At 41.5% G+C, this 72,089-nt stretch overlaps 1 protein-coding gene across 1 annotated transcript; it reads right to left on the bottom strand.

Annotated features, from left to right (window-relative positions):
* Positions 1 to 54,152: 54,152 nt before the first annotated feature.
* Positions 54,153 to 67,344, bottom strand: trib2 (tribbles pseudokinase 2). Its single transcript, XM_080192173.1, has 3 exons — positions 65,820 to 67,344; positions 65,123 to 65,415; positions 54,153 to 57,285 (listed from the first exon to the last, which is right to left on the bottom strand). Exons 1-3 carry the CDS (start codon positions 66,090 to 66,092, stop codon positions 56,811 to 56,813), a joined length of 1,041 nt encoding a protein of 346 aa, XP_080048299.1. The 5' UTR covers positions 66,093 to 67,344; the 3' UTR covers positions 54,153 to 56,810.
* Between the last annotated feature and the right edge of the window lie 4,745 nt (positions 67,345 to 72,089).

The raw sequence follows: 72,089 nt of genomic DNA, 5'->3' as shown, positions 1-72,089 counted from the left end.
TCTTGCACACCTTCGATATACAGTCCACTTTTCACAGGCATACAGGAGGGTAGTGAGTACCACGGTGCTGTAGACCTTCAGTTTTGTTGCTGGGCTGATTCCTCAATGTTTCCATATAGTGCAGAGCAGTCTCCCAAAAGCAGAATAGGGAGATGTCATTGGGCTTAACTTCAGCTGAAAGGCTGTTTTCAACAAATTTTCACTCAGGTCACAGCTGATCTTTACCTCAGTTAAATTTCACTTTTGATGATCTTACGAAACTGAATTGAACTCAGTCTGAAAATTTCAATTGACCAAACGTCATCTACTTTGAGAAGGGAGCTGATTTATTTTTCCACTATTGTTTGTATGTGAAAGTATTTCCTGCTTTCCCTCCTAAAAGGCCTAGCTCCCGTTTTAAGGATATACCCTCTTGTGGAAAGGATAGGATACAGAACAGAAGGGGAGGTTTATGAAAACATGAGAGATTAAATTGATGGTGCAAGACAAAAGAGAGCGGGAGTGGGAACAAGTGAAGAAACAAAAGAATGTCCAGAGGATGTGTGAACAGTTGCTGTCCGCCAGCAAAAAATCCAGCAAAGAAGGAAGAAACCAGTTGGGGTTGAGATTACAGTTTGAATGGATTAACGCAATCAAAAGATGAGATTCTGTTTCTCAACCATACACCATTGCAACACTGCAAAAGGCAGAGGATGGAGAGGACAAAGTTAGAGCAAAGTGGAGAACTAAAATGGCAGGTGACTAGAAACTCAGGGTCCCACTTGCAGATTGAAGATATGTTCCACGAAGCAGTCTCACAACTCATGTTTACTCTCCCCAATATAGAGGAAACCACATTGTCAGCAGCAAATGTAGTGTATTAAATTTCATCAGATATTAGCCAATAGCTAATTTCAGTACATCGGATGGGATCTAGATAAATTTTATTTATTAGTCATTACAGCTTACGTTAACACTGCAATGAAGTTACTGTGAAAATCCCATGGTCACCACAGTCCGACGCTTGTTCGGATATACTGAGGGTCAATTTAGCATGGCCAATGCACCTAACCAACACATCTTTCGAACTGTGGGAGGAAACCGGAGCATCCAGAGAAACCCACGCAGACAGCAGGAGGACATGCAGACTCCGTACAGACTGTGACTCAAGGCGGGAATCGAACCCAGGTCCCTGGTGCTGTGAGGCAGGTGTGCTAACCACTGTGTCACTCTGGTTTAATTTAATCTAACTAATGTTCTAACTAATGTTCTGTACAATTGAAGCATCCCCACTTTTGAATTTCAATCTCCTGAGCTGAAGTCCAAGAGGGCAGCGATTCTCCCAAAAAAAACGAAGTGTTCAATGTTGAGGAAATAACTGAAATTGTTTCCCTTAGTGCAACATCTGGGCAGGTCAATATCAAATGAATTGCAAAATATTCAGGGAACCGTCTTGGAGGCATTAAAGGATATTTGACTGACCCCCTCCTGCGGATGAAAGAATTTGTCCCTGATCGGAATCCCTTTCCCAGAACCAGTGGAAAAGCAGGTACCGCGGATGGCAGACATCCTCAACTATTGACACAGAGGAGTGTTCTCTTCAGGAGCTTTCGCCTTCACAGGAACAAAAACCAATCTGCCCCAAGTCCAGCCACATTGGTCTTTGAGGGAAGGAGCCACATCCTTCCTTTGAAGCTCATTTTATTTTATAGCAGTCATTTAAGAGGCACCATATGGGAGAATTATTAAAATAGGGTGGATCTGACAAAAGTCCTCTGTAGCTTTCTTGAGGCTGTGGCATAAAAGCGGAGAGCCATGGTCATTTTCTGTGCCACTGTCAGAGCTGCCATGCTATTAATGGTCATGGAAGTCTGGCCACAGCAATGAACAGAGCACATGTAAAGCTTATACAATACATTCAATATAGTAAATATGCGCAGCATGGTGACACAGCGGTTAGCACTGCTGCCTCACAGCACCAGGGACTTGGGTTCAATTCCAGGCTGTCTGTGTGGAGTTTGCACTTTCTCTCTGTGTCTGCATGCTTCCTCTGGGTGCTGCAGTTTCCTCCCACAGTCCAAAGATGTGCAGGTTAAGTGGATTGGCCATGTTAAATTGCTCCTTAGTGTCAGCAGGACTAGCTAGGGTAAGTGTATGGGATTTTGGGGATAGGGCCTGGGTGGGATTGTGGTCCACACTGACTCGATGGGCTGAATGGTCTCCTTCTGCACTGCAGGATTCTATGATTCTATGATTCCAAGAGCATTCTTCACAGACGCAGTAGCAAACCAAACGAAAAAATGTTACAGTAGGTGACCAAAAACTTGAGCAAAAGAGGTCAGTTATAGGGAGCATTTTAAAGGAGATGTGGAGTTGAAGAGGTTTAAGAGGGAACTCCAGAATTTAGGGCCTTGCTGGCTGAAGACAAGGCTGCCAATGGTGGGCTGATTAAAGTCGGTGATGCTAGAGAAACCAGAATTGGAGAAGCTCAGTTACCCTCATCACCCCCACCCCACCCACTGAGCACGAGTAAAAATAGGCTTTAAATATTGTCAATCATTCTGCCTACAAAGAGTTAAATGATGATGCTCAATTCATCTCAAATTTTGCAGCATTGACAATTCAACTGCCTGTTTTTAAAAGTATCCATTATCTCATAACAAGCCATAGTTACAGAGAAGCTGTGTTTCTTTTCTCAATGCTTTGCACTCTGAACGTTCCCCACCAATCCCCCTCACAAAATGGCTAAATTACTTTCACAACTGCCTGAATGCTGACTGTTTAACTTGACAACTATTTCCTGTTGATCTTTACAGGAAGTTGTTATTTCTCTCCAGATATGGTGATAAATGGACAAATATGCAAGTTGGAAGGGAGTTCTGGACTCTTTGAAATTCCTGAAAAGTACAGCTACAGTCCCTTTGTCTTTTAGGGCTCCAAATCAAAAAAAAGGATAGCTGATGTTTCGAGGGAAAGTGACATTTTCAAGGAAAACTATATAGCACTTAATGTGATAGGGAAAGTCAATTTGAAACAATGCTGGGATTCTCCCTTTGATTATGGGTGGGAGGCAGGAAGGCTGGCATAGCGGCTTGGGAGAGTGTCAGATGGAATGTCTGACACCTTCCCACAGCCATGCCATTCCTTACCAGAAAATATCGACATTAATTCTGCATTTAGTTGTTCTCCATTGCACCATTTGACATCAAAGTATGTAACTTGGAATGAGTCGTGATGGCACAAATAGTGATCATTGCCATTAACTAAGCTCTAAGTTAGCATCATGAGCCTCCTACGCCAAGAATCATCAATGCATGCAAAAGCATTCAAAATCCATCACAGTTTGTTAAATTTGTGGAAGCGATCATACATATTTAGAAGCAATTATTCAGCATTATAGGCACAAGAACGGATCTAGTCATCGTCCCTTGACATTCATTGGCATTACCATCGCTGAATACCCCACAATCCAATTCTGGACATTGACCAGAAACTGAACTGGTCAAGCAATATAAATACTGTGGCAACAAGAGCTAGTCAGAGGCTAGGAATCCTATGGTGAGTAACTCACCTCCTGACTCCCCAAAGCCTGTCATTAAGGCACAAGTAAGAGTGTGATGCAATACTCTCCACTTGCTTGGATGAGTGCAGCTCCAACTACACTGAGGAAACCCAACACCGTCTAGGACAATGCAGCCCATTTCATTAGCACCCCTTCCAAAAACATTCAATCCCTCCACCACTGACAAACAGTGGCAGCAGTGTGTACCATTTACAAGATGCACTGCAGGAACTCACCATGACTCCTTGGGCAGCTCCTTCCAAACCCACAACATTTAGAAAGGCAAGGACAGCAGATACCTGGGAATACCATCACCCAGAAGTTTCACTGCAAGTCACATACCATCCTGACTCAGAAATATATCGCTTTTCCTTCACTGTCACTGGGTCAAAATCCTGGAGCTCCCTCCCTAACAGCACTGTGGGTGTACCGCCACCACATGGCCTGCTATGGTTCACGAAAGGCAGTTCACCACTACCTTCTAAACGGCAGATAGGAATGGGCAATAAATGCTGACCAAACCAACAATGCATACATTCCATAAATTGATCTTTACAAATGTGATCATTAGGCATCAAAGTGATTGGGAAGATATCAGTGCAGCTTCCTATATGCTATGATGGAAAAAATAAATTGTACTGCTTATTTTCAAAACTTTTGCTTGACACTTCACTCACCCTTTTCATTTCAGCTGGCAAGTTACTCCTTCCTTCCAATCGTTCTTCAGTACCTCCACTGTACCAATTCCACCAAGGTCACCAATTCTGCAGAAGAATCAAGGGACTCTTTGCCAAAGGGAAAGGGTCAACAACACAAGTATCATGATAAATGTGGGACCATTAAGAAATGAGAGTACAGCAGAATTAAATTTAAAAGCATATAATGAATTAAGAAAGCCGGTAATTAACCAAGGCTCTTTAACAGCGCATTCTAAGCCCATGACCTCGACCACTGAAAAGGACAAAGCCAGCAGATGCATGGCAACAGCATGCAGCACCTGTTAATTCCCCTCCAACCACACACCATTCTGACCTTGAACAATAAATGCCACTATTCCTTCATTGTGGCTGGGTCAAAACCCTGGAACTCCCAGTCTCAAAGCCCTTATCTACCTGGCTGCTCATCTCAAGTACCTGACCGCCAAGATCCTGGAAAAGATGGCCGGGCGCAACAAGAAAATCCACATCAACCTCCGCACCTACAGCCTGTCATCCACAACAACAAGAAGCTCACTAAGCTGCTGGGAGGAGTCACCATAGCCCAGGGCGGAGTCCTGCCAAACATCTGGACTGTGCTACTGCCCAAGAAAACTGAGCATCCCAGCGAGCAAGGTTTATGGCTGAAGGAGCAAGATCAAGAACAGGTAAACACATATTGTGACTAAAAATGTTTTTAAAGAAAAATCTAGCGCCCAATGCATGGCTCAAAATCACAATCTTGCAGTTTACCCCCATTTCCAATTCTCATATGATTTCCTTTCCCAGACCAGAATACAGCAACTGTCAACTTTCAGGTGGGCCCTGATACTATCTCCCCCTTAGTCCCCTGCCTCGGGGCATACCCTCATCCCCCCAAATCTCAGGCCTCTCCCCCCACCCCCACTCCCTAAGCCTCTGGCATTTTACCAGCAACAGGTGAGAGGGTTTGAAGGCCCTCTGCTGTCATAAACCCTAGGCCCTGGCAGCTTCTCGATGAGGTCCTGGTTGGAGAGGCGACGGGGGTGGGGGAGAGGGGGGCGCGGTGGCGTGCAGTGGAGGGGGGGCGCTCTACGTTGAGACCCCCAAAAGGGTCCTCTTGGTAGGAATGGCTGCCGCCACAGCAAAGGGGCCAGTTGTATTCAGCTGCTTTCCCCTCACCCGCACCAGGCACAATATACATCAACGTGTGCTCTTTTATCCAGGGGCAGGCCCAGCCGTGGCCACCATTCCCAGGCCAGCAATTCTCAGGGAAGAGCCATTATCCTGATAAGATGGCAAGCTCGGGAGCAGCCATCTAATTAGCCACTGCCCCTAAAATACAGCCCTGGCCCACTACCTGACAAGAGGCTTCTGGCCCAGTCCGAGGAACAATGGTGCAAAGTGTATCCAGATATGCAGCTCAACAGAATAAAAAGCCACAGGTTCAGTGATATGAAAGGACATAAATTGGACAAAAGCCAGGAAATGTTTTTGAATAATTGCAAGGACAATTTTCTAGGAAGGAAAATTAAGGGCAGGACACGCGATTTATTTACAGCATATAATAGTTTCTTAATGAGAAGCTAGGGTTGTTACTCTGGATGTTATCAAATTGGATGAAAACACTTTTTCATCCAAACCAGTATTATGACCTCGTGATGCAATTAGCATACTAATTAGTAAGAAAGTTTACAGCACCAGGTTTGTCTTGTGTACCTCCTTGTGAATATTATCTCTGTGATATACAGAGCACAGTAACAATGTTGAAGTGGGTATAAAGTCCCTGCATCATGTACAGAATCTCTTCTCCCTGAAAATTTAAATTTTCAGCAGTTTGATCCTTCCATTTTCTAAGATTTGAAGATGTATGATGTACATGTATGTATCACAAGTACGAATCACATAGAATCATAGAATAGAATACTACAGAGCAGAAGGAGGCCATTCGGCCCATCATGCCTGCACCAACTACAATCCCACCCAGGCCTTATCCCCATAACCCCATGCATTTACCCTAGCTAATCCTCCCGACACTAAGGATCAATTTAGCATGGCCAACCCACCTGACCCACGCAGCTTTGTAGTGTGGGAGGAAGCCGGAACGCCCTGAGGAAACCCACGCAGACGAGGGAGAACACGCAAATACTGCACAGACAGTGACCCAAACCCGGAATCAAACCCAGGTCCCTGGCGCTGTGAGGCAGCAGTGCCAACCACTGTGCAGTCATTTTTATATCATATATATACATTTCCTGATTTACACATTGTTTTATGTGAAAAAGTAAACTTAATTTATCACAAAACAGGGGCGGCACGGTGGCACAGTGGTTAGTTAGCACTGCTACCTCACAGTGCCAGGGATCCAGGTTCAATTTCAGCTTTGGGTAACTGTGTGGGGTTTGCACAATATTCCCCTGTCTGCGTGAATTTCCTTCAGGTGCACCGGTTTCCTCCCACGGTCCAAAGATACGTGGATTAGGTTAATTGGCCATGCTAAATTGTCCCTTAGTGTCAGGGGAATTGGCAGGGTAAATACATGGGGTTACGGGGGGTAAGGCCTAGGTTGAATTGTGGTTGGTGCAGACTTGATGGGCCAAATGGCTTCCTCCTGAACTGAAGGGGTTCTATGATTCTAAAAAGCATAATGGTGAAACATGGGGGGGTGAAATTTAATGCCCTCTCCTGTGGTGAGTTTGGTAGCAGGGGGCATTTAATCAGGCAGGAGGATGGTGGGTGGGTTCCCTGCCATGCCACTGCCAACAGAGGCCCTTAAATGGTAGGAGGAGATGATGGTGTTGTGGCTATGTCACTGGATTAGTAATCCAGAGGCCCAGGTTCTGGTAACATGGGTTCAAACTTGGCAGCTGGTTGAAACCAAATTCAATTAATAAACCTGTAACTGAAAGCAAGTCTCAATGACTGTGACCATGACAACTAATATTGATCATCACAAGAACCCCATCTGGTTCACTAATGTCTTTAGTTGATTCATTCCTTAAGGCAATGTCTTGGCCAGCATCAAGCTGCCTGGTTTAAATTTCAAACAATGCTTGACAGTTAACTGTCACTCAATAACAACTGATGCATTCTTCATGGCAACATCTCCACCAGAGTCCATTTGCCAACAAATCAGCACTCTGTTATATAGTATACATATATCGTTTCCCCTGACATTGATAATCTTCTGAACTGTCATGACGAGCTCAAGACAAAAAGCTTCATCAAAAGAATGTCACTTTTTTGAGCGATATTCAAGTTCGGTATTACCAAATGACTATTGGTCCGAACATTTGTGCTTAAATTTCCAGTATTCATTTCTATCAGCTGAGGATCCCTGACATTGAAAAATTACTGCCATCCATTGAGATCACTGACTAGTTGACAGTCACATCTACAGTGACATTGCTTATCATGTGCATTAATTTTAGCAGAAAAAACCTCTCACAAAATATGGGTAAATATGTATTTACTTAACAAACGTCTATCATTATATAGTGTGCAAACTTAGTATATTTCTCTTCCAATGAAAATTAGAAACCTGGCACGCATTTAACACAGGCTGTGTGCAGTGCTTTGGTTTCATCATATTGCTGAGAATGTTGACTAACATGAGGCACACCAGATCCACCCTTGCTTTTAATCCAGGCAGTAAATGAGTATTGCCTTCTCTTTGCCATGACGTGTCCTGTTGAATCTGCGTTGTTCTGGAGAAATTACACTGAATGGCCAAGCTGACCACAATGATAGTTTCCTTCGACAATGCTGCTAGTGTTTCCATAGTGCTGAAGTCTGCTAACAAATAAGCAGTAACCAAGGAAGTAAACGGCACACAATTAAAAGCTCTTTGCTTTTCATCTGACCATTTTACCAATAACTGCTCAAAATGTTAAAGGGTAAAGAGAGCACATAAGTATATTTATTAGATGCAAGTAAGGCTTACATTAACACCCCAATGAAGATACTGTGAAATTCCCCTAGTCGCCACACTCTGGCGCTTGTTCGGGTCAATGCACCTAACCAGCACGTCTTTCAGGCTGTGGGAGGAAAGTGGGACACCCAGAGAAAACCAATGTAGACACGGGGAGAACGTGCAAACTCCACACGGACAGTGACCCAAGCCAGGAATCAAACCCAGATCCCTGGCGCTGTAAGGCAGCAGCTATAACCATTGTGCTACGGTGCCATCCATCATATAGCCTGCAACAGTGTCTCACCCACTTTTTATTAGCTAATCAATAATGGATTGACCTAATGACTGATGGCTAACATAGGCAACACTGCTTTAAACAAGTCTAGCTGGTACCTTATACCTCACTCACCTCACCAGATTAACACACACCTCATAGCAAACCAATGCATCAGTGATATAATCAAAATAACACGCACAATAGCCGGGATTCATCTAACCCACTGCACTGCTCAGGCCGGGAGACCACACCAGGAGGCATTTTAACCATCGCGAGTCTCTCAAGTGCACTTTTTTAGCGCAATCAGCTCCATGCCAGGGATCGGCATGGAGCTGATGATCATTGAAATTGACATTTCCATCTGCTTAGTGGGCTTGGGGCAGTATTCTCCAAGCTCGCTAACATCGCCCCACCCTGCCAGGAATGATTCCCACTAGCAGGGTTTATAACTGCACCCCACTAATGGGAAACAGGCATCCTCACCCCACTGGTGGGGACACAGGCCATTGAAGCCCCCCCCAGGAATTCGGAGGCAAGGAGGTTGCCCCTTGAATAGTGCCTGTCTGGCACCCAGCACCATCCAAGGGGCAAACTGGCACTGTTCATGCACCTTGGGACTGCCCACCAGGCACTGGACAGTGTCAAGGGTGCAGGGCCAGAGGGGTTAGAGAATTCTGGGGCTGGGACCTTTAGTGGCGATCACTTGTGGGACGGACCCGCTGCCACTCTGCAAGTGGGACTGATGGTGGGGAGGGAAGGGAGGAGGGTGATTGGGGCTTGGGGCTTATCACTGGGGTGGGAGATTGGACTATCTACTGGAGTTGGGGAGAAGATTGAGGCTGACAATGTTAGGGGGTTAGTTTGGAGCTGGCCGAGAAAAGGGTTGGAGGGCAAATCAGGGCTAGCCTGATTTCTGCCCTGGGGGGGGGGAGGAGATTGGGCATGACCTTGGGGGAGTCCAGTAGGCCAGTGATTGGGTGGGAAGTCAGGGAGACCAGTGATTGGGGGGGAGGGTGTGAGGAGGCCTACGACGAGGGGGGTTGGGAAGGCCAGTTATCAGGAGGCTGACGATAGTGGGGCCAGTGTGCATGCGCTGATCTCCGCACTGACAGATTGACACATGCGCAGTGGCTTATTCAGCGCTACAATGCCAGCTTCTCCAGCAGGACAAATCCCCACCCCTGATTTTCCAGAGTGAATTATGCTGAGGCACTGTGTGTTACTCAGAGTATCAGAGATTTGTTCCAGTAAGTATGTCCAAAAGATGGGCAGGAAATATTCCTGTCTTCCCACCTGTTGGGCATTTAATTTTGTTTTGGAAGAATCCTGGCCCATATCTGCTTGTGGTTTATCCCTGCTGACCAAAGTAGTGTGTTCTTTTAAGGGATGAGCTCTCCATAGGTCATGTGACCCAACTGGCCAGTTAGGCTGGTTGGTGAAGTTCCAGAGACAGAGCACAGGGTTTCTCTGGTGGTCAGGAGTCTACAGCCATGAAGAATAGTATCCTTTTCGTCACTCTCCGTAAATTGTTATTTATCTCAATAAACCGTTTACTCATTAATCTATCTGGTAGTCACTGAGGATAAGAGTGGTAGGATAGCTGGTTTACAGGCACGCTCTGATGCACTTTCAATCCAACATGAAGATGGTTGGGCCTAGGACACTCACCTGAGGAACTCCTGCAGTGCTGGGACTGAGGTGTTTGACCTCCAACAACCACAACCATTTCCCTTTGTGCTCGAAATGACTCCAACCACCTGAGAGTTTTCCTCAATTCCCATTGACATCAATTTTACTAAGGATCCTTGATGCCACGTCCATCCAGATGCTGCAATGATGTCAAGGACTGTCAGTCTACCTCACTCCTTGAGTTCAACTTCTTAGTCCACATTTGGAAAAAGACAATAATAAGGCCAGGTGTGCACCTGGCAGAACCCAAACTGAGCATCAATGAGCAGGTAATTGCTAAATAAGTGTCACTTAATGGGACTATCAACCACACCTTCTATCACTTTACTGATGACAGAGAGTAGACTGATGGGGTGGTAATTGGCGAGATTGAATTTGTCCTGCTTTTTGTGGATAGGACATATCTGGGTGCTTATCCACAATGCTGGGTAGATGCCAGTGTTGTAGTTATACTGGAACAGCTTGTTTAGGTGCATAACTAGTTCCGCAGCACAAGTACTCAATAGTATTTTGGAACGCTGACAGGGTCCACAGCTTTCAGCCATTTCTTATATCACATGGAGTGAATCAAATTGGTTGAAGGCTGGCATTTGTGATACTGGAGACCTCTATAGGAGTTTGAGGTGGGTCATCCACTGGCATTTTAAAGATTGTCATGAATGCTTCAGCCTTATATTTTGCACTGATGTGTTGAACTCCTCTATCATTGAGGATGGGGATATTTATGGAGTCTCCACCTCCAGTTAGCTGTGTAATTGTCCACTATCATGATTGGATGTTACAGAACTGCAGATCTCTGCTGATCCATTGGTTGTGGGATCGCTTAGCTCTGTCTATTACTTGCTGCTGATGCTGCTTTGCAGGTGTTGTAGCTTCACCAGGCTGACACCTCATTTTTAACTATGTCTGGTGCTGTTCTTGATAGCCCTCCTGCACCCTTCAGTGAATCAGGTTCGATGTTTTGGCTTTAAAGTAAAGTTTATTTATTAGTTACAAGTAAGACTTATATTAAAACTGCAATGGACTTACTGTGAAATTCCCCCAGTCGCCACACTCCGGCACCTGTTTGGGTCGATGCACCTAACCAGCACGTCTTTTCAGATTGATGGTAAAGATAGAGTGGGAGATAGATTCATAGAATCCTACAGTGAAGATGGAGGCTATCTGGCCCATCAAGTTCTGCACTGACCACAATTCCACCCAGGCCCCATCTATATAACCCCGTGCATTTACCCTAGTTTGTCCCCCGACACTAAGGGGCAATTTAACATGGCCAGTCCACCTAACCCGCACATCTTTGGAGTGTATGAGGAAATTGGAGCACCCAGAGGAAGCCCACGCAGACACAGGGAGAATGTGCAAATGCCACACAGACAGTGACCCAAGTCAGGAATCGAATCTGGGTTCCTGGTGCTGTGAGGCAGCAGTGTTAACAACTGTGCCACCATGATGCTCCATGCTGGACCATCAACTTACAAATAATGGTTGTCTTCAATTATGCTGCTTCTGTTGGCCCACAGTGCCTCATGGATAGCCAGTTTTGAATTTCTAGGTCTGTTCAAAATCTATCCTATTTAGCATGGTGTTAGCGCTACACAACATGATGGAGGATATGCTCAGTGCATCCGCAAGTCTTTGTCTCCACAAGGACTGTGCAGTGGTAACTCATGCCAATACTGTCATGGAGAAATGAATCTATAACAGGTAGATTGGCAAAGACGAGCTCAAGTAGGATTTTCCCTCGTGTTGGTTCCCTCAATACTTGCAGCAGATCCAATCCAGCAGCGATGTACTTTAGGAGTCAGCTAGCTCGGTTAGTAGTGGTGCTACAGAGCTACTCTTGGTGATAGACACTAATGTCCCCCAACCAGAGTACATTCTGTTCCCTTTCCACCATCAATGCTTCTTCCAATTGGTGCTCAACATGTAGGAGCACTGACTCATCAGCTGATGTGACTGAGGGAATGCAATAGTTGGTAATCAGCAGGAGGTTTTCTTACCCATGTTTGATCTAATGCCATGAAACTTCATTGCAGACTCTCGGGGCAACTTACTCCTTACTATGTACCACTGTACTGCCACTATCTCTGGTGGATCTGTATTGTCAGTGGGATATTACAAATGGCGATGGTGGTGTTTGGAGCATTTTAAGATATAATTCAATGAGCATGACTATGTCAGGCTGTTGCTTGACTAATCTGTGGCATAGTTCTCCCAATTTTGGCATAATTAAGCCCCCAGATGATAGCAAGGGGGACTTTGCAAGGTCACTAAGACTGGGTTTGCCATTAATAAAAACAAAATACTGCGAATGCTGGAAATCTGAAATCAAAACAGGAAATGCTGGAAAAACTCAGCATGTCTCTCCACAGATACCGCCAGATATGCTGGGTTTTTCCAGCATTTTGTGCTTTGATTTCTGGGTTTACTGGTGTCACCACCGTTGCCGATGCCAATTGGTCCATCAGATTAATTCCTTTTAGACTTTGCAGCAGTTTGTTGGGAAATTTCAATGGGCATAGAGACAACCATGTTCCCTAAGCCTCTGTGTCCTCCCTAAGGTTTGGCACCCCTAGTTACATCCACAAAGGTTTGTCACCCTGACATAACGTGGATTAAATGCACAGATGAAACATGGAACGGTTGTACGCTGGGCAGTCAATAATGAATCACAACTTAGACACAGGTACAACATTCTATGTACCTCACAGTTGTTTGTGAGATCTTGTTCTAAGCCAACTGATTATTTCTCTACATTACAAAGCTGACTGTATTTCACAGGTTGTATGTACTTTGGCATATTTCAGAGACATGATAAGATGAAATTGCATGACACAGAACTTATCTTTCCTCTTTTTCTCTCTGGAATTGTCTGGGAAAATAAAATTGGAATGAAACATTCTCCACCCTTGCTGCCAGGATACATCATCAAGAGCTGTCTATAAATGTGGCAAATGTGAGTCAGTAATTGTGTAGTGAAGACCTTGTCCAGATTCCTGGTTCCCAGGAGCAGCTGCTATCAATTCTGAGCTGATGTATCCATGGTGGGATGATGTGAATGTGTGCCTTTCCACTCCATGTAATTCAATTTAAAGCCACAAGAGATATGTAGGCTGTGCAGTTTTCACAGATACAATCCCCTACAGACTGCAATTGTTTCCTGTGGACAATATTTAATAAAAAAAAACAAGATTAAAATTTTCCATTTTTGGAAAGAGGCAAACATGAGCTGGTGAGGTCATTTTCTCAGTCATTAAAGAAAAAAAAGATTAAATGGTCTGAAATATTTATAGCAGATTTCATACAAAACTCCTTTTTATTTGCGAATTAAATATCAAGAAGTCAGAAGATATAAGTGAAAAACACATGCAGCTGTTGATGGTGCTGAAGCATCTTAAAAAAGAACTAGCTGACGTCACCCTCAAAGAATTGAAGAATTGCTTACATACCATTTGGACTTATAGACAATAATCATCTGACTTTAAGTAAAAACAGATTTAAGAAAGTCCCTAGATCTAAATAATTCCCCCTACAATATCGCAATAACACTTCACTAGTTGCTAAAGACTTGTGTTTCACATGAGTGATCAATGCTTTCGGTTTCATACTGCTTGTGTCAGGTCCATAGAGTTTGCTTCTTCTGATTGTGATGTATGCGGGGCATAGTCCCTTTAAGAGAATGGGTCAGGTGATCCTGAGCATGGGGTGACCTACCTGATAAACTGCCCCTGCAGCCACTTGACAGCTGGAGTGTGAGGAGAACAGTTCTTCAATAATCCCTATTGTTCCTGTGGCTTGCCTTTCCATGTAATGTCGTTGGAGCTACCTCCCCGGTAGTCTCAGACTTTACACTGATGGTTCAAAATTGCCCTGCTATTTTTTTGTTGCTAATGCATTTTGTCTGTTGGTTGCCATTCTACTGATCTGATGGGATATAATTGGTCAGAACCCCTATAAGAAGCCCCACTTCATCTGGACTCTTCAGCTGACCAAATGCACCCTGCTTGGAATTACGGTTAAATGTGTGCTTTGGGTTTTAGCAGTCAAGGGACAACTTTCATATTGTCTGCCATTTCTGGACCAGTAATAACACCAAAGCAGCCTGGGTAGATGTACTGCCTCATTAATGCCAATGAAGAGACAGGTGCCATTCTGAACATGGTTTATCTCTGGGAACGTCTCTGTCTCTGGTGATATGCGCAAATTAGGATTCTAGAACCACGATTGCCATCTTAGGTTGAAATTGGTCAAAGCTGCACCATGTATATTCTGAGTAATTCCTCACTGGAGTTAGAGGGCCAGCCATAATAAGTCTTTAGTTTTTAAGCTCATCAATTTGAGAGTTTACTTTGTGCAGAACTTGTTATCAATTATGTAATCAATTAAGATTGAATGCAACCAATATGTGAGTAAATTGTATTTAATCATGACATAAACAGAACCTATGACCATGATAAGTAGCAAGAACTGGCCCAGGTCTGACAGAACAGCTGGCATACACAAATGGCTTTTTCTTTCTTTTTTTTTCTCTTCTCCTCTTTGTGCCTCATGTCTTCATGACTTCTTAAACTACCCAACAGTGTGTGACAGCATGGATCCATCATAAGGAGTTTCTCTCGATTGAGGCCTCCCAAAATCTCTTCAGTTATACCCCTTTTTCTTAGGTGGAACTAGGTGGATAGGATCTTATTGCTCCATAAAGGTTTCCTTTATTCCAAAATGCCTCATAGTATATCGAGTTATTTGTTTAAGCCATGGAAGTAGAGCTCTACCATAATGTTATCCACTTGCTATGAGCTTCTATAGCCAATTGATTATAGAAACAAAAGGGGTAAGACTTCACTGCCCCATAATTAATAATGACATGGCATCAATATTGCCCAGCAAAAATAAACGAGTTAAGCCTTTGTGCTTCAGGTCGTCACCAAGCTACCAGTACTGGTGAAGCTGCCAAGAATTTAAGCTTTCAGTGCAAATAACCAACCTCTTCTATTATCCCTCTTCTCTATTCTCATAGCAACAGGGCTCAATGTACAGCACAAGCTTCAGAAACTGTACAAATCTAAACGCGACTCACCTTAAGAAAAAAACTGCTGCAGACTTTGATTCATTTAGTCATGGGAATTTTGTGCATTCTATCACAGACTTTACCACTGGTCCACCTGTGCAAAACGCAGGACACATTTATATTGCATCCAAGGGTTGGCTACAGTTAGGGTGTCAACTGGGAATTCTGTCTGTGGCAAGGAAAGAGTGTCCATACTTCTGGAATATGATTTACCTGAAATGTAAACAGTACCTTGATTGCAGTATCTTCTCTCATGAGTGTCTGGATTTTATCACCTGGCACTACTATTCACTATGAATACTGCCTTTTAGGATAGCATACATCACACATTCCACTCTAAATTACGTTGTTCTTATCCCATTTTAACAGGTTGTTTCATAATCTTTTGTCTGCAGATCTCTGGTCAAAAGCCTCATCTTATTCAATGCGTAACATTTTCTTTCAATTTCTTGTCTAAAAGCGATTAAGTAGTTGCAGTTAGTTTGAGAACATGCATAATTTATGTGGTCCACAGACCATTTACCTGGAAATTGAGGTTTGCAGCACAGAAAGTAGGTTTCCTGCTAAGCAATATCTAACATCTACAATGTTTTGTAATAATGTTAGAAAAGTTTAAACAGCATGATCTTTCTACTGAAACTTCCCCATGGAAGTTGAACTTTGCAAGGTCTTCAACAGTAGCACTCTTGAAAACATTGGGCCAGATTTCATTCAGGGCAGCTATTCATTAGACTTCTTACCCAAGTCTTTCTATGGGATTTTCCACCGGAACATTTGGAAATTAGAAACAAACATTATACTCTTCATCTTTTAATCTAATTCTATCCTTAGCTTTTGTGCTGAATTTGTTTCTTAATGGACATATTTTGTTAAACATTCTGAATTTCTGTAAATGTTTCCTACTGTTTACTTACCACCATATATTATAGTCTATTTACCCAATCAACCTTAGTTTGGTCTCCCTTGATACCTATATAATTGTTTATGTTTAAGTTTAAGATTCTTGTTTGTGATTGGAGTATGACACTCTCAGACTTTAACATGGAATTCACTGATATTATGATCACTATTTTCCCAATGGATTTTTACCATGACAATATTAATTTACCCTGCCTCACTTCACAGCATTATATCAAAGATAGATTTATCCCTAATTGATTCCACAATGTATTGTTCCAGAAAACTATCACAAGAACATTCTACAAACTCATCTTCTAGACCACAGTTGCAAATTTGGTTCTCTTATGTCATATAAAGATTAAAATCACCTATGATTCTTACATTGCCTTTGTTAAAAGCTTGATTAATTTCTTCTTTAAAGTTCTGTACAATGGCATAACTGCTATACTGTGGCGGCACAGTGGTATAATGGTTAACGCTGCTGCCTCATAGCGCCAGGAACCTGGGTTCAATTCCAGACTCAGGTCCCTGTCTGCACTCTGTTGCACACATTCTCCCCGTGTCTGCATTAGTTTCCTCCGAGTGCTCCAGTTTCCTCACATAATCCAAAGATGAGCGGGTTAGGTTGATTAGCCATGCTAAATTTCCCCTTAGTGTCAGAGGGTTTGGTAAGCTAAATGTAAGGGTTACTTGGATAGGGCCTGGGTGGGATTGTTATTGGTACTGGTACAGATTCGATGGGCCAAATGGCCTTCTTCTGCACTGTTTAGGATTCTATGTTCGAGCCTATGTACTATTAGGGGGCCTATAAACTACTCTCACTAGCATTTTTTGTCTCTTATCCCTAATTTCTACCCACATTGATTCTACTTCATGATTTTCTGAGGCTAAATCCTCTCTCACTTATGTCCTTACATCATCCTTACAATCAAGAGTGCCCCTCCACCTTTGCCATTCTGTCTGTCTTTCAAAAAAATTGTATAGCCTGGAATATTTATTGCTCAATATTGATCTCCTTGCAACCATGTCTCTGAAATGGGAATAAATCTAAACCATATCGTTATTTAAAGCTCATCTATCTTATTGTTGATGCCTCATGGATTCAGATAAAACATCTTTAATTTTGTGTTTTTACTAGTATTCCTTGCATTGTTGATGCACAATTAATGTTAAAATCTCAGTCTCTTCCTGTCTGATTCTACTTTCCTTTCCCCACATAACTACCCTGTTACCCCTATCTTTTTGTTCAGATTTCTAAATCTCCTGCACCTGAACTCTTCCCCATTATGTCACTTTAAAGCCCTACTCACAGCCCTAGTTATACAGATTCACCAGGACACTTGTTCCCACCTGGTGTAAGTGGATCCCATCGCAAAAGAATAGCTCCCTCTTCCCAAGTACTAATGCCAATGATACAAAACCCAATCTTCCTACACTACCCTTTGAGCCACACATTTAACTCTCTAACCTATATTACCCTATGCCATTTGGCATGTGGTTCAGGTAACAAATCTGAGATAGTGGGTGGGAAATTATGGCCTCGCTTAAGCAAGACTAGAAATTCCTGCCCGACGTCAACGGACATTTCCATTGTCCGCCCATTGCTCGTTCTGATTCTGTGGCAGGCGAGGCGATATAATTCCACCATCTGGCATAGGAGCATAAGAAAATTCTTTCACCTTGAGTGAGATTTTATGGTTTTGGGACAAGAGGGGCCATAAAATCCCGCCCAATTACTTTTGATGTTCTACATTTTAATTTAGACCTTAACTCCTCAAATTCTCTTATTGAACATTATTCCTGGTTTTACCTATGCCCATTGGTATCCATGTGGACCACTACAATTAGATCCTCCCCCTCTCACTCCAATTTCATCTCTAGCTTCTAGGAGGTAGCCTTAATCCAGGCATGAAGCAGGCAACATATTCTTTAGCGCTCCTGGTTGTGGCTGCACAGAATAGTATCTATCTCCTGACCTTACTGTCTATCACAACCACATTACTTTTCACTACTATACTTGAATGGCATCCAGCACCATGGTGCCATGGCCAGTTCATTCATCCATCCTGTGTTCCTTCTCCCCATCCACAAAGGTAGCAAGCACGTTTTATCAGGTAGATGAAGTTAGAGGCTGAGCATCATCCATCACTACATGCTAGTTCCCCAGATCTGCCTCTCAATCACACTTCCTGTCCCTGACCACTGACCAACTCTAAAATTCTGCCTAATGTGACTGCCTCTTGGAACTAATTATCTAGGTCACTTTCCTTTCCCCTCCTGCCCCACAACTTCTGTGACTCAGACTCCAGCTCATCAAATCTGAATCTTTCAAGAGATTCGCCACTGAAACTCATAGAATGGGGTATCTGTTGATATATGCACATTAAATACACCCGTAAAAATTAGGGCTTGTCCATTCCGTGTAACTAAATATCTAATGGTGTGATAACTTAATTATTGCCAAACTGCCTCTTTGGCACAAAAATAATATTTACAAATTCAGATTTCAATTGTTTTTGGTTGTTTTAATGTTTTTTTAATATATTTTTCTTTTCTTATCTTTCCCTTATTCCCGTTTTTTAAAAACCTTTTTAATTCACTTTCAGTATTTGATTTGAATAGTCTAACTTACACTTCCTGGTTCACACACTGCATTGCCCATTAACAATTTTGATGAGATTTATAGTTGCATGACCTGTTCACACCAGTCTCAGATCCCCAGCACCGGATGCTGAGCTAAAATGGCTTTCCAGATGCAGAAAGATTCATTGCAAAAACCCACAGAAATTCTCTAGACAAATTTAATGACAGGTTGGTGCCGCTTTTTCACCAATGATTGTAAATTTGGAGCCAATGCTTTTAAACAAATTTGTATTCAAAGTGAGTAGGTTGAATGATTGTTAGCAACAAGTAATTTAAAGGCATCTTTGTTATAATAGTTTCTACTACTATAGTCAATGTGCCTTTGATTCAATTAATCTTGCCACCCATGTAAGCTTTGAATACTCATCTTTCTACAGTCTCTTCCCCACCTTTCCTTATAACCTCTCCAAACTCATCTAATCCATGGGATCCTGACCCTGTTATATTGATTTCCCCAAATATTTATTCTGGTCTCTTTATTGTCTACATGCTGTCCCTCAACAGTGCCTTCTGTGGCCACAGTTTTGGCTTTTGCATTTATGCTACGATACCCAGTTCTACCTTTCTCTCACCTCCCTTCATCACTCAATGGCCTGTATATTTTCCAATCATCAGATTTTAAATAAGTCAGAACTCTCTCCAGTACAACATCAGGAAGACTGTCTCAAACATTTTTAACACATCTAAAATTCTGCATTCTTGGCTCAGGACTCCAACATTGTCCTGACCACTTAGGAAAATCCTACCTATTTGAAGTTGTGTTCCTATAACGCTTTACACACCAATATTCTATCCATCAGTGGGTCCACTTACTCTCACTGCCACAAGATTTCTCTGCCCTGCACTCAGTGAAAATCTGAAACTTGCCTTTGTCGCCATGCACTGGTTCCCATTCACTGAACATATTAACTGTAAAATCTTTATCCTCATCTTTAAATCTCTGCATCAGTTCTCTCTATTCTGTTTCTAGCTCTTCCACCTCCATAACCCCTGCTGGAAACTATCCCTCCCAGTTTGGCCTTCTATTGTTTCCACCTCCCTTTACCCAACTGTTGGTGACAGAACTTTCAACTGCCTTCATCCTACTCTCTGGGCATCTTTCCGAAACTGGTTCAACTTAATAACCCCCACAAAACCATTTCTGATTAAGGTCACTCCTCTGAATCTCTCCCTTCCTGACTTGACGTTAATTTTCTTTCACTCATTGGTAAGAAAGCTGGGCAGATTTTTGTCACGTTAATGGTAGCCTGTAATTGCAAGTTGATGGATTTAAGTACATCAGTACATTTATCGAAAACAAGGTGGAAGCAATTGAAAAGATTTCGTTTATGCTATTGTTTGTTGGTGCACATCCATCTGTTTTTTTGTTTCTGAGATCTCAGAGCATTGGAATTACCTGAAACTATTTTTCTGCATCGGTTTCATTGCCGTTATAATAAAGAACAAAGAAAATTACAGTGCAGGAACAGGCCCTTTGGCCCAAGAGCCTATACTGATCATGTTGCTCATCTGAACTATAACCCCTTAAAAGAGCAAAGAAAATTACAGCACAGAAACAGACCTTCTTCTCAGATTAGATGGTACTTTGCACTTGCAGCTAGGTGCTCTTTCTTTCAGGTTTCATTTTAAATAAGTGGTGTTGCAGATCATGATTCTGTGTCCCAGATCTAGCCATGTTGCAATGATTCAAGATGACAAGGCCTTTAATAAAGCCTCCTTTGTTGCTTTATCACCGTGGACACATTTCCAAATGCATAGCTACACTTGATTTAGTGATGCACTGTTTTTGAAAAACTAGGGTTCAAGTTTGGACAATAGTTGCATTATTTTGCTGGTGGGTTGCTGACTGCAGTTAAATCAGGATCTTGATCAGATGGTTCGGGTCTGACTGGATTTTTAAAGCCTCTGTGTCTAACCAAAGTCATGTGTGATTTAATTATAGAAAATCTCGAGACAGAATACTTTGATAGAACAAAGAGGCGGCTCTTTGTTCTATCAAAAATGGGAAGCACTGAGGAGGAGCTGGAAATCCATGGAAATCAACAGTACTAGCACGGGCACTGGAGTCTGCAGGGTGAAGTGAAAAATCAGCCCATTTGGATGGGGCTGGTGAGTACCTGTATGTCTGCTGGGCATCCGATCCACGCTGCCAGACTCTGCCTCCTGTGGCCCAGTGTAAGGAAACTGGTATGGAAATTGAAAGTTACTTTTGCCAGTTGGAATACCTCTTCTGACTCTATCTATTGGCCTCCAGTAATACTGTGCGTTCTTTGTGAGCAAGCAAACTGAGAACTCTTAGCATATGGGAACCAAGTTACTCACCAGCTCCCTTTGCCAATGACTGATCTTTTAAATAATGGGATAGGAGCTTGAGCTTTACATAACCAAGCAAGATTTTCAAATAATGGAAGATATAATTAAGTATGTCCAATTCCAGTGCTTTTATGAAATTCTGCGGCGGAAGAGCCCCATATTTGGGTGGTACAGTGGCTCAGTGATTAGCACTGTTGTCTCACAGCACCAGGGACCCAGGTTCAATTCTGGCCTTGGGTCACTGTCTGTGTGGAGTTTGCACGTTCTCCCCAGGTCCACGTGGGTTTCCTCTGGTTTCTTCCCACAGTCCAAAGATGTGCGGATTAGATTGATTGGCCATGTAAAATGTCAGGGGGATTAACAGAGTAAATGTGTGGGGTTATGGAAAGAGAGCCTTGTTGGGATTATGATTTCTACAGACTCAATGGGCCAAAATGGCCTCTTTCTGCGCTGTCAGGATTCTATGATTCTATGATTCATTTCACTCAGCAGCTTACAATCTCTCCTCAGCAGCACCCCACTTCCATTTCTTCCATCTAGCACCCCTTCCTCCAGAGACCCTCCTTCAGTCCCTTTGCCCCGCAATTGCACCACTAACCTCATCTTTCCTCCTGAAGCACTAAGTACAGTAGCTGGATAAGCTCAAGGTTGGAAGATCCTCCTGAGGAGGACGAAAATGTTTAAGTCATATTTGATTTTCTTGTTTCTTCAGGATTGCCCTAAAATACCACCGATCCTCTAGCCTACAGTTCATATTTTCAGGATCCTCTCTATTTGGACAACTGATGGTACAGGCATAGTAAGGCTGGCTGAATGAGCAGATACGTACTCTTCCACCTCCCTCGCTTTGTTACAATGACTTTGGGAACTTATCCCAATTCTGGGGCATTGGAGGGGAGGTAGAATCCCAATGTAACTTGTTTCTCTCTTTAATTCTTTTTTGCTGTGAACTGAATTTGCTTTTTAACCAACAATGAAGTTCTGAAGTCTTTACTGGTTTGTTGCTGATTAAAATTAATAGCAAATAATGGCACTGGAATTAGAAGTAACCCTCAAAGTATTTTAAAATATATGTCGACAAAATAAAGAATATTCACATATATAAATGATAGCTTCCTAAAGCTCCAGGCACATTTCAAAGTATTGTAAAGTGATCACACACGCATCTTCTTTTATGTTACTTCCACGGTGTCTACATCAGCTGAAAAGCTATTTAAAATGTAAAATTAAAATGCAGCCACTCAAGAGTTCTGCAAAGCTATTATTCAAAATGTACAATTCCCAGTAAAATTACAGATGGCAGGTATTCAAGTCAGTAATCAGACAAGCTTTAAATGAATTTGGGACAATAAAAAGATTGCAACATGTCTCATTAAACAGTCAAAAGATGTAAGAACCACTGCACTAATTACCAGTATGGGTAAAGAAGGACTGAAAATATGTCACAGTCTTCAGTTTGAGACAGCCGAAGACAAGACTTATATAAAAAGTTATTTTTAGTGCGATGGAACAAACTTGCGTCGGAAAAACTAATAAAAAAGTATGAGCATTATACGTTTCAATAATTGGAACCAGCATTCTGATAAAACAACAGTGCATAGGAAGTCTCTGCACCTTAGCAGGAACATGAAATTATGACATTTGGATGAAAGCCCAATAAGAAACAAAATAGTCATTAGGATTCAGAACAAGGATACCAAAAGAGTATTTTTAAAAACTACAACCAAGGCTGTCCCTGCAAAACCTGGTCTGACATATATAAAGCCAGTGTAGTAGCCGGCCCCTTTAAAGGGACATACATCGAGAGGGTCATTTGACCCAATCGTCCAATGGTAGGTCAGCACAGGGATCTCGGTGCAAAATGTGAGCTTTTGCATCCAGAGTAGATCCTAGAGCTGAAAGTGTTAAATTGTGAAAGTACTCTGTATATTTATTCACTTGTACATAAACTATTATAGATTGTTACACCAACTGATTGTCACAATCCTTGCAATTACGACATTGGCAACAAGATCAATTAGAAGTTTGCAGTGAGGGGTTCAAAGAGAAGGTAGATTTTGATGTGGGGGAAACCACTCCCCATAAATGTGTAGATTCAGAGGACCAGATTTTCAAAAAACGGAAGACGTAATTAAGTATCACCAGGTCCAGCGCTTTTATGAAATTCCGCACACCCACTCTTCACAGACTAGAGGATTGATGAATAATCCTCAAGAATCACATAAGCCAGTTATTGAACAGAGTGCTTTGGGTATGGAATAAAATGTCATTTAAGGCACAAATGTAAAAGCAAGCAGGGCCAGTCCAATATACGGAGAATAAATAATCCAGCCCGGTGCATAGTATGGAGGATTATCCAGTGGGGGGATAAAATGTTATGTTGTGAAATAATGTGGAAGTGGGCAAATTATCCCCATCACAGTAGTGTTGATAGTGAATGGCTGGTCAGTGAAGATGGAGGGGCATCAGCTGTTGTTGTGAACAAAGGAACCTACTGGTATCTTAAAGAATTCAACCTCTGAAATTCATGAACGCTACAACAAGACTAGTTCGGTATTCCAGAGAAGCTATAAACATGGCTACAACTACAACCCCTATGTGTCAAAGACAGCAGTCAGCACAGCTACCGCTGATGGTGGTATCGGACCAAGAATTGAGTTTAATGGGGCATGATTGACTCCAGGAGTTTAAGTTGAACTGGCTGAAGATCTTTAAGATAAAAGAAGAGGGCCTGCACCAGGTCAATAGGAAATACCAATAATATTTCAAGAGGAACTTGGAAAGGTTAAAGGATTGCAAGCTGGCATTCACATAGATTGGGAAGATATATCAAGATTTTTTAGAAGTGTACAAGACCTGTGCCTTATGCATTAGTAGAAAACGTTGAGACAGAGCTAGAATGAAGAGAAGACTTGGGCATAATCAAGCCCGTTCAATTTGCAGAGTGGGCAGCACCCATTGTGCCTGTAGTTAAACCAGATAAGATCATTTGTATCTACATGGACTACAGACTGATGGTGAACCAGGCGGCAAAACTGGATAAGTATCCCATCCCAATATTGAAAATCTGTGTGTGGAATTGGCTAGGGGTTTGACACATACCCCCCTGAAGGATATGAAGGGTACTAAATTGGATATGAGACGTGCTTACCCAACAGTTAGAAGTGGACGACACATCAAGAGCTCATGTCACCATAAATTCACATAGAGAGTTGTATTGATATACATGTCTACCTTTTACGGTTTTGTCAACTCATGTCATCTTTCAGTGAACTATGGAGAGTTTGATATAGGGCTTGTGCAGAGTTGTCCTTTATTTGGATAATATCCTAATAAGAGGGTCCACTGAGGAGGAACATTTGGTAAATGTGGTCTAAGTTTTCAATAGATTCCAAAAGGGAGGAGTGTGATTAAAAAGAGAAAAGTGCACCTTCCAAGCATTTGAGGAGGCTTACCTTGGTTATCGAGTAGATGCTCAGGGGCTATACCCAACGGAGGGCAGAATGTATGCAAATAAAGAGGTACCAGCCCCTAGGAACACCTCAGAACTCAGATTCTTCCTTGGGATGGTCAGTTATTATGGGCAGTTCCTCCCAAACCTATCAACATTACTCGCACCATTAAAACACCAAAGCTGGTATTGGAAAACACCACAGAAAAAGAATTTAAACAAAGTTGGCACTTCAGTCAACATACTTACTAGTGCATCTTGACCCCTCTAAGAAAATAACACTTACATACAATGCATTGCCATATGGGGTTGGGACTGTGTAATCCCACACAATGGATGACAGGTCTGAGAGACCCATCGGATAAGCATCAGAAACCTGGTCAGATGTGGAAAGAGGATATTACCAGATAGAAAAAGAAGGCCTAGCTGTTATCTTTAGCATCAAGAAGTTTCATCAATACATTTATGGAAAAAATATCATCATAGACCATCAGCCACTTTTAGTATTTTTCAAGGTGGACAAGGCGATTCCACCAATTGCTTCTGTTAGAATCCAGTGATGGGAACTGTTCTTGTCGGTTTACAAATATACCTTCTAACATCAGCCAGGGCTCACATAGCCAATGTAAAATCCTTAAATCATCTCCTGTTACAAGAAAGAACGCCACCTTCTCAGGTCCTCTAGAGATTGCAATGGCTTTAAACTTTCTGGACTTTTTACCGTAACAGCACAATAAATTACATACTGGACTAATAGAAATTCACTGTTATCAATGATTAAAAATATATTAAAACTATATATTATTAAAAATATATTGGTATGTGTCATTGCCTCCAGCCTGGAGGCAACGTGCAAAGAGGATCCAGGGTCTCAAATGGTTCAGGTGAGTGGCAAAAACACATTAGGTATCAAACAACACATTCTGACTTTCCTAACATTCCCCACAGTGGCAGATACCACATTGGCATGTGACTACAATTCCTTTATAGATTGCATTTTCTTAATAGCCCTTGGAAATATCACATATAATTTTAGGGAGACCAAGGCCACAAAAGAGGCCTCGTCCCCAGTGGGCCTCACTCTGTTTGTTGTTATGTTTCACTGATCTGAGCTTCCAGGTCTACTGCATTAGATTGTAGATGGGAAGTACAACTGAAGGTTTATGAAATATTAGGCAGGTGAAGCACCTTTTCAAGAAGTTGGCAATCACTTATCAATGACAGCAGCCTCCAAACAGAAGTGCTATGAGCAGCACTCTTCACTCAGCCATAACTGGAGCTCCTCAGTTTCACTAAGAGTTTTCTAGCTTGTCAGTTTCAGTGAAGAGACTCTTCCCACTGAAGTACAGTGGCATCTGTAAGCTCAGACAATTGAAACATAGCAACAGTGTGACTGATGGAAGGCCCACCAGAGGTCCAGGCCTCGTTTGTGGTCTGGACTTCCCAAAGGTCATATGCAATATTTCCAAGGACAATCAGCTACCCATAAAGGAATTAGTCATGTGTCAATCAAACTGAGTGGATGGCAGAGAAGCAGTTAGGTATTGACAGCAAACATGCACCATTCACCACAATTTTCTAGCGGATGGCCCAGATTTTTCAAATTTACAACTTGCCGGGAGGGTGGGTTGCAGGGAGTGGGGATGGGTGGGGGGTTTACATTTCATTTCAGGGTCTCTGCACTGATTAATCCAGCAGCTGAACAGTTGGATTTACCGCACCCAACAGACCAGAAAGACTGACACAACAAGGAAACCACAGCAACTGGTGTTTATTTCTATTTCTATGACCGAAACTATCCAGATAGCAGTACATTTATCCATCTGAGGGTGGAATAACAAAGGTTAAGCAAGCTACTAGAGTAGATGAAAATTTAAACATTTGATGGTGTCCTGGCAAGACAGTACTGCAGCATCAGTAATCAGCTCAGGATACAGGGTGGACTGAAAAATGAGGTTGTATCAGAGTCCAGGATTGCCTGTGGAGAGAGTTAAATTAAATAAACATCAGAGAAATGCAAATCGGACTAAATAGCAAATGGGGTGGTTTGTTAGTCATCAGTGCAGAAACTAAGATGTGATCTGTTTCAAGTGCATGGAAGGAATTATATCATACATCCCATGACTTTGATTCCATTGGAATAAACTGACCGTATAGTTTTGGGAAAGAAGTTATGGCCAAGATATGAAAAAACTCATGTTGCTAAGCTATACCAAATGAGCCCCATCACATTATTGATCACTCTGGAACTTGAAACCTCCAATAGTTTGCACGATTTAGGAGAGGCTGGAGAAACCCAAGAAGAACAAAACCAAGAGAGTCCCAAGAGTTCATTTATACACTCCAAACCATAATTGGGAGTTGCCTAGCCAATTTGCATTAAACAAAACATCAGCCACAGATGGAGAGAACAATAGACAAAGAGTTTGCGGCTGATGTTGCAGAGCAGGAGCTGATCATTTTCAGCATCTCATTCCAGGAACTTACTTAGCTAACACTTTGTGAGGCCTTGCTGTTTTCAAGTTTCCAGCATTATCTGGGATAACGGGTTTGTCCTATGATGAGAGGCTGACTTCTACTTTCTCTTTAGAAGAATGAGAGATGATCTCATTGAAACAAGGTCTGGAGGGACTTGATATGGTAGACACAGTGATTGTTTCTGCTGGTCGGGGAATCCAAAACACAGTGACAGTCTCAGGAAAAGGGACGATCATTTTGGACTGAGAGGAGGAAAAATTGCTTCACTCAAAGGATGGCAAATCTTTGAAAGGCTCTATCCAAGACTTAGGTTGTGGATGCTCCATCCTTTAATATACTTCAGGCTGGGATGGAGAGTTTTTAGGTCTCCCTAAATTAGGGAATTTAGGGAGCAGGCAGTCAAGGGAAATTGAAGCCCAAGACACTATGATCTGACTGAATGTCAGAGCAGGCTGGTTCACTCCAGTTCCTATTTCCAGCGCTTTTATGTTAATGGTGGTCGCTGATGGGGATGCATCTGGAGAATGAGGATGCATCAAAACCATTAGCTCTCTCAGTCAGTCAAGTGAGGTCTACGACTAACCGGGGCCAGTCAGTCAGGTCCCAGCCAGCAGGGTGGGGGGCTGCTTACTGAGACCAGCTGGCCCTGTTGCCCACGAGCAGCCATCGCCGTGAGGTAGAGAGGGAACAGGGGAAAGGGAATTGAGGACCTACTGGACAATGCCTCATTGAGTCAAAGAGTGATTAAAAAGGAGGGCCCCTCACCTCCACTCCAACCACAATACACAGCAACAGGTTTCATAAGATGGTGTGCCCACAAAGTGGAGCTGCCAGTGGGCTTTTTTACCACCTTTCTTGCTGCTAACAAATGGCACGGTTGTGGGAAGATAACTGGTATGCAACCTTCCCATCTCCCAGCCCATCCTGAAAGAGTTGATAAAATTCAGCTGTATTGGTTGGTAAAATTATTTTCTCAATGCACAGTAATTTTAAATGAAATTCGCCTGCCCCATCCACTTAATCAATTGCTCAGCTGAGAACTTTCCATTTCTCTTCTCCATCAGGTTTGGTGACAGTAGCAGAAAACCACACAGGAGGTCCAACTTGCATTTTACATCAGCTAGAAGTCTTGTCACAATTGCCCATGCTTCCTGCCGGTGACAATACAGGAATCCCAACGTTCAATGTCGGGAACACCATTGTAATAAATTTGAGTGCCATTATCAGGTTTCTACCCATGATCACCGCCTCCCCCTCCCCTACCCCCTTCCTCCATTTGATAATTCATTCAGGCTGGCGTGAGGACGGGCTGGCTTAAATTACAACTAGCCTACATGTGACCTGCAGCAATGTAGTTGACTCTTAAATGCCATCTGAAACAGCCTAGCAAGCCATTTGGTTGTTTCAAACCGCTAAGAAGAAAGGAATGAAGTGTGATGGATCACTTGGCAACAACAACAACACACCCAACTCAAGCAACCTTTACCAGTCCTCCTTACCGCCTTCTGGGTTCTTGTGCCAAAATTGGAAGAGCTGTCCCACAGAATAGTCAAACCACACAGGAACAGCAGGGGTCTACCTGCATGATAAATAGCAATCCCACAACCAAATGATCAGATCCAAGATTTGCAGTCATGAATGGTGGTGGACAATTAAACATCTCACTTGAGGTGATGACTCCACAAATATTGGAGGTCAATCATCTCAGTTCCTCAGGGTAGTGTCCTTGGCCTAACCATCTCCAGCTGCCCCAGCAATAACCTTCCCTTTATCATAAGGTCACAAATGGGATGTTTACTGATGACTGCAGAATATTCAGCACAATCCATGTCTCTTCAAATACTGAGGTAGTCATAAGACCTGGACAATATCCAGGCTTGGGCTGACAAATGGCAAGTAACATTCGTAGCCCACAAATGCCAGGAAATAATCATCTCCAACAACAGAGAATCTAACCATCACCCCTTAACATTCAATGGCATTACCATCACTGAATCCCCCACAATCAATATCCTGGGGGTTACCACTGACCAGAAACTGAACTGGACGAACCACAATAATACTTTGGATACAAGTATTGGTCAGAGGCTGGGAATTCTTTAGTGAGTAATTCATCTCCTGACTCCCGTAAACTTGTTTCCAGCAAGTCAGGAGTGTGATGGAATACTCTCCACTTGCCTGGATGAGTGCAGTTCCAACAACACTTAAGAAGCTCAATACCATCCAGGACCAAGCAGCCCGCTGACTGGCGCCCTATTCACTACCTTCAACATTTACTTCCCACAAATTTGTTGCACAATTGCAACAATTTGTGCCACCTATCAGAAGCAGCGCTGCAACTTAGCAAGGCACTGCTACCACACCTTCCAAACCCATGACCTTAATCACCTGGAAGGCAAGGGCAGCAGATGTACGGGAACACCACTACCTACATGGTCTCCCCCAACTCACTCACCATCCTGACTTGCAACTATATCAATGGTCCTTCACTCTCACTGGGTCAGAATCCTGGAACTGCAGCTCACCATCACCTTCTCAAGGGCAATCACAGTGGGCAATAAATGCTGGCCTATCCAGTGACACCAAATCTCACAAAATAATCAACGTTTCTAGTCATGTTGAGGGAAAACCACAGTCTGCTCTCTACAGATCAGAGTGACTGAAAGGTGAAGAGGACAAGACTGAAGGGATATCCGATATTAGGATGATTAAAACAATTAAAGTAATGATTTTCTTTAATTGTAGAATAACAATGTAATTTTCTTTCTAGATAGTAAATTTCTGTTATCTCAAAGTGAGATGAGTGAATTATTTAAGGGCAAAATTTTGATCCAGGCAAATATTTCAACATTGTGAAGGTTCACATGCCATGGACTTTTGTTTGTGGTAACGTGCATGGCACTGGTGAAAAGATATTTCAAGCCATAAACACAATAAGAGAGATGAAGGATGCATATTTACCAAGAAAGCTGTCAGATTTTGCTGAAGTACTTCAGAAAACCTGATCCATTTGTTAAATACCTGAAAGTTGAAGAACTGTTCTGATTACATACATTTGATAGTGAAAGCACAAGTTGGATGGACTTGTAATGTACCCTGTAAATAAACGCAGCATTGCTTCACTTTTATCGGAGGAAATAAACACATGTACATGAAAGCCTGCAGAGTATAAAAGGCTGAAGCACAAAATTAGGGATGTATTTCTCTGGGAATTGGAAACATGCTCTGCCGCCCCCTTCAAAAATATGTATTTTCACATCTTAAATGATGCATTTAGTTAACTGCTTTTATACTTCATGATTGACAACTTTTAAAACCAAAAAGACAAAACCTATATGACATTTGGATTTTCAACACTCCCAGCTTAGAATCATAGAATCCCTATAGTGCAGAAGGAGCCATTCAGCCCATTGAGACTGCACTGATAACAATCCACGTTCTTATCCCACTAGTTCCCCTGACACTAAGGGGCAATTTAGCATTGTCAATCAACCTAACCCGCACATCTTTGACTGTGGGAGGAAATCGGAGGACCCAGAGAAAACTCACACGAACATAGGAAGAACATGTAAACTTCACAGAGACAGTCATCCAAAGCTGGAATTGAACCTAGGTCGCTGGCACTGTGAGGCAGCAATGCAGCCTCTTTCCTCCACTTTTCCTTGCTGTCCCATTCCTCCTTCCCCATCCCACTTAACTTTCCATGCCTATCGGTTTGGATTGAAATCTTGTTTCCGTCAGCATGCTCTTACTGCAAAAGCATGAGGGTTCCAACTGCTCTAAGCTATAATGGGTTGGGGGAAGAGAGGGGGTTCATTCTCTGATTTCACAAGACTTCCTGTTTGCAATAAACAGCAGCTGGAATCAATTCTGTCAGTAACATTGACAGGATGGATTCTGTTCTCCTCAATTTATTAATGGCAATGGGTGAGAGAGCAATTGATGGACAAGGGCCCAGTCTGGGGTAATTTTTTTCCTCAGTGAAATACTAATAGTTGGTGTGTACCTGATTTTGCAACAGAATGAGAGATTGTGAAGCACCTGGGAATAGAATTACTTTGTTTAGTCCTCCATTTCTGTCTGTATTATCAAAAATGTATTTGCCAAGCCTTTCTACTTTCTAAATATTTATGTAAGTAAAGCCCAGAGAGTCAGGCCCCACTGTGCCAAACTGATTTTCAGAGAGTGAGGGTGTAGAGTATCGTTAATATCAACGGTTAGCCCTCAAATAATTTTGACACTATCACTTTAAATAAAACCATTGCACTTAAGTATCCACTTGTCCTTTTTGTTGTAATTATACTGAACACAAAATTTGCCCTTCCCCTTGTAAAGTTTAATTTCAATTTTAAAGTTGAATCCAACACATTATTCTTTTTTTTTGGCTTGGCTGAACACAGGTCTCTCAATCTCAAAAAAAGAGAATCAGACATCTGGCACTTTTCATTTCAGCCAGAGAAAAGTTCACTCCGGATACGTGGGGAAAGTTTTCAGTCCCTCTGCAACACATTGGAAGTAACTTGCTTCCTCTAGACGAGTGGAATTTACCTACTGAAAATAAAGATACTCATGTATGTAGTAAACCTTTAGAGCAAGGCTACCTCATCCTGTCTATTCAAGGAAAGGTTTTGTAATTGTTTTTATTTCCAATACAAACTGAACTTAAAATGATGGTCAAGGGAAAACTGGAAATTTAAAGTCATTTATAAGACAATAAGATATAGCAGCAGAATTAGACCATTTGGTCCATCGAGTCTACTCTGCCATTCAATCATAGCTGATAAGTTTCTCAACCCCATTCTCTGTAACCTTTGATCCCCTTACCAATCAAGAATCTATCTATCTATCTCCATCTTAAATGGCGGACACTCAAAGACGTGGCCCCCACAGCCTTCTGTGGCAATGAATTCCATAGATTCACCAACCTCTGGCTGAAGAGATTCCTTCTCCTCTCGGATCTAAAAGGCCGTCCCTTTATTCTGAGGCTATGCCCTCAGATCCTACTCTCTCTTATTAATGGAAACAGCTTCTTCACGCCCACTCTATCCAAACCTTCCAGTATTTTGTAAATTTCAATGAGATTCCCCCTCATCCTTCTAAACTCCATCGTACACAGCCAGAGTCCTCAAGCACTCCTCAAATGTCAAGCCTTTCATTCCCGGAATCATTCTCATGAACCTCCTCTGGTCCATTTCCAAAGCCAGCACATCCTTCCTTAGATACAGGGCCCAAAATTGCTCACAATATTCCAAATGAAATTCAGCTTTATGTAAAAGTTTGCCGCTGTCTTCTTTGCATCTGTTTTACCAGCTCATTGGTAAACCAATTGGTTTAATATAAATTAAAGTTATGAAAAATGTAAGAAAATACAAGTGCTTGCACACATCCAGCAGGAATTTGGTGAATGAATGAGACTCAGTGAGAAAGTGAGGGAGGGTCTTTTACAAAGGATTACTAGTCCATTAATGCTTAGCTTCGAATAACGATCTTTGTTCTTTTTGATTCAAAATAAAACATATTGTTCTGAATGTAATTATAAATTGGATGAAATGAGTAAGTTTTTGTTTAACTGAACAGAATCATATTGAAAGATCATTTTTAGCGCATCTGTCGCAATGATTTAGATCTGGAATGGTAAATCCAACTGGAGTCAAAGATTATGCTAGAACCCCAAAATGGGCCTCATACCATTTGAAATTACTGCCACAGGAAGCATTTTAAATGAGTTTGAATCTGAAGCAAAGTAACCTAAACACTGAAATTTCTACAATATCTCCCATTACTATGGGAAGAAAACTATTGAATGATTGATATTGAAAATTCTTAAAGCAAACCTATAGATCTGAAAACAGAGAATTGAAGCATTTTGTTTTATGTTTAAAAGTGGTTGCACCTTCTCCTGAAAATATCATAAAGGTAATGACAATCAAACTCACAGCTTCACAGATTTCCGGGCACAGTGGTTAGCACTTCTGCCTCACAGCACCAGGGACTCAGGTTCAATTCTGGCCTTGGGTCACTGTCTATGTAGAGTTTGCACATTCTATCCGTGTCTGTGTGGGTGTCCTACGGGTGCTCCGGTTTCCTCCCACAGTCCAAAGATGTGTGGGTAAATATATGGGCTTATGGGAATAGGGCCTGTGTGGTCAGTGCAGACTTGATGGGCCAAATGACCTCCTTCTGCGCTGTCAGGATTCTATGAAATATGACAGATGCACGAGCAGCTTATGTGGTACTGCAGCCTCACATTTAGTTCACTAATAATTTTGTGGCCTGGTTTTAGTACATCGAGGTATTGAGCACGTGACCCGAAATAAATGTTAGTACTATGCAAGTATTTAAAAGTCAGCAATAAAAACACTACATCACACTTTCAATGGCAAATGGCACAACTGCAGGCCCTAACAATAGGCCTTGATGTGAAGCTGAGCTGTGCAACATAAAAATGATACTTTCATGAAGTGACACAGCTCAGGACCACATAGAATAGAATAGTCAAACAAACAAGAAGTAGCACCCTAGGCCATGGAGTTCCAAAGGCCAGAAGCTTCTCACAAGATGTGGGAAAGTTGTTGGAAGATCAAACGACCTTTGAAGGGAGAAGAAACAAAGTGCAATGCTAAAGATTAATTTTAATGCTTGAATGTTGTAAACAGCTAATTTTATTTAAAGGCTTCACCAGCAACTCAGAACTTCGCTTGTGTCAGGCATTTGGCACTAAATGCGGGGGGTGCCCAACTTGCTGAGCACTTCACTCTTCTCACACACAAAAAGAGTCTGTGCTGCGGGTAAAAGTTTTATTACCGTTCACTGTTCCTTTAAAACAGATACAGTGCATTAACTTTACAACTTTCCAAGCAATACACTGAAAGATGGAACCATTACCAAAGGGCTTCAGCTGTTAGAACTGTTCTGGTTTCACATGAACCCAATGACTTACATTTACATCCCCGATTGGTGATAAAAATGCAACTGGGAGGTTTTGGTTTTAAGAAGCACATAGGTGGAGCTGTTGATGACTAAAATAACTTATTTTAGTCTATTTATTTTTTTGGAATTGAAAGGAGGGATGGTCCTCCTGACTTAGCTAAAATACTGCTGGGTGCTACCAGCCTGGCCTTACCATACCTCAGAATTGTGACCCTATCACCCCTGCTGCTAATTTTACATTCCAATTCTATTCAGTTACCTATAGGATCTAAATCCTTTCGCTGTGTTGTTAACAAGAAGGTAAACCATCCAACATGGTGTTCACTAATATGGCTCTGTATTTTTCAGTCCATCCAAATGGGCCGTTTGACAGATACAAACAACGATCAACAATTGCATCAATGATCTAGATGCAGGAACAAAGGGTATTGTGGCTAAGTTTGCAGACGATACAAAGATAGGTGGAGGGACAGGTAGTATTGAGGAGGCAGTTGGCTGCAGGAGGATTTGAACAGACTAGGAAAGTGGGCAAAGAAGTGGCAGATGGAATACAATGTGGGAAAGGGTGAGGTTATGCACTTTGGTAGAAAGAGTAGAGGTGTAGACCATTTTCTAAATGGGGAGAGAATTCAGAAATTGGAAGCGCAAAGGGACTCGGGACTCCTGCTTCAGGATTCTCTTAAGGTTAACTTGCAAGTCAAGTTGGTAGTAGGAAGACAAACGTAATGTCAGCATTCTTTTCAAGAGGACTAGAATACAAAAACAGGGGTGTACTGCTGAGGCTTTATAAGGTTCTGGTCAGACCACATTTGCAGTATTGTTTTGGGCCCCCTATCTAAAGGAGGATTTGTTGGCACTGGCGACGGTCCAGAGGAAGTTCATGAGAATGACCCCAGGAATAAAAAGCCTGATGTACGAGGATCATTCAAGGACTCTGGCTCTGTACTCGACGGAGATTAGAAGGATGAGGGGTGATCTAATTGAAACTTACAAAATACTGAAAGGCCTGGAGAGAGGGTCAGATGTTTCCATTAGTAGGCAAGACTACAGTCCGAGGGCACAGTCTCTGAATAAATGGATGACTCTTTAGAACTGAGATGAGGAGCAATTTCTTCAGCCAGAGGGTTGTGAATCTGTGGAATTCATTGCCACAGAAGGCTGTGGAAGCCAGATCATTGAGTGTATTTAAGACAGAGATAGATAGGCTCTTGATTGGTAAGGGGATCAAAGGTTACAGGGAAAAGATGTGAGAATGGGGTTGAGAAACTTATCAGCCATGATTGAATGGCAGAGCAGACTTGAAAGGCCAAATGACTTAATTCTGCTCCTATATCTTATACTCTAAATACTCATGCCTATGGCAGGGTGCATTCAAAATTATTGTTAAAAGAAACATGTTGGAACATTATTTATGGTTACTAAACACAGAAAATGAATTTATAATGCCAAAAAAAATCACTAATTTACTACATTGTTAGTCTAAAGTTATCCAGAAACGTCAGTGGTTTCATGAAAGGTTGAATGTTTTGCAAGGTTAATATTGAATATGACAAATCAAACACTGACACCGCCATACACACTCTGCCTGCAAAAATAGCAGCGATTCTGCTTTGCGCTATACAAGCCTATGGCCAGGACTCAACGCACCCGAAACCCTGCAGCTCTAATCATAGCCTCCAACTGCAGAAAAAAAAGATAGAATAACACTTCCCTATCACTTCGCTCCTGGGCCAGATAGTGCTCCCCCCGGCCCCCACAGACACTGACCCCCCCCCACCCCTTCAACATTACTGACCCCCTTATCCCCCCACCCACCCACCCGCCAGCCAGCCAGTACGATCCAGGGCCTCTCCTGACCTTCCTCCCAATGATCTCAGGCAGAATGGCCATGGACCCCCCTCTGCCCTCCCCCCTCCACCCCCATGAGCTCAGGCAGAGTGCCAGCAGACCCTCCTTTCCCCTCAATGATCTCAGGCATGGATTCCGCCCCCCAACACAAAATTACAAACCAAGTTCTAGTTTTTATTTCTGGAGGAATAGAATAAAAAGTAGGGAAGTTTAGGTTAAACCTGGATCAAACCTTTGTTAGACTACACTTAAGAATATTATGGTCCAGTTTTAGTTGCCATATTGTAAACAGGATAGAGGCACTGAAGAAGATTTGCATGAATGAGATCAGAAATGCTTGTGCATACATTTCTGGAGAGGATCGACTGACAGAAAAAAGAGGGCTGAGGAGTGATCATCAAAATTTTACAATGTTTTGCGTCAGTACAGAGAGAATATTTCTTGGTTTGCAATTTTGCCTTGGGGGGGTGGTGGGGGAGTGCTTTTTAACCTATGGCACAACTTTTTGTATTTGTAATGTGAGATCCATTTGTTTCTCCACCCCACCAATGACATGTAATTCCCAAATAATAAGTAGCCTCCCCACTATTACCACCATTGAACATCATATGTCAATTATTTATGGGAAACAACATTTCTAGAGATCATCTAGAGAGGTGGCTTGAGTGAAGTATGTACACTGGCATGGACCAGCTAGTAAGAAGTCTCGCAACACCAGGTTAAAGCCCAACAGGTTTATTTGGTAGCACAAACCACAAGCTTTCAGAGTGCTGCTCCTTCACCAGGTGAGTGGGAGTTGTGTCCAACACCGCATCTCCACATCATGGGCTAACCAGACAGAATAGCCTGTTATTGTGCCATATCATCCTATATACACACCTGGCCACTTTACCACCAGATTGCATGAAACAATATTGCAGTGGATTGTGCTCACGAGATCACATTTAAACACATTTATTTCACCTTGCATATCAAACAATGTGCTGTGGGAACTGCATGTCTGGACTATAATTAAATGTCTACACTAGAACCAAAGTGAAATTTTAGCTCTGCCCAAGTGATGTGCACTGTAAATATATTTTAATAACAGTGTACTATCTTAGATCTTAAATTTAAAATCACTTTAATAAGATGTACATTGTATTGGTTTCAGACAATGCATTGAAATGACTCCCAAACTCAAATTATTCAAGTGCATGAAATGATAAGACTCGTACAATGATTTTGATAACTTACAGGGATGGTGACATAAATAAACTGTGACTGCTAACACACCAGTTTATTATACAAGTGCCATTGCTGTTATCTGAATGGCAACCTTACCTGTATTATTTACCAATCTTTCTGATGGTTATGCAATTTATTGAATATCCTAGATTTTCCAGACATGTAGGCCAGAATTCCCTGACCTTACCCATGGCTGGGATTCTCTGGTGCCACTGTGGTGAATGGTGTTTTGGCTGAGCGTCAAACTCTCCATTCCCACTGGCAATGGTCACAAGGCAAACAAGATTGGAGAATGCCAGACTAAACTAATTTATATACAAGGATGTGAGAATGTTTTTGAATAAATGCTGAATTTTGATGGTCCAATGTCACAATCCTATGCCACTGGGTCTGCCAAACAAAAATCCTGATTCAAGGTCGAAAGAGCAAAGCCACAATTTATAATAACCAATTAAAAAAGGAGCAAGTTATTTTGACACAATCGTTTGTAGAAGCTGCCACTGCCTAAAATGTAAGTTATGGAGACTCAAATGTACTTCACAAAGAAGAATTCTGATTCTTAATGAAGAGTATTTTTAATGGATTCATTTATTAGTGAACTGGATGGATCATTGAGGCGGCAGGGTAGCACAGTGGTTAGCACTGCTGCTTCACAACTCCAGGAACCTGGGTTTGATTCCTGGCTTGGGTCATTGTGCAAACTCCACACAGACATTCTCCTTGTGTCTGCATGGGTTTCCTTGGGTGCTCCGGTTTCCTTGCACAGTCCAAAGATGTGTGGGTTAGGTTGATTGGCCATGCTAAAAATTGCCCTTAGTGTCCTGGGATGCATAAGTTAGAGGGATTAGTGAGTAAATATGTAGGGATATAGGGATGGGGCCTGGGTGGGATTGTGGTCGGTGCAGACTTGATGGGCCAAATGGCCTGTTTCTGTACTGTAGGGTTTCAATGATTTCAGGTTCTAGTGAAGGGTGCAGGTTACCCACTCTTCAGGTTGTGATTGTAGCAGAGAAGATACAGAGGAGATCAACATGGTCTGAAGATAGATCGAACAGGTTAGGGATTGTTTTCTTTGAAGTGGAGGTAGCCGAGGAGAGATTTCATTGAGGTGTATATCATTGTGTAGGGCACAGATTGACTGGATAGGGAGGACTGATTCTCTTTAGTGAAGGGAACAATAACTAAGGGACAGATGGTTAGCACGAGAGAGGAGTTGGAAGAGAAATTTATTTTTACCCAGAGAATGATGGGAGTCTGGTACTCATGCCTGGAAGAATGGTAGTGACAGCAACACTCATTACTTTTAACAAATGCCTTAGTCTTATACATTATAGCACTTATATTATGAGTCAAAAATTGGTAAGTGGGATTCGGCTGGATAGCTCTTTTACGGCCAGCACAGATGCAATGGACTGAATGGCCTCCTCCTGTGTTGTAAGAATGTCGTGATAGTAGAGGGCAGTATAGTCAGGAGGATTGACACTATTCTCTGTACCGAAAGTTGGAAACGCAAACTGGAGAGAAACTTGCAGTGGGAGGAAAGGGGGCCAAGTCGTTTGCTTAATGTGAGTACCAATGACATCGGCAGGATAAGGAAAGAGGGTTTTCATATGCAGTATGAGAACCTTAGCATCAAATTAAGCAACAAAACCTCAAAGGTCATAATTTCTGGATTGGCATTGGACAATCAAATTAGGGAGATAAATGCATGGCTCAAAGAGTGGTGCACATGAAATGGAGTCTGGTTCATGGGTCACTAGCATCACTACTGGAAAAAGTGGGACCTGTACCATCTGCACCTGAGTCATGCTGGGACTAGTGTTCTTGCGAGCCACATAACTAGGGAAGTAGGGAAGGTTTAACACTAAATAATGGGGGCTCAGGATAAAATCCGGGATGATATAGTAAATCAAAGAGTAGAGACAAGGCAAAGAGAAAGGTGTTACTATGGGAAATGAAATACAGACCATGACAGGAAGAAGACAAATATAACAGTAAATCAACAGATGAGATTGTAATAAGAATAAAAAGATAAAACTAAAGGCTCTATATCAGAATGCATAAAGCATTCAAAACAAAATAGTTCAACTGAGAGTGCACACAGAAGTATCACTTGTTAGCTATTACAGAGACATGGCTTCAGTAGGACATGGATTGGGACCTGAATATTGAAGGGTACATGATAGTTAGGAAGGAGACAAAGTGAGAAAAAGATGGAGGTGTGGCTCCGTTAGTTAATGTTGCTATTAGCACAAGAGAGGGCTCACCCAAGTTCAGGAAACCAGGATGCGGAAACAGTTTGGGTGAGTTGAGAAATGATAAAAGGTAAGAAGTCACTTCTGTACAGGCCCCCTAATAGTAACCACATGGTAATTAATTAATGATCTTATATTAAAGTTGCTGCTAGGTTGCAGTGATCATAATTTGATTGAATTTTTCATTCAGTTTGAGGGAGTGAGGAGTGGGTCCGAGACTATGTACTTAAAACTTAAATCAGGACAATTATGAGGACAAGAAAGTAGAGCTGGCTAAACAAATTGGCAAATTAAGTTAAGGGATAGGTCAGAGATGCAGTTGTAAATACTTAAGGGGAAATTTCATATTACACAGAATAGATGCATTCCAACGAGTAAGAAAAAATTCCAACGGACACACACCATCTGTGGTTAACTAGAAATGTTAAAGATAGTATCAAACTTAAAGAAAAAGCATATAATTGTGAAAAGATCAGTAAAAGGTCAGAAGGTTGGACAGAATATGAAGAACAGCAAAGGAAGGAGGGAAAAATTAAAGTACGAGAGAAAGATGGCCAGGAATACAAAAACCGATAGAGTTTCTATAAATATTTTAAAGAGAAACAAGTTAACAAAGTGAGCCCTGGTCCTATAGAAACTATATCTGGAGAATTGATAATGGAAAACAAGGAAATGGCAGATAAATTAAACAGGTATGGATACAAGTAACAGTCCAGAAACAGCTATAAATCAGGAAATGGAAGAGTGGGAAGTACTCAGGAAAATTACAGTCACCATAGAAGCCAAGTAAGTTGCTGGAGCTGCAATCTGAGAAGTGCTCGAGTTCTGACAGACTCCATCTGATAGACGAGGGAAGCAGTAGTATTATCGCTGAACTAGTAATCCAGAGACCTAGAGTAATGCTCTGGGGTCCTGGATTTCATTCCCACTATGGCAGATAGTGGAATTTGAATTCAATAAAAAATCTGCAATTAACAATCCAATAATGACAATGAAACCATTGTCCGATTGTCGTAAAAACCCATCTGCTTCATTAAAGTTCTTTAGGGAAGGAAATCTGCCATCCTTACCTAGTCTGGCCTACATGTGACTTCAGACCCCCAGCAATGTGGTTAATTCTTAACTGCCCTCTGAAATGGACAATTAGAGATGAGCAAAAAATGGTCACATCCCATGAAAGAATGAAATAAAAAATCCTCAGGTCTTTAAAGAAGTGACTAGTGAGATAGTTGATGCATTAGTTTGAATTTTCTGAAACTCAGATTCAGGGAATGTCCCATTAGATTGAAGGTAAAATAAAATGTAACTCAACTATTCAAACAGAGACAGATAGCTAAGAACTTTCAGGTTGGTGAGGTATAACGAGTTGTGTACCACAGTGATCAGTGTTGCGACCTCAACTGTGAAGGAGTTGTTTTCCAGGAAGAGGGGGAGGGGGGTTGGGACGCTCAGGCATAGGGATTTGGTGGGGGGGGGGAAACAGCACTGGAGGGTCCCGGGTGGCCTGCAATCTTGCTGGCCAGCAAAAAGGGAGGCTGACAGTGTGGGGCTACTGTGCATGCAGGTTTCACCCTCCCAGGTGGGAGTAGGTCGTGCTACCTGAAATTTGATGATATTCATGCTGCTGACCTCTGCATTGCACAGAGTGTGGGAGACTCTAGTCTGAACCCCCTCAGAAAAGAAAAGTGTGAATGACTCCAGTTTTCTCACGAATTCAACACTTTGTTGTTTTGGGAGAGTTCAACTCTCAATGATGGTAACGCCATTGAATGTCAAAGGGGCAATGGTTAAATTCTATTTTGGTGGAGATGATCATTGCCTAGTATTTGTGTGATATTATCACAGAATCCCTACAATGCAGAAGGAGGCCATTCAGCCCATTGAGCCTATACTGAAAACAATCCTATCCATGGCCTATTCCGGTAATCCCATGTATTTATACTGCTAATCCCTCTGACACTCAGGGCCAATCAACCTAACCCGCACATTTTGGACTGTGGGAGGAAACCCACGCAGGCACAGGGAGAATGTGCAAACTCCACACAGACAATCCGGGTCCCTGGTGCTGTGAGGCAGCAGTGCTAACCACTGCACCACCCCACGGTGCTTCTTACGGTGTCAGGCTAAGTAGTATCTGAGTCATTGCAAATGGTGCTGAACATTGTGTAATCATCAGCAGACATTTCCACTACTGACCTTATGATGGAGGTAGTGTCATTGATGAAGCAGCTGAAGATGGTTGAGTCTAGGATGCTTATAAACAAACATGTCTAAAAAGAATTCTGGTTATTAACTGCCCAAAATCGTCTTTCTAAGTCTTGCTGTGCCTGGGAAATTGCTGGTGACTACAGGCAATCCAGAACGTTGGCAACTCGGCTTGACTAGTAGCAGTTTCCTGCAAAAAGGATATGTATGAGATCTGTTGCTCAATACAAATTAAATCAGATAATAATAATGCTTTGCCACAGAAATAATGTGAAGGAAAGAAATCTAAAACAGACCTTTTTGTTTAACAGCAGAGCTCACACTTTTCACTCACATCCTCACTGGCATTTCCCACCCGAATCCAACACACTCACTTATCATCCTGCTTAGAATACATGAATTTTCTCCCTGAAGCAAGCAATCTCCTTGGGTAGCATCTGAAATTCTGCCATCATGAAAATCCCATCAAAATACCAACCGTTATTTGCAGCTCTGCTGCTGGGTAAGGCCTGGCAGTGCAGGCAGAGCTGGAGCACCTAGTGGAGGAAGCATCAGGGGCAATACTGGAGCAACAAGGACCTTCTACTTTCTTATTTCTCTTTTCAGTAATACTGCCTCATATCTCGGCACACCGACAGTCCACAATGTCCAACTCTCCAATGGGAGAGGTAAGCATGACAGACTGCAACTCCCAAGGTGCAAGGGAATGCACTTGGTGGCTGGATGAAAAACTCCCCATGGGTCTGCGGAATGTAGCTTGTCCACCCATTTTTAGAGGGGTGCACAGAGATGCAGAAGTTTAAGGAGGGAGTTCCAGAACTTTGGCCCCGGGCAGCTGAAGGTAAGGCTGCCAATAATAAAAAGAAAATCAGGGATCACGAGAGGTCAGCATTGGAGGCGTGCATTTCAGAAGGTTGTCACATTGGAGGAGGCTACAGTGATAAAAATAGGCAGCAAGGTCAGGGAAGGATTTGAACATAAGGGTATTTCAGATCTGAGGTGTTGCAGGACTGGGCGCCAATGAAAGTCAGCCAGCAGAATTTTTGCATGAGCTCATGTTCATGGAAGGTGGAAAAGCAGCCAAGAGAACATGGAATAGTTATGTATGAAGATCATTTAAAAATATACAAGTGCGCTGAAATTATAGTGTGGGACACTAATATATAATACTTAATCCATCTGTCTGTAAACTTCTTCTTTATTTAAAAGTTAAGAGGTCGATACCTCTCCTAAAATGCAATAAACTAATTTCAAAGGAATGTGTTATATTTTAAGTATTCTGTTTTCAAGGCTTAGGTTCCCAATTTTCTCAATCTATCATCCTCCTATGAACCAACAAACAAAAATTACCCTTCCATCTCATCACAATAGCTTTGTGGTAAGCCTCCAAGTGCAGAATAACAAATGTATGTTCATCAATTAACTTTTTACGTTTACGGTGGTGTTGCACACAGGGAATTGTGAACAAGTCCAGCATTCAGCTTAAGCAGCGTCAGAGAATAGGCAGATCATTGGTCTCAAGTGGAGGAGATACATTGAGCCTGAGAGAGAGGGGACAGGCAGCAGAGAGAAAGATGATGTGAACAGCACAAGGAGAGAAGGGGGGAAAGGCAAGGAAAAGGTAATGGTCAGGGAAAGAAGCAGAAAACAGGGGCACGGGAATGGGGATGAGGGAGCCAACATTATTAAACTTCAGCAGGAAAATTGAGTAAAGTGGTTCATTTTCCTTGATTAGTCATGCAGTTTCATTTCAACAAGCAGGGGACTTTTTCCCTCTTTTCCAAGAAGGGTTTTAAATTTTATTCAAAGGAAGGATTATTTCCAAGTACTCACTTTCAGAGATGGCCCAAAATTAATGTGGATCGATGGTTAATTGGTGTAGCTAGACAGTGATGATGAGTTCAGTGCAGCAAGACTGTAATGTTACATTGATTGGGATTTGCTGCACTTACTGGACCCCATAACATGACCCAAACAGCACCAGTGATAGGCACAATATCATAACGTGTTTAAATAGAAATATATCAATGCACATGGGGCAAAGACAAATATTCGGAGCGAGATCACAGATCAACCATGATCTCATTAAATGGGGAAGCAAGCTCGAGGGATTAAACAGCCTACTCTTGTTCCCATGTTGTCTCTGAGTGGATGCAGAGCTGCAGTGTTACACTGGGGTTGGCTACATCATACACATGAAGAATGGAAGGAAGTGTATACTGCCTGCAAAGTGATAGATATACTCAGTAACTTGAAATCTGGCCAAGTGGAACAGGAGTATCATTTAAAGTTTTTGATTTGATTATTCCCGAGTTATATACTGCTTAACAGCATTCAGAACTTTACTGTAGTTATTCCAAAATTTAACCAGTCATAAAAAGGATTCAGAATCGATTCAGGTAAAGCCTATCCAGCTTTACGATGGAGTCAACATACCTGCAACGGAAATTTGGTTACACATTGTGCTACAAAAATTTAAATCTTCCAGAGGAAGTGGTAATTTGCTTACTCAAAATATTCTCTCCTCCCTCAGATCTCAAAGTTGCAAATGAGAAATTTCAAACCTGTAGCTCTAATTTTAAAAGGAGTGGGAGAGAACTTTTCTTCCCCCACTTCCTGAATCAGGAAATGCTATATTCTGTGGAGGCTCAATAGTTTGATTGCTAATAATGGTTTTATCGTAAGAAAATCATACGCCTACCCGTTGAACACAACAATAATTAAATGACTACATTTCTCATGTAAAAATGAGATATATTTGTATTAACCACAGACACCATACAAATGGAAAGATAATGCCCCTCCGTGTGCATCAGTTTAAGTAGTGGAGTCTGATATTTTGTATAAATCAGTATTGCAGAGAACTAATCTTTGAGAACTAATTGCCAATAGCAATATTGTTTTATTTATTTGTGCCACAAGTAGGCTTACATTTACACTGCAATGAAGTTACTGTGAAAATCCCCTAGTCACCACACTCTGGCACCTGTTCAGGCACACTGTAGGAGAATTTAGTCTGGCCAATTCACCTAACCTGCACATCTTTCGACTGTGGGTGAAAACTGGAGTATCTGGAGAAAACCCATGTGCAGACTTCGCACAGTGACCCAAGCCAGGAATCGAACCACGGTCTGTGGCACAGTGAGGCAGTAGTGCTAACCACTGTGCCACCATGCTGCCCACCAGAAGTCTCAGATGCTTCACAGTCAATGAAGAGATTTTGAAGAGCAGTCACTGCTGTAACGATTTGAAAAAAGAAGTGTTTGGAAAAATATCACTAAAGTGCCTATTTTTATTTACAGAGAACATATCAAACTACTCAAGAGGCAGCAAGAAGGTGCTTAAAAATAGCATAGAGTTATTTAGGCTTATAAATGGAGGCGTAAAGAAGAGATCATGCAGGAATGTTGCAAGTCACACATTAGATCTTAGCTCAGCAAGGCCTTGATGTTAAAATTTGAATCAGTTTTCAGATCTCTCCATGTCCTCATTCCTCCCCACCTTTGTAACCTACCTCAGCCCTACAAGTAGATTAGGGCAAAGAACTTGTCCTTAAGGACAGTAATAAACCAGTGTTTTGTGTTAATAACAATCTCTCATCACTTTTACTGATGCCAGCTTTTTATTTCCAGATTTTTTTTTAAATGGATTTCAATTCTCAAACTACCAAGGTTGGATTTGTACACATTACCTGGATTTTTAATCCTGTAACATAACCACCACACTAGCATACAGGAGGCATTACTCTCCCTTTGGAAAGAAAGTGTGTTCAACTGATCAAGTAGATTTCAGTTCAAGATTCCAAATTCAAAGCACTGCACATTGTTCCCATTTGGACATTCAGGTTCTTTGTAACAAACACATGGCATTATGAACAGAATATGCTTGGACTCAACAGCAGTTAATTGGCACCTTAACAAAGAACCATCATACCATGAGTCAGAAATCTTATGAAAGATTATTGACCCTTAGTATAATTTGTGTTTCTCTTTACAGATGCTGCTGGACCTACTGAGCGTTTCCTGCTATTTTTGTTCTTATTTCATATTTCCAGCATCTGCAGTATTAAGCTATATCATACCTTTTATCAATGGCCTTTATTCAAGTGGACAGAATGTGTTCACTGTTGTGACGTTAGTGTATCATTAAAATTTTTTTAAAAAAATTATGTTCTCTGCAGCTGTGTTTCCAAATTGTCTATAGCCCTTTTATTACTCCTCCAATGGTTCAAATGGGATTTATTTTTACTCTGGGATGTCTCATGACATTGTTACGACAAAAGTCTTTTTTTCTCTCCCTAGCAAATTTAAGGTTTCAATTTCTATTTGGATGCAGTCAGTTTTAGAAAGAACATCAGACTGGAAGCATTGTCTCTCTCTCTCTCTCCCTCCCTTCCTCTCCCTGCTGTTTTTGGAAATTCTACTGGTTAGCTGAAAGCCAGGCTTCTTAACCTTCCTGGAGTGGAGAATCTGCTGTTGGTGGCTTGATCAGTCTCTCGCTGGTGTTCTGGGAAGCTGTTCTGGCTTCAAACTGTTCTGAGGGTATCCAAAGGGTTACTAGAAGTTACAGTTTCAATTCTCCAACCAAGAGGCTCAGTTCCAATATCATACGAGCATTAGTCTTTGCTGTGATAAACATGTGTTAAAGGTTTTTTTTGTCTAAAGGAAGTTTTATTCGGTCAGAACATCTTAGATGGATTTGTTAAGGGTTGTCCATTAGCGTGGCTCTTTTGTTTGTAATTGACAAGTTATTGCTAATTTTCTTTCCATACATGTTAACTATATAAAAGCTCCCTAGAGGGTTATTTGAATCATACCCAAAGTGAAATATATCAAGCTTACGCTAGCCAAATTCAAGGTGCAAACCTTATGATCCAGGCAGGGTTTATGAAACACTTTGGAGTTTCTGACCTGAATAATAACTATGTGGCATTTCAAAATGCTTATGTGAAGAATGGTGCATGACTAAGATCAGCAGACGTTAATCTTCAAGAAATCCATGAACAGAGGAGCACATCATTCTGTGTATGCTGTTCCTCAGCCAGGACCTCTACTTTCAAAATACTATGCTGGATCTACTAAATGACAATGTCAGTACAACCCAGAAGGTTTGTTAGTTCCCAGCTCTGTGCAAGAAATGTGCCGGTCACCATCAATTCCCATTTTTAGCCTACTTTCCAGATCTGACATAACACCCAACTTACCTGCTCCTCAGTCAAGCTCGCTGCACAAGTTTTGGCCATGTCAACTGTCATTCAACAATGAAGAAAATTCTGAAGTTTGAGCCTCTGTACAGCTTCATTCCTACACAGCCAACTTTGTACACTTCCAAAATCAGATTTTATAAAATCAGGACTTTAATTAGGCATTTTAGAAACACCCATACAGCAAAATCCTAAAAAAGTTATCAGGATTCAGAATCACATGCACATCCTGTAGAGACATTGTTCACAGAAGATTGCTATGTTATCTTGGGGCAAATAAGGCAGCAGTACTGCCCAGTGTGCCACCATGCCATTATAAAAAAAAAGTACCGTAAGTCGATTCACAACACCAGGTTAAATTTCAACAGGTTTATTTGGTATCGTGAACTTTTGGAGCTCTGCTCCTTCATCAGGTCACCTGATGAAGTGCTCCGAATAAACCTGTTGAAATTTAACCTGGTGTTGTGAATCGACTTACTGTACAATGTTATCTTGGGGCAAATAAGGCAGCAGTACTGCCCAGTGTGCCATTATAAAAAAAGTACAGTAAGTCGATTCACAACACCAGGTTAAATTTCAACAGGTTTATTTGTTATCACAAGCTTTCGGAGCACGCAGCACCCCAAAAGTTCGTGATACCAAATTTAACCTGGTGTTGTGAGACTTCTTACTGTGCCCACGCCAGTCCAACACTGGCATCTCCACATCAAAAAAAGTATACAGCAAACTGAAAGATAAATCAAAAAGCAACCTCTTCAAGAGATATTGCATCAAAAAGTGATTATTATTGATACGTATCTTTATTTCAACAGTTCCTTTAATTCTGATACGGCAAGTGACAATCTGCACAGAGGTACAGATAAACCACGAGACAAAACCAAGGCTATTGCATCAGAGTTCAGATATTAATCAAGAATGTAATTCTCGTTAACATGTTGATAGACAAACTACAAGTAAACTTTTAGTTTTGCAATTTCCTCAATTGGCTTCAGAGGTGAGCAAGCCAGACAGCTGCAAAATCAAGATGAATCAGGAGTTCCAGGCTGACTTCCCCAGACTAAACTGGAACTGAATTAAATGGTGGTGGGCGGGGGTGAAGTTTAGCCACTGTTCCATCTCCTTGGATGAAAAATTGAGAATTGCAGGATACAAACATATTCACGATTCCACATTCAGCAGTGAAAATTTCCATTGTAATCTTGGCAATTTTATTAAGGTTTTGCACGAGACAAAGTTTGCTCAGTATTTTGATACGCTATTTTACAGTGCAGTGGATGTTGCGTCACTTTACTTTTCATTACCACTAAGCATGTAAATGTCACACTTTGACAGCTTGGTTGCACCCCTTGCATTTTTAAGGTATCATTTTCGATGTCTGCATAAGTGAAACCATGGAAGGTGGAAATTGTTGCATTTGATTATATAAACAAGAAATACAAAAATAGAAATGCAGGAAAACATTGTAAACAGCTAGAGCTTAAACAGTTCTCCAGCTATAGGAGTACTGGCAGCATTTGTTTATTTACAATGGCTGCAAAGTCTTAGAGCAAATATATTTTGCAGTGATATTGGGTGTGTTACAGGAATTTCAAGGGTATCGAAAATGTGCCTCCACTCGAAGAAAACTGTGCTGCAAGAGCACTGACACGATTTCTGGCGTTTTATTTTGCTAAATGCAACTAAGTGCACGAGAGAGACTTATGTTGCTATTTATTCAGAGTAGAAATTCAAATATTTAAAATTAAAACAAACCCCACCTTATCCACACTGAACCCAATATTTTGTAATCCAATTAGTGTAATCTGATCATAAGCAAAAACAGCATAAGCATACTAGATAAAACTCCATTCCTGGCAATTAGTGTAGCCAAAGCAAGCCATGTAAATACCACATCTTCCTATAGTAAACACAAATGATGCTTGTTTACTTGCTCCTCAATGAGTATAATAAGCATATTGTAAGTGATGGGCTGGAGAGATTTACACTCACTGCTAATGGCAAGCTAAGGAAGGTTAAACATGTGTAAATTCTCAAACGGCCTTGCCCCTCCCTTTCTCTGTAATCCTCAACTTTGAGATATTTCCACTTAAATTCTGACCTTGAGCATCCTCCCAGATTTTAATTACACCATCAGGGGACTGTGCTTTCAGCTACAATACCCTCCCATCTCACGTTCCTCTTTTATGACACCCTCTAAAACCTACCTCCTTGACCATACATTTGGAGATCTGATCTAATACCTTCTGGCTATGTCACATTCTATTTTAATGCTTCTGTGAAATGACTTGGAATGTTATTTTGCCTTCAAAAGGATTCTATATACACAAGGGTTTGTTGGAAAAAGAATCACATAATCTTTACATTTAACCATATAGCAACTTGACTAGTTGTAGTAAAATGCAAAACAATATCTGGATAACTAACACAGCTTGTTTTGACATGTTGACAGCGATACCCATCAGTCTTGGCATGTTAGTAGTACAGTATTACATTCCAGACTCAGTATCTCATTTTGATACATATACCAGGAAGATTAGTTGCCCTATTGGATCCAACTACCTTTGAGGATTTTTGCGTTGAAGTAGACCAGAGTATCATTCCAGAACTTAACCTGCCGAAGCACGCCATTACAAAAATATTACAGTGCCCAATAATAAATGGACTCCTTCCACTAAAACCCACAAGGCATCAGGTTGATCAGGGAACACTGATGCTGCGTTATTAAATTATTTCATTTTGTTAATTTGTTATTCTTAGTCCCACCAAATGCCTATCATTGTACAATTGGGAGTCCAGATTAGGGGACACAACACTGGAATAGAGCCAGGCTGTTCTGAAATGGTATCAGAGGACACTCGTTCACACAAGGGTGACGGAAACCTAGAACCCTGCCCCACCTCAAAACTTCATAGGCTAGGTCATTTAAAAATTTATAAAAACAAAAGAGATTGAAAATATTTTTGCTCAGCAATTGCATTAAGGGTTATGGAACCAAAGTAGGTAAACTGAGTTAAAATACAGATAAGGTGTGATTTAATTGAATGGTGAAACAGGTTTAAGGGCTATCCAAAATGATAGAAAGACTCAAAGGAGCTTTGTTGAGGATGCTAAAAACATTACATAGATCTCAACTGACAACACTGAGGGAAGAACTCAAAATTGATGGAGGAAAACAATTGTTGGAATTTTCTAGGGGCGCAAGAGAGTATATTACCTATTAATTTCTGTTATACAATCAGTATGGCAAAACATTAAAATCAATATGACATATGACTTATTAAATTTGAGGAACTAAAAAAACCCTTGACCTGATGGCCTATAACCTACGATACTAAATAATTAAATACAGGGAACATTCATTGTGGAAGATCCACAGGATACTTTAAAGGTTCCACATCAAAAAATACATTTGCTCCAGGCAATTTATAGGTCCATTTAGCCTGATATTAATAGCAGGTAAAATAGTGCAACCTAATGTTGCAAGAGTAGATATTGGCAACAGCTTCAGCAAAAGTATAAATTTAAAAGGGAAAGATACTATAAGGCAAGCCCATGATCTGTAATTCCCATATAGTAAAGAATAGCATTATTTAAGAATGCTTTACAAATGTCATTGACAAAAGCAAAGTATAGTAAAGACATCAAAAAAAATCATAAGGCCCAAGTAGAACCAAATTAGTACAGAATGGTAAGGAAAGAAACTGAGAATGATGGAGACTAACAATACACAAAAGAGTGAAGGCTGTAAAATTAACTCAGATCATTCAGAATACTTTCCGTTTTAAGCACTGGCACAATATTACAAAGCAAAAAGAACATATTTGTGACTGAGCAGGAAATACATAACAAATGTGGTCTCGCAAATACATGGGATAAAGCTGCAAGGACACACACAAATATAGATCAGTTAAATGAGTGGGCAAGATGATGGCAGATGGAATAAAAATGGGAACATGCAATTATCCACTTGGCAGGGAGAATGGTAAAGCTGAAAAGGCAAAATGTGTAAACTCTGGCCTTCAGAGAGTAAGGTTCCCCAGTGCTCCAATCAGAGTTAACATGTGGATACAGTAAGGAATTAGCAAGGCAAATGGTGTGTTTGCCTTTATTGCAATTTGGTTGGTGTCAATGAATAAAGGTTTGCTACAAGGTGGTTGGGGTAGGAAAACATGGATTTGCTACAATTGTGTAGGGATTTGGTGTGACCACACCTAGAGAATGTAGAATTCTGTTCCCAATACAAAAGGAAGGATATGCTTGTCTTAAAAAAGATTGCAATGAAGGTTCAGTAGTCGATTCCCAGGGTCAAAAGGACTGTCCTTTGAAGGAGAGATGGATGAGAATATATTTTCTGAAGCTTAAAAGAATGCGAGAGGACCTCATTATTTCAAAGTGAAATTCTGAGGAACTGGTGAGGCACACACTAAGACTGTTTGCCCTAGCCGAGAAGTCTAAGACTAGAGATTATAGTCAACAGTTCAGGATTGAGTGAAGAAATTTCTTCACTCAAAGCTGCGAATCGTTGAAATTCTCTGGCAGAGGGGCTGTGGATGGTCACAGAGTACTTTCATGACTGACACAGAAGATCTTCAAACACTAAGGGGAATCAAAAGGTGTTGGGGAAGAGGTAGGAAATTGGAGGAGTTCAGCTATAATTTTATTGAAAAGGTGGAGCAGGCTTTTGGTGGGGGTGGGGTATAAGATCTACTCCTGTTTCAAATGTTGAAAAAAAGTACATTTTATCATCCAGAATGAAGGCAAAAAGGGCAAAACATAAAATGACGGCATGAGTAAAGTAAATACATTAGTTTAGGCTAAATGAAAGTTGGATCAGAATACCCACATTGCAATGAGAAAAGATTAAAGTTAGAACGGCAACAGGAAGAATTGGTAAGTGATATTCATGGAACAACTGACCAAAGCAGTGGTCAAGCAAAAGCAAAAATATTGTGCCTACCAAAATACTCAGTCAGTCAATCAGGCAGCATCCGTGGAAGAGAAACAAGAGTGAACCTTTCAGATTGATGACATTTCACCAGATCAACCTGAAACCTTAATGTTCTCCAGATGCCACCTGATCTGCTCAGTATGTCCAACATTGTTATTTTGCATTAGAACTTTGTATTAAATTTCAATTAATGCAACTATAGCAACAGTGACATTGGGCAGAGCTCACCTCAACTATTAAACCAGGTCATCACAAAATAATTGATGCCTCAGACTACAATTCTGGTGGGAAAGTTTTGAGATTTCCAGAAACTAAAGCCAACGTATCACCACTACATGTTATTTTCAGAGCGCTCTCCTCCAGAAAGATGTATTGGACACTTGTACAAGTGAGACAGTGCAACATTCAGCCAAGAACGATTTGGATACCAGATCTATGGCAAATTAGGTTTTTGCTCGCGTTGTCCCAGTCTAATTTAGAAAGAAAAACACAATTTCAATAACGCTAGATTAAGGACGTATGGGATTAACACCCAAGTGTATGCACTCAGGTCGATGAACCAGCTACTGGGTAAGAATTGGTCTAGCTATGACAGCATTCTACTTGGAGGGGCAGGTATTATCAACAATTTCAACCATAACAGAGCCCTTGTGGGGTAACAGAGGACCCATTTAATGTTTTACACACTGCATAATGTTTGGCAGAGGCCGGGAAGTCTACTACATTTGAGGTTACTCGGTTCTCACTTGTGGGAGAAAATTGGCTGATCCTCCACATCACGTTTAGGGCAGTGAGGCAGTCTACAGAGTAACACTCACTGTGTAAACGGCGCACAGTTCAATCATGTTACACTAACATTGTTCAGAAGCTGCACATCTGTAAAACCCAATTTCTACCTTCCACTGAAGCAAAGTTCTTTTGGCATCGTATTTCAGAAGCTGCAATGGATAGTCAAGTTTGATTTCAAAGGTCCTGCCACTGTTTAAATATTGTTAAAATACATACATCCCAGAGCATGGAACACAAGCTCCCCCAATGGACAAAAAACCTACCCATCCCAGCACGTGATCAGTGCTAAAGAAGCTTCAGAAGTTCACACGCCATAAGTGTATTGAAAAAAATTTTTTTATTAAACATAAGACCTACCAAGTTAGACAACCAATCAGGGATAACGCGATTGTTATTTCAGCCAAACTCACAAAAAGGAGTTCTTAAAAAATCATGAAATACTGCCATTATGTACGGGTGAGGTGTTGTAATTCTTTATGTAAATGAACTGCATTATTGCGCTTTCAAAATGCTTTCCAACTTTCAAGACCTCAGGAAAGAATTTTCCTAAATGAACTAGGCAAGGGCATCCAAACCTCCTCAGGATCTGTGCACAAATCAAGTTTCCAGCTGGTGACTGAGGTGGAAATTTAATAACAAGTGCAGGGAAACAGCAACACTAGCTTCTTCAGCTGACAGCAGGAGCTTGGAGACACGCCCTCCCCACCCCACTGTCCCACGAGTGGTGCAAAGTTCCACCTGCCCTTCTGAAAGCCTAGCTTTCAAACAGAGATAGGGCTTCATAGAATGGCATCAGCTAGAATTCCCATTGCTCCCACTTCTTATACCCCAAAGCCACCAAGCATCAAGATTTTGAATGTCCAGTTCAATGGAATGGCAGGTATGGAGCTGGCAGAAGTTTTGCTGGAATGTTTCAGAAGATGGCAAGCTGCCAAAATTAAGTTACGTTTCTCAGCCTTCCCAAATCCTCGAGATGAGCCAATATTGTTATGGGCACTCAACATCTATGTAAATAACCTGACTCTAGAAGAAGTATCAGACTCTGGCTCCCAGCTAATCGAAAATTGAGTAGAGTGGGATTGCAGATACTCAAAACACTGGGTGAGTTAACAAGAAACTCAGTTCCAGGCAGCAAACAGCTTCTGACGTTGGTTTTATCAGGAGTTTACATTTTAGACCAACAAGGAAATTTGTTATGCAAGGAGTGTATTTGGGCAATATAAATCACCCACTCATCTGCACTTAAAGTGCCTTCAGTGAAACCAACAGATACAAACGGATCACACCGGAGGGCAGCTGATTTGCAGCAGTTGAGAAAGGCAAGAGAAAATAACGAGAACATTGGACAGAGGTAGCGTAATTTTAAAAAACCGCACGCAACAAAATATTTTAAAATTTATTAAACTCCTTTCATAGTGACTGACGAGTACTTTTCAAATATAGCCACTGTTACAAAAGAAGAAACGAGGCAGTCAATTTGCACACAGCAAGCTCACACAAACTGCAGTGTGTGAATGAATGGTAAAAATCAGCAGATTAAAAACATGAACTATTCAGTAGTCTTGACCATCACAAATTGGATAGACATTGAATACGGGCAGTGCATCTTCCCAAGTGTGGTGTTTAGCTACACGGGAACAGTGGGTATGCTTACCATCCAGTAACTATACATATCCCCTTGTATCTCTCCAACCATCCCAAGAGTAAGGTTGAATCCATACTCATTGGTTGAACGATTTCCACCTTTTGGTTACAAAAATAAAATCTACTAATTTAGAAGAAATTGGAGCACTCAGTTAGTTGTGCAATTCACAATTTATTTACTGAAGGAGAAGATTAGGACAAAACATCAAACCAAATACAATAAACACCAGAGGCAGTAAAACCCACCATGCAGTCTCCTCTGTTCCCCTTCCACTTTAGACTGAAACAAAGACAAGTAGTCCTTCTCAACATAGCACCATCCACAGAGTGAATAAAAATTCACTCCCTTTTTTGTGATTAATTTGAAAAATGTTAAATTAACACTTGGCAGGTCAGCTGCAGCTTTCCCCCCACCCCACCCCCCCCATCCCCAATGAGAACTTTAATTAGCGATTCTCTTCTGTGTTTTTAATTGGCATATACAAGCTCTCCTGAAATGCAGGCAATAGCATCCATAAGCCAAGTAGGTCAAGTAGCTGTACGTACATGCAACATACTATAAAAGCACAAATTCAAGTTAACAGATACGTACTACAGAGTCCACGTATACCTACCCAAGAACATGACCATTTCACAGAACTGGTACAGGCAGTAATCAAACAACCAAGGTACTGGAGACAACACAGGAAAAAAGTATGCAAGGTAAGAAAGTTCTAATATATAGCAAATTGGAAGCAGAAAAAGTAATTTGACAAGCTAAAATTAAAAAATAAATCTACAATCTATCCAGGGTTTGAAATACACACTGCAGATGTGTCTGTGCTCAAATTTACAAATATAAGTCCATAAAATGTGCTTGCATTGAATATAATTCTTTGTTAAAAAAGGTCATTTATACTTTATTTTCACAATACTTTAATCATAAGCAATAAAGCAGAGTAAATTACTTAACTGTCAAATATTATTCCAATTCTTTTTCTGAATCGCCCAATTTAAAATCGAGGCACACTTATGCATTTACGCTTAAAAAGTTGCGTAAATGAATTTATGTTTGTGCATGCGACTGCTTCACACTGCGCTCAATGCGAAGATAGCCCACTAGACAAGTGGATTCCTCACAATCAAGATATTCATGATTAGTCAGTTCCAGGCACCATGTATATTTTTCCACACACAAGGAGGGGTGCCTCTGGACCCCTTCAAGTATCAGGAACAATTTTATTAACAATGGCAATTTATTCTTGTTCATTTCAAGCCATTTAACTTTATTTCAAAAATCTTTTTTTGAAACAACTCTGAATTGTCAGAATTGACTGAACATCAACTTCAGGATTCAATTTCAGAATTCATTAAACGATGTAGAATCAAGCCAGGGAGCAGAATATTAGACCACTAACCAGTTAGTCATTCACTCGTGTAATAGCTTAAACTCATTTGTCTTGTGGTATTACTCAATTACAGGTACTCAACACTTGTGCAAGAAATTTTGTTTAACCAAAGTCTTTGTTGCATACTGGAGGTCCTGTGCTTGCAGCAGGGCAAGACAAAAACTTTGATTAAATAAACAGACACTAGTAAGTTTACTTGTTCACCAACTCATGTGTTCAAAAAGTCTACTTTTAGCTGCCAAAATCAAGGAGCTATGTTGCAGACATGATTGCACAATCTATATCACTGTGACAGCACATATACTTGTTACTGTTTTAGTAAGTATGCACTCACTTTTTCCAAAGAAAACACCATAAAATTTGATTGGTCTCAGGAGGGCTAGATAAAGATTGTCTCGGACATGATAGCTTAGCTTCATTACCATACCTTTACACAGCCAGAGGCAGTTGTGGCCTAGCTGTGGTGGAAGAAAGGACAGAATAAGCAGTGTGAAAAAGTGGGGGAATTTAAAGTATGTTTTTAACACTGTTGTGGAATATTGAAGTTTAAGATAAACACTACAAAACCAGCAAAAATTGTTTTATTGGATAGGACAATTTTTTTCACTAATGCAACGGTTCCAGTAGATGTATTTCAAACCCTGAATGTTTACCAATAAGGGCTTCCTTACCAGTGAAGTTACAGCTGACATTTTCATTTCAACAGGTCCTACCCAACTGCATTGAAGTACTGTACACTCAAAAAAAAAGTTTTCCCTCTCGGAGAACTGAGCATCAACATGTTCATTTTCTGACAATATTTAGTTTGCTCAGAAAAAAAATACACAAGATAATGAAAATAGCTACATATATAAACACAAGCAGAACTTTTATTTTAGCACCCGCATTTTATGGTCGGTTTTGTGTGCACCTAAATTTTTTTTAATGAATCACATTGAGTAAAATGTTAAAAACATCAGAAACAAATTTAGGAGACTCTTTACAGGAGGATTGTACATTCCCTGAATAATGAGAGAAGGAAAATAATCTAACAGTGCGATGCCAATGTGTTACATTGTGTCGAGGCTAATTAAGTTTCTATTTGTGATTTGCAACCATTATAAAATGAGTGATGAACTGCACAATTATGCATGTGTGCAGAATTCAGCGCTCTCCGTGGCTCCATGAGATGAGAAGCTGCAACATTTTACACTGCCTTTTCCTCCCAATCAATCTAACTTAATAGCAGAACCGCCTGATTAGTTGTGCTACATGTTAACCCTTTAGAAGTCCCACTCTGCTAGTCATTTAAGTCACTACACATCTTCGCCACTTTTGCTACCAAGCTAGGTCGATTCAAGGTACCATTCATCAGTTCAGGAAGGATGCCATGTGGTGGATACCAGCTCTTAATATCTTCTCGACCACATCCAACCCATGGGTAAACTCAGTTGAAAAATGGGTCCAATTCAACATCCATATTCACATCAGGTACCAGCTGATCGATTGCTTCTTTTTCATTAGCACCATATCCGGAACTAGAAGCTGCAAAATCAGAGGCAAACCAGGGATGGTCCAAGATTTCCCGGGACGTCAGCCTTTCCAAAGGCTCTCGACGCAAAATGCTACGGATAAGGCATTTCGCCCGTGGGGAAAGAGTTTCTGGAATGTTAAACTGGCCACGTCGAATCTTACTAAAGAGTGAACTTGGTTCCACATCATGGAAAGGGTACCGTCCAACAAGCATTGTGTACAGCATTACACCTAGACTCCAAACATCAGCTGCCTTACCAGAGTAGCTGCCATTGGTGTTAAGGATCTCGGGGCTCACGTAAGCTGGGCACCCGTGCTTGTCTGAGAGAGCATCAACTTCACCATTCAAGATGCAAGCATCCTCCAAGCTTTCCAGCTTTACTCGAGTCCTGCAACGAGAGAATCAAAAGTAAAATCACATGACTTACCAAGCAAATATACTTCAGTGTTTCAAAGAAACTACCCAATATACAAAATACTGCATAAATTAGAAACTGACTTTAATGATCCAGGCTGGATCATTTTGCTTATTCCATGAATGAGTATAAATATAGATCCTACATATGATAAATTTGAAATTTCTGCATTTCACATTCACACAATATATCTACTAGCTGTCCATTTTTCTAATCTCTTGCTCCCTAATGTTTTAAAGTTTATTTTGGTTCACAAGTAGGCTTGCATTAACACTGCAATGAAGTTATGTGAAAATCCCCTAGTCATCACACTCCAGCACCTGTTTGGGCACAGAGGGAGAATTTAGCATAGCCAATACACCTAACCAGATGTCTTTCAGACTGAGGGAGGGAACTGGAATGCCTGGAGAAAACCCATGCAGACACAGGGAGAACATGCAGACTCTGCATAGACAGTGACCAAGTCCAGGAATCAAACCCAGGTCTCTGGCACTGTGAGGAAGCAGTGCTAACCACTGTGCCACCCAATAAGGAAGGAAGTGAAATAACAACAGTTGCCTTCAATTATCTAATTGCTGGTTACTAAAAGCTGTGTGTAAATATATTAAGTGAAGGAGCCATCTAAAAGTAATATTCCTCTGTGCTAGAAGGAACTTCTATTGTTTGTAAATATTAACTAGAACTAGAGGTGGCACGGTGGCTCAGTGGTTAGACTGCTGCCTCACAGTACCAGAGACCCGAGTTCAATTCTAACTGTGGATGACTGTGCATCTATGTGGAGTTTGCACATTCTCCCCATGTCTGTCTGGGTTTCTTCCAGGGGCTCAGATTTCCTCCCACAGTCTAAAAATGTGCAGGTTAGGTTGATCGGCCATGGCAAATTGTCCTTTAGTGTTCAAAGATGTACAGGTTTAAGGAACTAGTGGGTAAACAAGTAGGGTTACAGAGATAGGGCCTGGATATGATGCTCTGTTGGAGAGTTGGTGCAGACTTGATGGGCTGAATGGCCTCTTTCTGAAGTGTAGGGATTCTAACAGAAACCTGTTCCTAATGTTTATAAAGCTATGGGCTTCAATAACAGGACTTCTAGCCATAAAAGGGATGAAATGGAAGTCAAATAACATTGATGTTCCTGTTGGATCCTCACACCTCAGACCCCCAATATCAAGGCAAATAATTTACTCTTCTTCCCAAAAAGAGGCAGTTCCTCAGAAATGGAACAGAAAAAAGTAGATCAAAACATCTTTCACTACTTGCACGCCACAACCCACAATGCAGTTATACTGGCAGGTATAGGAGCAAGACAGCTATCTCATTTCTTGCTTATGAACTTCAGAGAGAGAGAGAGAGAGAGAGAGAGAGAGAGAGAGTGAATACAGCTCGCCGCACAACCAGTTCCAGAGATCAAAAGCAAATTACTAAGATTTTGAGTTAACATTTTAAAAACGGTAAGTCATTGGAGATATACACAAAATTCTGTATTAAATTGATTGAATATAGCAGGCAATCACTCCTGAAGACAACAGTACACTTACAGCGAGGACTATGGAAACTTCAACTCAATACAAACCTAGCTTATAAAATTAATGTGCACCAGACTTGATAAAATCATTACTCATGGAATAGTGACATTTCAGTTTCCAATTCAATATTTCCTTCAAACCACCCATTTAAATGTGCAAGACTTGATGTATAGCTTCAATAATTTATAGAACTGGACAGTGCATTCCACATCCTAACCACTCGCTGCATGAAAATTGAGATTTTCCTCGTGATCACTGTAAATCCGCACTTCGATTCCACTAACAGGATCAGTTTCTCCCCATCTTTCCAGGCCCCTCTAGATATGAATAGGTCTACCAAATTTCCTCTCAACCTTGTTTTCCATGGCAGTCTCATCCAATCTACATAACAACTTCCTCATCCCTGAAAACATTCTTGTGAACCTTTCCTGCATCATCTCAAAAGGCCTTCACACTCTTCCTAAAGCACAGTGCCCAGAACTGGATACAAACGTACCAGCTGAGGCCAAACTAGTGTTTTATACAGAATTAACGCAAGTTCCTTGTTTTTGTACTCCATGCTCCTATTGATAAAGCCCAGGATGCTGTACACTTTAACTGTGCTCCCAATCTGCCCTACACCTTTAGTGATTTGTGCACATATAAACCAAGGTCCCCTACTGCCTGGCAGTGGGGGAGGTCCCCAATGCTGGGTACTCTACGTGGAAGTTCTCCCTTTACTTCCTCTATTCATGTTTTTGTTTGACTAGAACAGTATAAACCAAGATCTCACTATCCTTTTTGTGTTCTTCCTACCAAGACAAATCACTTCACAAAGCAAATGCATACCATCCAATACATAAAAAAAACCCAATTTTCACAACCACTGCTATGGTCTACCATGAACCAGCATAAATTTGTTGAAAATCACTGAAGAACAGTATTCAAATATTCAGAATAATCTTTCATGCATTTTGGATTTTCATCTTGATTTGTTTTCATTGCGATACTGTGCATGAGATTATGCATGAAATTCAAATCACCAGCTGTCTCAGAATGAGTTCTTTGTTACATCAATTCCTAGGTTTTCTTGTTACCTTCAGGAGCCCAAAAGATGGAAACCAAAAAAAAATACATGAATTGAAAGCAAAGCAATTGCCTATCATACAAAGAGTTAAACGCAATACAATATTGCATTCATACTATGGGCGACAACTTCTCAAACAATGGAATTGCTTGCTGAAATCAAAGCATAAGAACAAAATGGGAGCAAATTACAGCAGCAATCTACACTGAATGGGCAGACTTCCACACCAATGACAGGCAGCTCTCTGCAAGTTCAAAGAATGCTACAAATAAACAAAGCATTATTCAATCAAATAATTCAAAACACCACGCAACTAAATATAAAAACTGCAACTGCACAACTTGAACAGGAATGTGACAATTTGGCAATTTATTTTGATATCTGAACAATCTCCTCCTTGTTGCAACACTTCATTTGGAAATCATTAAAGCTCAGCTTGTTCAGCTCCCTGGGTAAATGCACATTCAGCATTCGCACATCAATGGACTGACTAGTGGGAGTCAGGCCCTTAATGAATTCTGCCTCAGGTTAAAAGTTTTCAGCCATTACATTTTGCTTTCTTACAAAATTACATATTTTATTCATCGCAGCTCCAGTCTCTCAAAGTTCATGTCATAAACATGGAGTACTGCTACAGGTCCATACAAGAAAATTTTCATGTACAGTCACAAGTCCAACCTCTGGTCTCAACTAAATTAACTCAGGAATCCACATCACCTCAATGCCTTGGGGCTGAACTTAAAAAAAACAAGGGAAAAAGAAATGGTCCCTGGTCATTAATTGGGGAGGCACACTGTTGGAAAATATGCATCTGTGGGGTCAGTTGTGATATTTCTCATGGTTTTGCCCATCAACCCTCACTATTGAGTCTGATACATAAAGAACACCTTATTCAAGTAGTTGAGTCACAAAGTACCAGAAACTAATCAAAATGGGCCATTGTATTTGAAGATAAGTGTAAGTTAACAAACTTAGAGCGGCAATGAAGTCCCAGCAATTAAGAAATGGAATATCCATTTCAGGAGACACCAAACTGTGCAAAATGCAGCCTGAACTGTCAGTGAAACAAAGCTCAAGCATTTAAAACAGAAAATTTAATCTCCAACGTTGCTGCTTAAAAAGGGGATTGACTGAGAATCAGCACAGATATCCATCACACCTCCAGTATATCTAAACCAAATCCCTGAAGGAAGATATGGAAAATTTTGCAACCTAAATCACTCCAGCTAAATGGGAGTAATTTGTTGGCAATAAAAATTCAAAGGAAACTGAGTTGTGCAATTAACATAGTCCAAAATACGCACGTACACTTTGAAGTTTAGAGGCACAAAAAAAAACCATCACTGCTTTCACACAGACCTGCCACCGGAGTCAGAAGGATTAGTTATAGGAATTTGTTAAATGGCCTAAAAACCTGTAAATTCCAAACTGTGTTAACTCGAGTAACATGGAATTTCTAGAACAACTTCATCACAATGGAACACAAACACTTATGGATGGATAATGATGCCAGAACTCTGCTGCTGACACATCACACCTATCCCAAACAAGGCAGAGGACATTGGGAGTCACTCCATCATCATCACAGACTGGCACTACACCACATGGGCAACCACCTACCAAAAATTCAGCAGCATCTGCATTTGTTGCTTTCAGTTAACCAGTGCAAATTTAAAATTCAAAATTAAACTTTTTATTAGTCACAAGTAGGCTTACATTAACACTGCAACGAAGTTACGTGAAAATCTCCTAGTCGCCACACTATGGCATCTGTTCAATTAAACTGAGTGAGAATTTAACATGGCCAGTGCACCTAACCAGCACGTCTTTTGGACTGTGGGAGGAAACCAGAACACCCAAAAAAAACCCTTGCTGACATGTGCAAACTCCTCAGTGACCCAAACCAGGAATTGAACCAGGGTTCCTGGCACTAAGGCAGCAGTGCTAACCACAGTGCCACTGTGCTACCCAATTCAGGATATTTCAAATAATCAAAAGTAGCAAGAAAAGAAAATTGCTCACGCGATCTGATTCATGGTATGAAGTTTAGTGAATAATCTAAACTCTGGAAAAGGATATTGAAAAATTTTCCTGATTTCATTCAACACTCCAGTTAGAGATTCCCATTTTAACCATTTAGATTCAGCGGCTGGTCTTCCCAAGAACAGAAAGCTTTTGATTAGACAGCTTGTTTAACCATTCACATATATAATTGGGCAGACATTCAAATTAATAACACCTCCCACCAAGATATCACTGTCAAAGCTAGCAGAATTGGCAAAGTAAATAAGGACTGTATTCTAACCAGAACGAGAAACATATATGGGAGAGAGCTTTTAAAACTACTGTGAAAGCCAAAGAATTGAGATACATGATTTCACTGCCAGGTACTCCATTTTGCTTAAATCTGTTGTTTTTTTTAAAATTGTAAGCAAATGTGACAGAAAATGAGCTTCTGATGCCTGAAGCATCAGGCATTTTGAATACTTTTTCTGAAATTTGAGTCTGATAATATATTTGGATGTGAAGTGGTATTATCTGTACGAGTAGGAAAATTGTTCACCTGTGAATATTCCATTTCTACCACTAGATGCCACAAGCTATTTATGTAAAGTCTCAGGTGACTTAACAAAACACAGTAGTTGAAATAAAGACTAATTTGTTATGCAAGCAAATGATTAGTTAATTCTCTTGTCTGCAACATAAGCATTGTCAGCTCACAACAGTAACAAATTTGCAGTTCAAGGTGAAACTGGCATGCAGACACATCCCTTTAAACAAAGAACCGGCACATAAACAGCTCTGGCCACCAATTTCCTCTCCCTCACACTTTGCAGGATCAGTGAATATTTAAACACTTCGGCAGATATTAACATATACAGCTGGCCACTTCAGTGAACATATTCTCAATCCAAGTTAGGTAACTGTAGTTGCAGTAGGTTTTTTAAAATCTACGTATTTCATTGCATACTAAACTTGTCACCTAAATGCTTTCTTTAATTAACCACTGAAAAGTTAATACTAAACAGAAAAGATACCAACAAAAAGAAAAGCATGTGCACAAATAAAGCAGCTGCAAAGTTACACTGGCAAGACTGGATTTTAAAAGCTCATTTTTTTGTACCTTTTCTGGTTTAACATGATTATCTTGAATGCTGTCAGATTTGATTTCAATTGAAGCTTTAAATCCTTATTAACTGTAGCAGTCATAATAACTAGAATGACCTCCTCCCCCTGCCTTCCACATATATAGGCTGAGTCACTCTGACCACCTTGGTTCTTGTCCATACTCAGCTGGCCATGGGGAAGCAGCAAGTGGCACTGGAGGTCTGCTATGAGCAGTAGGCACTGCAGGGACTGGTGCATACGGGTAATACTAAAGATCCCTTGAATTTATGATTTAGTTTTCTATTTGCTGTAGCCTCTTTTAAAAGTGCACCTTTGTTTAACGACAGTGGAGCAACTTTTTACTATTTAAATTTTAAAAAAGCATATATGATTTGATAAGTACTCCTATGGCTTCTACCAAGGCAGGCTTTAATTGGGCATAGGGAGAAGGCAATAACACCACGCAGAATAAACCTTTCCAGCTTATTGCAAAAACAGCTGTCTAGGTAGGCAGAAGGGAAACTACGTGTTGCCAACGCCTTCCCATTTGTTTGTGAATGAGACCGCAGAGCAGCCCGCCGGAAATATGCTTGTGTCGCCATAGAGACTTGGGGAACCTGCTACCCGGGTAAGCCTCATCTCAGCAAGACCACAGCTCAAGAGCTGAATGCAAGAAGCAGCTCACACACACCCACCCAGCCCAGCAGCAGCTGCACGCTGCGGCTGGAGCAAGAGCAGGGTACCAGTAACCACGGAGGAGTGTTTTTAAAAACCCAAGACAAAGCCAGGTCCACATTCTATCCCCGTGGCCAGTTGAGAAAGTCCACTTTAAAAAAAAGGCTCCCGATCGCAAAATTAAACAGTTCTACAGTCGCCTTTCAAACTATCTATGCTTCGGTTGCTGAGGGAACTCGTAATTCAAATCGACATTCAAGCTACTGCGGTTCTACAGCTCAGAGCCAGTCACCCACTGCACCGCAGACACAGATACCGGGCTACACGTGCCTAAAACACATTGTGGCCACACTGCACCCGACTCCTAATTCAGGACCTTCATTAAACGGTGCATTGTTCTTCCCAATGCATACACCTGCATTACAACAGTATTCTGCTGTTCGCTTTCAGCCTTATTCTCAGCAACCAGCGACCACTTCCTAAAGAATAAACCAAGCATCATTCCTTTGTGCACGGAGACTGGGTCCACGTTTCTATTCTGCACACAGGGGAGACATCAGAAGTGACTCACTGTGCTGTCTGACTGTGTAATACTTGACCGCTGTTGCAGATTGCTTCAGGTCGCCCCACTTGCAATAAACTTCTTTGCACAGGGGACATGCATTCAGTGAAGCAAAGGGAGCAGATACCTAGTGGCGGCTCGGGGATCATCAAGTGTGCATGTTTAAATTCGGAATCACATTCACTCACACTGCAGTAAGCACGTGGCTGACGCAGTTAGTTTTCTTTGAAGTTTTGCACCAAATGTGTTAGCTACAAGGCAGACTCCCTCCGTTAGTGTAATCTGCAACTTTGTGAGGTTGCACTGCGTGGGAAGAACACTTAGTATCTTGTAACAAACAGCCCATCCACGTCAAAATCGGTGGTTGTGACATCCCCAACGTGATCATTCTGCCTAAACCCCAGTGAGCATTAAGAGCTGAAACTATAAACATTATTTCAGATTTTTGTGCCAGAGCGCTGATCAAACAAGCTCAATGTCAGTGTGTCTTTACTATTCAAACCCTCAAAAGTGTAATCGTATCGCAGCCACTAGTTATGCAGGAGGCTTAAAAGCAGGAGAGACCCACACGTGGGACAAAATTCCCCACAAAAGGGTTAATAGGAGTTGCTAAAGTTGTTATTAGACTTCAGCCTCCAAAAATCTTGGTCTAAACAGAAACCAGCAACGTAATAATGAATTACTTTAAATATTTACCAACTGATACAAACGTCATTTGGAAAGAGAGATCATTGGAGTGTAACAGTTTAAACAGAGTGCAGAAGGTGCCTTGATACTGCTGCATGGGGCGGCCTCACAGCAATTGTAGGCCACGGCTTACACAGAGCTTTGCCTTATACTCGCTGGATTAAAACGGCCACGGACTGCCAGCCTTACCGTTCCTCGTCTTTAAATACAAATTTCCTCAGTTTGAGATCTCGCAGTACCACGCCATTGTCATGGCAGTGTGCTACAGCAGACGTTATCTGATAGAATAATCGCGCTGCTTCATCCTCTTTGAGCCTCTTGCAAGTGCGAACAAATGAATGCATATCCCCATGACTCTTCTCAAAAAAAACATACGATCGCTGCTCCCCTAGAAGAATTTCAGTTATCTGGTTGATGCTTTCATGCGCAGAGAGATAAAAATAGGCTGCTAATGTTTCTTGATATCGACCAACATCGAATACCTGCGGAAGCAAAACAAAAAAAGTGAATTTCGGCACCCTCTCTTTCCTATACCAATGCACCGGGAAGCAATCGGGTAAGGTGGTCCAGCATATTCATCAGTTAGACACAATGGCCCACATCTTGCAGATCTTTATGGTGCAACTTAAAAAAGTTTCAATAGATAACCCCTTCTGAAATTGCGTTACCCAACGAAAAGAAAACCAAAAAGTCACGATTAAATTACAAAAATGTACTCAGTTTCATGGATCCAACTGCTAAGCGTACCCCCCACCCCCACGATCAACAAAAGAGGTTGCACTTTCATTCGTTTGCCTCTGGTGTATTGTGTGCACACACGCCACCTAATTCGGAATCAAATGGCGCTTTACTGGATAAGCTACTGGAAAAGCTTATTTTCTGTTACCTTGCAAACGAGCTCCTCGCCGCTATGCAGATGCACAGCCCCGAAAACGTGGTCCCCCTCCAAAGGCTCCAACAATAGATACTGTCCGATTTGAGAAATGCAATGACACGAGTTGGGGGTTTCAGGTGGGCTGGGGGAGCCGAGGTTCGGGCTGAAACTCTGGCTGCAGTCACTAGTCCTCACACAAGATAATTCTTCATATTCGTGGTGAGCCTTGTGCCTCGATCGTCCATACCTCACAATGCTGATTGGACTGGATCTCTGTATGCTCATGGGGCTGTAAATAGTAGTCCTCTTTATAAAATAAGAAAAAAAGGCTTCACTTTCAAAGCGTTCACGTTTGTATTAAACAATTCAGTGAGTTCTGTTTACTCCAGAAAACAGTTTGGAGCCTTTCCCCCTCCCTTTTCTCTTGCACTTTGGTCTACACTTGTGGGGTCCAGTTATATTAATTGTTCCCCCAGCAAGAGTAATTCAAAATAAGCACCATTTGGAGTGATAATGCAGAACGTTGTTTATTGCTACAGTTTTTTGCATAGATTGTTGGGAGGAAGTCATATATATGTGTGTGTATATATATGTATAAATAAATGCAGCTTCCAGAGTACAGAAGAGTCCAAGGCAACCACTGATGTTGTCGAAGAGAACTCCAGATCACAATGCTTTTTGTTCTTGCGGGTTACGTGCGGGTACCGAGAGCAAAGTGGCCGAGGCGCTTTGCACACAAGCCAGCCAGCCAGGTGGCGAGGGACAAGGGAACTCACTCCGCTTCCTCACCCTCTTGACTCTAGGTGGCGTCCGCTCCCCTCTGTCGCCGCCGTCTCTCCCCCTCTCTCCTGTGCAGCCGAAACAAAATAGCCTCAAACTATCATCAAACAAGAAGTCTGGCATTCACCCTCTCGTCATCTGCTCTGCAACGTCCAAGTGCAACTTCAACAAGGAGATTTATTTTGCACTCATTGAGAAAGTCTTTGGCTGGCGAGCACTTTCCGATTTTTTTTGGCGAGCATATATGCATGTGGATATATATATATATAAAAATTTCTTTACAAAAAGTAACAGTCAAGGACAAAAGAGATCAACCGTATCGTGTTCCCACCGTGCAAAGTCTTAATTCCTCCAAGCCTAGGTTCCAAACACACAGCGATGACTTTCAAACTCCCAGAGATGCCTTTTGCAAATTGCACAGTTGTTGAGATGACGACCTTGGGATGCACAATTTTTTTTTGTTTGGAGCTTTGCAAACACGAAAAAGCCGGCGGGGAGAGAGAGAGAACAAAAACAAAAAAATTGAAAAACAAAAGAAAATAAAAAATATCTGCAGCAGCCTTTTTCTCTTTTTGCTCCTAGGTGAAGGGATGGCCGTTAGAACGGGGCCGATCCCCTTTCAGCAACAGCCGACATGAGCCATCATCATCTTTCCACTGCCTGGTGTGTATATGTGTGGAGTTACGTGGCTGCAATGTGAATAATGTCAGCAGCACCAACGCACACTGACTCCCATTCACCACAGCCGCTGACTGCGGCTCCCCTGCGCCGCACACTAACCTGATAAGTCAATGGCCCGCCCCCTCGGCGCCAGCAGCCTGTCAATCACCGGAGGGGGGCGGCCACCACCCATTGGGCGGCGTGACCGTCAATCGCCCTGGGATCCGCCGCCCATTGGGCAGTGTGGCCGCCAATCAGCCGTGTGGCCGTCGTCCATTGGACGAAGCCGCCGTCAATCAGGCGTGTGCGTCACCGCCGCCCATCAAATTAGGCTGCGCTCGCCCGCTCACTGGGTTAAGTAGGTGATATCCCTCCGCACCTTCTGTGTGTAGCCCTCTCCTGAGTATTGGAGTGCATTCAGTTGCACCCAGTTACCATAAGATTCCCCCTTCCCTTCAGAGTCATGCTGAAAAAAAATAAATTCCTCCCACCCTTTCCCGATACTCTTGGATTTTATTTTCTTGCAAGGATAATGATTGATGCAAGCCCCCCCAACCCCCGCACGCGCTCTATTTTCTTGCTACTTTGGTATTCAATGAAGCGGCGGAAGGAGTGGGACTGGGTGAGCCGGCTCGGCAACCTGATCCTGAGCAGCTGCGTCTCTTTATTCATAGTTATTCATAGAGGAGGTGAATGCTGAGGACAGCCTTGCGCAACACACTCAGGAATGTAGGCAGCAGGAAGAGAGCCACAGGCAACTGCATTCTTTCTGCTCTCTCTCTCTCCCTCCCTCCCAAAGTCATACAGATGTAGCATAATTCCTGGTATATTTAGGAGTTACAGGTGCATGTAATAAATCTCTTACCCCCCCACACCCCAGGCACAGATTATTAAAGATAATGTTTGCATCTTAAGTTTGCAACCATCAGAGATGTAATACTTAACGTTAAGCTTCCCAGGTTTTCTGGCATAAATGTTCATAAGAGTTATTTCACATATTGTGTATTCTCAAGAAAGAAATGAGAGTTACTATGGCCTCTGATGAAGGCGCTCGAAATGTTGGTTCTATTCTCTCTCCAGCCCTGCTGAGACTTTTTATGTTTTTGTGCCATGGTCTCCCCCCTGCTAATGGTTGTCTGGCTTCCTCCAGTTGCTGTGCACTGGATGCCTCATCTTCAATTTTAATTCACTTTAACTTGGAGGGTTTGCCAGGTCTGAATTACACTCCCCGCTCTTCATTTTAACACCAATGGTGTATCTAGTCAGAGTACAACATATTCTGCTAGAAGGTTCCACTTCTTGTAAAATTCCACCAGCCTGTCTTATGTCCTGCTGACATCTCACAGTTTACAATCCTTCCAAGTTTTGTGTCACTCAGTGGTACAGTCGTTAGCATTGTTGCCTCACAGCACCAGGGACCCAGGTTCAACTCCAGCCTTGGGTGACTGTGGAGTTTTGCATGTTCTCTGTGTGGGTTTCCTCCCACAGACCAAAGTGTGCAGGTTAGGTGGATTGGCCAAGCTAAATTGCCTCTTAGCATCCCAGGATGTATGGGTTAGAGGGATTAGTAGGGTAAATACATGGGATTACAGGGATAGGACCCAGGTAAAATGCTCTGTCCAAGAGTAAGTGTAGACACAATATGCCAAATGTCCTCCTTCTGCACTGAAGGGATTCTATGATTCAATAAATGTTGGAAATTGTGCCCTGGACACCCAGGATAGGTTACTAATATAGATCAAGGCAAGCAGTAGTCCTCATGCCTGGGAACCTCACCTCCAGTCCATTCATACATAGAAAATAGAAGTAGGAGTAGGCCAGTCAGCCCTTCAAACCTGCTCCACCATTCATTATGATCATGGCTGATCATCAAATTCAACATCCCTTGATCCTTTTAGCCCCAAGAGCTATATCTAATTTCTCTCGTGCTTCTAAACTTCAATGAATATAAGCCTAACCGACTTTGTCTCTCCTCATATGACAAGCCTGCCATCTCTGGAATTAGCCTGGTATTCTTGCTATAGCAAAAATATCCTTTCTCAGATAAGGACACCAAGACTGCACACAGTACTCCATGTGTGGTCTCACCAACGCCCTATACAATAGCAGTAAAACAGCCCTATTCCTGTACTCAAACTCTTTTGCTATGAAGGTCAACATACTATTTGCATTCTTTATGGCCTGTTGTTCCTGCACACTTACTTTCAGCAGCTGATGCATGAGGACACCAAGGTCTCGCTGAGTATCCACCTTTCTCAATTTACACCCATTCAAATAATAACCTGCCTGTCTATTTTTGTTACCAAAGTGGATAACCTCACATTTATCAACACTATACTGCATCTACCATGCATATCTCCACTCCCTCAGGCTGTCCAAATCAAGGTGAAGCATCTCTGCATCCTCATCACAGCTCACCCTCCCATCCAACTTTGTATTGTAGGCAAATTTGGAGATAATTTGTTCACCGCTGCTCTTTTTTCTTGTCAGTCAGCCAACTTCCTACCCATTCATATTTCTCAATGTTCTTAAATTAATTCATGAATAAATTTGGAATAAAAAGCTGTAAAATTCCATCTGGTTTATTAATGCCCTTCGGGGAAGGAATTCTGCTGTCCTCACCTGGTCTGGCCTACATGTGACTACAGATCCACAGCAATGTGGGTGACACTTAACTGCAACTTGAAAAGTTCCAGCATGCCACTCAGTTTTATCAAGACACTACAGAAAAAAATCAAATAAGAACCAGCCAGCATTGACCAAGGCACTGGAGCAACTACACAAGGTTCCTTCAACAGCACCTCCTAACCCTCTGATCTCTAACACCAAGAAGGACAAGGGGAGCACTCACATGGGAACTCCACCTCTAACAAATTCCCCTCCAAGCCACAAAGCATTCTAATTTGGAAACATATTACTGTTCCTTCATTGTCTCCAAGGTAAGGTAGAACTCCCTCCCAAGCAGTATCGCAGGTGTCCCAAAGGACTGCAACAGTTCTAGAAGGTGGTTCACCACCACCTTCTCAAAGGCAATTAAGGGTGGAGAGTAAGTGCTGGCTGCACCAGCGATGTCCACATCCCATGAACAATTAACAAAAACACACAGAAAGAGGGTAAATTATTACATTGGATCATTTTTCTGTTCTATATGTCTTCGATATTAATTTTGCAGTAAAAGTCAATGCAAAGTAAAATCAAGTTGGCTAGGTTAAATTTACCCCCAATATCTTTGTGATTTAAATTGTGATTTAAATCTTGCTATCCAGCTTTCAATTCTTGCTTTTGTTCATCAATTCATATTCCTTATCCATCTGTGATCTTAGCTCCCTTGAGGTCAAAGCAGTTTGCAAAGTTTTCACATCACTTCCATTTCTATAGTTCCCTGTTGTGTGCCAAACAGAATGTTCCCTCATCAATTCTTAACTCTAACACCAGTCTGATAATATTGCTCCTCTGTAGAAGGACTTCATTGAAATCTCTCTTCCACCCTGGAGTGGCGTGAGAAAAATCACCTTTTGCTTTCTTCCTTTGCTGGAACATTTATCATCTTGCTTATTGATATTGCTATGGTCAGTATTCTTGCACCAGCATAATGCTGAAATCAACTTTAGATCAAATTTTCCAAGACCTTCAGATCTAAAGAACTCCAAACAAGACTTTGTATTTTCAAACCCTTCCAATTTCCAGCCCTTTGAAACCCAAATTTGGTGTTGCTCTTAACTATTTTCTGACTTACCTTGTCTTCTCTATTGCTGTAATCAACCCTTCAATCTGGAACTACTCAGTCTTGGCTCTTTGCTTTGGTTTAGTACAGCAATTTTTCTTATAGTTTCTGAAAATGTTACAGATTAATTGCCAGATGATTTTTATTTCTATTTTTTTCTCTCATTGACACTTGTTATAGCACTCATGATACTGTGGAGGGCTTTTTTTTTCCTCATTACAGTCTCATTCAGTTTTCTCTGAAAAATTCACCCATCCTGCATTCCAGATTTCCCCAGCTCTTTTCACAAATAGAGGATAGATTGAAGAACTGAACAACAGATGCCCAAATTGGATTTTCCAATTTCTTTGACCTTGTGTACAAATAAACTTATGGAAAATGATCTTGTGTGTGTGTGAATTGTGGCTTTGCACTAACTTGCAACAAACATTGGGAAGCATGGTGAACAATGGTCTGCTTCCTAATGTTCTCCTTTATGGCAATTTCCACTCAAAGATCAAAATATTTGCTCGTCCTCAGTTGCACAAGATCACTACCTGTAGTTTGCAGCATCCTGTTACACAGTGCTGAAATGCGGCTCCTGAGAAAAGCAGATAAAGATGAGCAGGTTAGGTTGATTGGCCATGGTAAATGTGCAGGGTTATGGGGAGAGGGCAAAGGGTTGGGCCTGGGTAAGATGCTCTTTCAGAGAGTTGGTGCAGACTTGATGGGCCTCCTCCTGCACAGTAGAGACTCTATGGACGTCTAGAGGCTAAAAAATTGTGAGACCTGGTTCTGGAGAAGGATATAGCAACTGAGAGAACAAAAGAGCAATGAAGAAGTTCTCAGGGTGGTGGATGAAGAAAAATAATTAAGTGGATATCATGTTGAAAAGGCAACAAGGTTGGATTGCCCATAATCTAAGACGTGAGAACCTGCTGAAGGCGGTGATTGAGGGAAGGTTAGTGGGATGCATATCAAGGGGGGAGAAAAATAATGATGACATTAGACAATTTGAAATTGAAAATGGGAGACTTGTATGAGCAATTGAAGAGGAAAACACAAGACTGTGAGGCGTGGAGAAATAGAATTCCCAAAGTGCAGAAGGAGGCCATTCAGCCCATCGAGTCTGCACCAAC

The sequence above is a fragment of the Carcharhinus amblyrhynchos genome, chromosome 7 (assembly GCF_965287045.1).
Source record: "Carcharhinus amblyrhynchos chromosome 7, sCarAmb.v2.hapA, whole genome shotgun sequence".
In the NCBI taxonomy this organism is placed as follows: domain Eukaryota; kingdom Metazoa; phylum Chordata; class Chondrichthyes; order Carcharhiniformes; family Carcharhinidae; genus Carcharhinus; species Carcharhinus amblyrhynchos.
Note: the sequence above shows the minus strand (reverse complement) of the source record. Positions and strands in the feature narration are given on the sequence as shown.

Excerpts from the sequence above, each read along its gene's own strand:
- trib2 (XM_080192173.1), bottom strand. The coding sequence starts at position 66,092 with ATGAGCATACAGAGATCCAGTCCAATCAGCATTGTGAGGTATGGACGA. Across the intron at positions 65,416-65,819 it reads GCGAGGAGCTCGTTTGCAAG|GTATTCGATGTTGGTCGATA; the intron begins GTAACAGAAAAT and ends TTGCTTCCGCAG. Across the intron at positions 57,286-65,122 it reads GTATTTAAAGACGAGGAACG|GACTCGAGTAAAGCTGGAAA; the intron begins GTAAGGCTGGCA and ends CTCTCGTTGCAG.